This window comes from Phaseolus vulgaris, chromosome 5, assembly GCF_000499845.2.
Source record: "Phaseolus vulgaris cultivar G19833 chromosome 5, P. vulgaris v2.0, whole genome shotgun sequence".
Taxonomy (NCBI): Eukaryota; Viridiplantae; Streptophyta; class Magnoliopsida; order Fabales; family Fabaceae; genus Phaseolus; species Phaseolus vulgaris.
In genome coordinates, this window is record NC_023755.2 from 9,719,893 (window position 1) to 9,791,981 (window position 72,089).

General features: G+C 41.1%; 1 protein-coding gene across 1 annotated transcript; it reads right to left on the reverse strand.

Moving 5' to 3' along the window:
- Positions 1 to 23,604: 23,604 nt before the first annotated feature.
- Positions 23,605 to 28,696, reverse strand: LOC137835111 (cytochrome P450 72A68-like). The gene is made up of 5 exons (XM_068643456.1): positions 28,238 to 28,696; positions 25,453 to 25,670; positions 24,956 to 25,200; positions 24,276 to 24,663; positions 23,605 to 24,206 (listed from the first exon to the last, which is right to left on the reverse strand). The coding sequence occupies exons 1-5, from the start codon at positions 28,524 to 28,526 to the stop codon at positions 23,775 to 23,777; spliced, it is 1,572 nt and encodes a 523-aa protein (XP_068499557.1). The 5' UTR covers positions 28,527 to 28,696; the 3' UTR covers positions 23,605 to 23,774.
- Positions 28,697 to 72,089: the final 43,393 nt, after the last annotated feature.

Genomic DNA, 72,089 nt, shown 5'->3' on the forward strand with positions numbered 1-72,089 from the left:
GTCGGGTCCTTCCAGCACTATTCCCGCACCACTCCCTTGCTGGTTTGAGGAACCATCGACCGAGAGCAGCCACTGTGAACCCGCTTCCACCTCTTGCTCACCTCCGGGCGAAAGTTCTGCTACAAAATCCGCATACACCTGCCCCTTAATGGATCCTCTAGGCTCGTACTGTATGTCGAATTCCGACAGTTCCACAGCCCAGCGTACCATTCTTCCTGCCACATCGGGCTTCTGCAGCACCTTCTGTATGGGGAGGTTGGTCATCACCACCACCGTGAAACTGTGAAAGTAATGACGGAGCCTCCTAGCCGAGAACACTACCGCCAGTCCCGCCTTTTCCAGCGCCTGGTACCTTGTCTCGGCTCCCTGTAAGGCTTTGCTTACAAAGTAGATGGGCTTCTGACTCTGGCTCTGCTCTTGTACCAACACAGAACTGATGGCCCTATCTGTTACAGTAAAATACAAACAAAGGGGCACGCCCGTTACCGGTTTGCAGAGAACCGGAGGCGTCGCCAGGTACTCCTTCAGTTTGACGAAAGCCGCTTCGCATTCCTCAGTCCATGCAAAGCGACTGTTTCTCTTGAGGCACTGGAAGTATGGGTGCCCCTTTTCTCCTCCAGCGGAAACAAACCTCGAGAGCGCCGCCATCCGCCCTGTCAACTGTTGAACCTCCTTTACCGATATCGGGCTCCGCATGGCAATAATGGCCGCACATTTGTCGGGGTTCGCTTCTATACCCCTCTCGGTGAGCAGAAAACCCAAGAATTTGCCGGCCTCTACCCCAAAAACACACTTCTCAGGGTTCAACTTGAGGCGGTACTTGGATATCGTGTTGAACAATTCCTCCAAGTCTGCCATGTGCTGTATCCTGTTCTGCGACGCCACCACTATGTCGTCCACATAGGCGTATACATTTCTCCCGAGCATTGGCGCCAAGACCTTATCCATTAACCTCTGGTACATGGCGCCCGCGTTTTTGAGTCCGAAAGGCATCACCTTATAGCAATAACTGCATGTTTCAATCATGAACGCAGTTTTGCTCTCGTCCCTGGGGTGCATCTTGATTTGGTTATAACCTGAGAAGGCGTCCAGGAAGCTTAACACTTTGCTGCCAGACGCGCTGTCCACTAGGGCGTCAATGTTGGGCAGCGGATAGGAATCCTTCGGGCACGCCTTATTCAGGTCCGTGAAGTCAACGCACATTCTCCATTTCCCGCTTGCCTTCTTCACCAGAACGACATTGGCGAGCCACTCAGGGTACTGAATCTCCCTAATGTGGCCAGCACTCAGCAGCTTCTGCGTTTCGTCTTTCACCACCTGTTGTCGCTCCTCGTTGAATTTCCTCCTTCTCTGACGCACGGGGCGAACCGTGGCGTCCATGCTGAGGTGGTGGCACAGAAAATCGGGGTCGATGCCCGGCATATCCGAGGCGGACCACGCGAAGGCATCCATGTGGCGCGAAATCACTTCCGCCACCCCTTCCCGCTCTTCTGGGTTTAGCGAGCTTCCTAACTTGAAAGCTTTGCCGCCAATTTCCCTCTCTAGGATGTTGGTCGCGGGTTGCTCCCTATTATCATCATCAGCGGGCGCCGCTTCTTCTACGGGCGCCGCCTCCCCCACGTGCGCTTCCTCCATTGGCGCATCTGCTTCGGGCGTCGCCCTTTCTGCTATGGGTTCTTTGGGGGTCTGCCTAGCGGGCGTCGCCTCGATCATCGTTGCGTCCGCGATCGGTGGACGCTCGTACACCATGAAAACGCCTCTCTTCGTCTTCAGGCTGTTTTCGTAGCATTTTCTTGCCTCCTCTTGGTCTGATCTGATGACTATCACCCGGCCACTGAGGTCCGGTAGCTTCATCTTCATGTGCCGGGTGGAGGATATTGCACTCAGACGGTTTAGCGCTGGTCTGCCCAGCAAAATGTTATAGGCAGAGTTGGCGTTAACGACGAGGTACCGAATGCTCTCTGTTCGGGAGGCCTCTCCGTCCGTGAACGTAGTCCTCAACTCCAGGTACCCCCGGACCTCTATCTGGTTATCCCCGAACCCATACAAACATCCCGTATAGGGACTCAGTAGATCGGGGGACAGCCGTAACTTATTAAAAGTCGACAGAAACATGACGTCTGCCGAGCTCCCTTGATCAACAAGCACTCGGTGGACCTTTCTCCCAGCCGTGACGACCGAGATGACAACGGGATCGTTGTCATGGGGCACCACATCTCGGAGATCCCTTCTTGTGAACACAATATCTGACTCCCAGGGCTCCCCCGAGAGCCTCTCTTCGATTGAATTTACCCCCCTCGCGTATTTCTTCCGCTGGGAGGCGGTGGGTCCTCCGCCGGAAAAACCTCCAGCAATGGTGTGGACCTCGCCAAGCACAGGCATCTCGTGTGCTGGCTCATCCGCCGGCGACGGAAGGGTGGCGGTCGTGGTGGACTCTGCGACATAATCTTTCAAAAACCCAGTCCTCACCAGCTCATCTAGCTGGTAGCCCAACGACAGGCAATTATCAATTTGGTGCCCGAAAGCCTCGTGAAATTCGCACCAAGAGTCTTTACGGGGCCCTAGCACCTTGTCGGTCTTCGCCGGTCGCCTCAGCCTCTCGGCTATGTTGGGGACGGCGATCAAATCCTTCAACTCGACCACGAAGTTGTACCTCGTCGGTCTTGCTCTTTCTCTGGTGGGGCGTTCGCCTCCTGCGGTGCCCCGAGGCTGGGGCTTTCTGGCCTCGTAGGGGCGTCTCGTCTCTGGCTTCTTTCTCCCCGTCGTGGTCTCATTGACTCTGACGGGTTGAACTCGCGCCGGTCCCCTCGGGCGTGAGGGCACGGCACTGGTGCGCTTCACACATACCTCCCCTTCCGAGGCGATATGCTCCACCGCCCTGCGCCGTAACTCTGCGAAAGTCCTAGGGCGATTGCGGATAATAGATTCTCCAAAGGGCCCTGGGCATACGCCTTTCACAAATGCGTACACGATCATAGGCTCCTCTGTTGTACCAACTTTCACGACCTGGGCCCCGAAGCGATTGATATACTCCTTCAGGGTTTCCCCCTGATACTGCTTCACGTCAAACAGGTCGTAGGAGACCGGCGGCGGGGCCTTGTTGGCCAAATACTGTTCTCTGAATAACCGCGACAACTGGCGGAAAGATGTGATATGGCCATCGGGAAGGCTGATGAACCAGTCCATAGCCATCCCGGTCAGGGTGCTCATGAAGAGCTTGCACTTGGCGGCATCAGAGCCGCCTATCAGGACCATCTGCGTGTGGAACGCCGCGAGGTGCGTCTTCGGGTCCTCCATCCCAGTGAAGATTGCCTTGGGTCCCGCGAACGTGTTCGGGATTGCTGCATCTAGGATCTCCTGCGAGAACGGAGTGGAAAACTCCCTTGGTGGGGAGTGATTCTCCATCTCGTCGTGCCCAGGCCGCCTCCTATCGTTTCTCAGGCCCTGGCGCAACTCCTCATTCACACGGTGGAACTCTTCGTTGCGCTCATGCGAGGCGTCAAGATCTGCCTGCATGCGCTCCTGCTCCATCTTCGAATCCGCCATGTCCTGCTGCAACCCCCTCATTATTTCCAGGACCTGCTGCATGGATAGGTCTGCGGGGGCTGCGCGCGCTGATCTTCGTCTGGTGGGGGCCATTGTCACTCCAACCTCCTTCAGCACTACCGTAACCTGGTAGATTTTCACGAACTTGTGTGATGGGACTGATGTTTTATATCGGGCCCCACGGTGGGCGCCAAATGTTCCGTCTGGTTGACCGGGACGTCTTCGTGCGCGACCTCAACCGTCAGCTAAGGACTCCTTCCCACTGATTGCCTGTGAATTCCTGCAAAAAAGAAGGACAAAGAGGCGCCCTAGCGGCCGTTTGCACTCCGACGCTCAAGTCAGCCAGCAAGAAACACCAAAACTGTCCACCCACGTATCTGAACACCGCGTATGGCACTCTTCAGGTGGTAAAAGAAACTGTGTATATGTGTGTGTGTGTTGTCCCCTTCAGGCAAAAATATTCTCCAATCACTTGTACGTAGTCCTTAAGCACGGGCAAGCAACCAGAGAGTTTCTCCTAAATTTGTCGAAGGTTCCAACCCTTTTTCCGACATTCCCCGCGCTATTTAAACTGCCCCAGCATTTAAAGCGCCTTAAAGCGCTTTTAATCTCAAACGTAACGCACTCATTAAAGCGCTTAATTACGAAACGTAGCGCATTTAAGACGTTGAAACGCTCGGGAGCCCTAATAGTACCTGAATGCTCGAAAGGGAAACTGTATTGAATATCTTTAATTACCTGGCACCTGACTAGAGGGTGTTTCTATTCCGGCATTGCTGTCATACACGTGGAGGGCCTCACGACGCCATGACCCCATCTGGGGGCGTTTCTGCCCATCTGGGGACGTTTCTACGTGTGGGTCCTCCTGTTTGGGAGTGCTACTGCGCTAGGGGTGGCTTTTTGGGTGCCAACTCATGCCCCCAAGTATCTAGCCATTTACTCTGAGAGCGTATCTGCCTTCCTCTCACACCCTGCACCCGGTTATCCTGGGCGTGACCTTCCTCTTGGGTCGTATCTGTCCCGAAGGCGTCTCTGGGGCGGCAGGGGTACTTCGCGAGTCAGGCTGCCCTTCACTGGTACTATCACTATGGCCTTGAAGCCACCTTTTCCTCCTCTTTATCACTTTCCCAAGATATCGGGACTTGAGGCTTTCCCACGACGTCGCTCCCTCCATGGTCTTTCCTACCCATGGGTATCGGGGAACCACACCGTGATTGCCTTGCTTTTACACTATTCGATCTGGCGACGCCCTCACCTGGGCGGCGCCTTCACCTGGGCGACGCCTTCATCTGGGCGACGCCTTCATCTAGGCGAGGCCTTCATCTAGGCGACGCCTTCACCTAGGCGACGCCTTCACCTTCTAGGCGACGCCTTCACCTAGGCGACGCCTTCACCTAGGCGACGCCTTCACCTAGGCGACGCCTTCACCTAGGCGACGCCTTCACCTAGGCGACGCCTTCACCTAGGCGACGCCGTGCCTTAGCGACACCTTGAGTTGACTTTGACCTTCCAGTCGTTGACTTTGACCTTGACTTAGTCAACGCCCTTACACGGGACGGTACAAATAATATTAATAATATTTAATAATAATATTAATAATATTTAATAATAATATTAATAATATTTAATAATAATATTAATAATATTTAATAATAATATTAATAATATTTAATAATAATATTAATAATATTTAATAATAATATTAATAATATTAATAATATTTAATAATATTAATAATATTTAATAATATTAATAATATTTAATAATATTAATAATATTTAATAATATTCATATTATTCATAATATTAATAATATTTAATAATATTCATAATATTTAATAATATTTAATAATATTCATAATATTTAATAATATTAATAATCTTCATAATATTTAATAATATTAATAATATTTAATAATATTAATAATATTTAATAATATTCATAATATTTAATAATAATCATAATATTTAATAATATTAATAATATTTAATAATATTAATAATATTTAATAATATTAATAATATTCAATAATATTAATAATATTCAATAATATTAATAATATTCAATAATATTAATAATATTTCAATAACATTCAATTATATTCAATAATATTAATAATATTCAATAATATTAATAATATTCAATAATATTAATAATATTCAATAATATTAATAATATTCAATAATATTAATAATATTTAATAATATTAATAATATTTTATAATATTAACAATATTTTATAATATTAACAATATTTTATAATATTAATAATATTTAATAATATTAATAATATTTAATAATATTTAATAATATTAATAATATTTTTATTATTAAATATATTAATATTGATAATCTTACTTATAAGTATAATAATAATTATAATGTAACAACATAAATTGACTGGTGTAATAGTAAAACTTGTTTGAACATTTTTCAAGGAACTTGTTGTTTTTACCTACGGAATGGGATTTGTGGGTAACTAGTTTTCGACACCCAAATTTCTTACGGATTTTTTTTCATGGGTAATTCATAGGTAATGCTGATTTACCTACGGATTTTGGTTGTTATCTACAAAATTCTTCCGTAGATAAATTAAATTTTTCTTCTAGTAAATTCAAATTGAGTTTTGCATTTATCATTTAACGTTTTCAGTTTGTTCTTTTTTTCTCTTTAATTTTAAATTTGCACTTTTGAATTATAATTTGCATTTCTGATTTAGAATTCAAATTAGGAGTAGATTGAATCTTGATAATTAGATACTAATTAGATTGAATAATATTTTGATTTAATTCGTATTACTAGTTTAATTCATTAATTAAATTGGTTAATTGTTTAAACTCGGGTCTGAACTTTAGATAACTATGATAATTTTTTGGTTCTTAAATATGTGAATTAACATTTAATTTTTTTTGACGTTTTCAATACGTTTTCAGTTCACTTACAATTTGTTTTCAATCCTTAAAGTCCCATATTAATTTGTGTACCGTCCTGGTAGTCAAAAGTGATGACGTGGCACCAAGTTACAGTGTAGGCGTGTTGACAAGGCGCCAGGTTGACAGAAGGGGAGGAAGTCGGGGGCTCGTGAAGTCGCCAGGTGTTAAGTTGGCGTGTTCCGATCTTCAGCATACCAGGCGATCGCCCAGTAGAAGGTGAAGTCGCCAGATGTAAACTCTGGCGACCAAGCGATTGGAGATCGCTAGAGCAAGCACATCGCCGAAGATGAAGGTGAAGCAGATTATGAAGGCGGCCGGCGAGACCACAGGGAAGGTGTACGAAGGCACCCTAACTCGCCAGTTCCAATAGAGATCGCACTCCCAAGTTAGCTATGCACTGGGCAGTACCATGCATAAATAACTTAGCCAAAAAGAGAGTCAGAAACAGCGCCCAAGTCAAGGAGGCTCCAGATGATGGCACGTGTACGACTGGATGCGAGCCACGTGTCCAAGTCTGTAACTGCCAGGAGAGAGAAAGTAACCAGGTATATAAGAGTTCTCAACGAACTTTCTGAGGTACGCACGTTCAGATTACACTCTTTACGCTTGCGAGTTCTAGAGCTTACTGTGAGAGAGAACATTGCACGGTTCCTTGAGATTTCTTGAGTGTTCTTGCTCTTAGTATTTGGTGGTTTCGTCACTGACTTGGGCGTTGGAGTGCGATCGGCCGCAGCGGCGCCGTCCTGTTCTTTTGCAGGTTCTTGAGGTGGATCTTGGAGAAGGACGGAGGTTTGAAGCGGTGCACACGTCGATCCTTTGACGAGGCAGGTTCCAACGTTCTGGTCAACAGGCAGGATCATTAGGCGCCCACCGTGGGGCCGTGTAAAACCTGTTCCCATCCACAGCGTGAGTTCTTGGAGGTTTTCGAAGTTTTCTACGTGGTTGTGTGCTGGTGCAACCATCGTTCGCTGTTTGCTTGAGATTTGTTCGGTGTTTTCGCACTTTCCACCGTTCGTTTGGATTTTTGTTCGGTGAAGTGAAGTTTTCTGCTGTTTACGTGCGATTTGTTTGGTGGAGTTTGCGTTCTTTTGCTCGTTTGGTTTCTTTGAAGGTTCGCGGTGCTCTTGAGTTTTTGCAGAGTTACGCGCAGTTTTCCCGATTGATCGCTGAATCGATCGTAGCTGAAGTACGTGTTGTTCGCTGCATTCTGTGATTTGCTAAGTTTCATGAGAAAAATGAGAAGCAATCGTTCAAGTCCAGTTGCGCCCGTCGCTGCTGAAGGCGCCGCCGCCATGACCATGGCGCAGATGGCAGAGATGATGCGTTCATTGCAGGCAACTGTGGAAGCCTCGCGCGTAGAACAGGCGAGAATGCATGAGGACCTGGTCGCCTCTCGCGCCAGGAATGAGGAGCTTAGCAAGGTGACTGAGGAGCTGCGTCAAGCTCTTCAGGACCAGCAAGAGCGTTCTACTGCTGAAGAGGTTGCGCCGTCGTCGCCACCTCGTGTTTTTCCTATGCCTTTTGTTCAGACGATTACTGACACGCCTATTCCTACAAGCATGGTTCCCGTTAAGGCTGTTTTCACTGGCGTGGAGGATCCTGAGGCTCACCTCACCACGTTCCATACGCAGATGATGCTGTCAGGGGGATCAGACGCCGTGTATTGCAAGATGTTCGTGAGCATGCTCCAGGGAACGGCGCTGGAATGGTTTGTGAGCCTGCCTAACGGTCACATAACCAGTTTCCAACAGTTTTCGAAGATTTTCGTCGAGCAGTACATTGTGAATAAGGCACCGCCCAGGGTGTCCTATGATTTGTTTGATATAAGGCAATATCAGGGAGAGTCCCTCAAAGACTACCTGAATCGCTTTGGGGCGCAGATGGTCAGATCGCCGGCCAAAGATGAAGAAATGCTGGTCTATGCATTCAAGAAGGGCGTGTTGCCGGGACCATTCTGCGAGGCGTTGATCAGGGCGCACCCCGCCATGTTTGCTGAGGTTAGGCGACTTGCAGTGGCCCACATCGCCGACGAGAGCGAGGTCGCCGAGAAGAGAGGAAGCGTGGCACCCGCTAGGCCACGCGCCCAGACCAGGATCCAGCCGCAGAGGGTGCTGGAGACAGCGGCGGCCAGGAGGGATCAGAGGACTCGCCATCCTTATGATCCAAGGAAGAACAAGGGTAGGGGCCAAGGACGCCAGCAACCAGCACGCCGGGAATACAATCGCCCGCCTAAGCACAAGTTTGTCATGGGATTGGCGGATCTGATCGCCATTCCCAACATATCCGCTAGGTTGAAAGCGCCAGAGAGGGTGGGCGACAAGGTGCTGGGACCAAAGCCAGACGCCTGGTGTTCAGGGTGCTGGTGGACCAAGGAAGCTCGGCAGATGTGATGTTCTGGCCGACTTTCACGCAGTTGGAGCTGCCCCTTGACCAGCTGAGGCCCTATGGAGGGTGTTTGTATGGGTTCGCTGGTGACCAAGTGGAGGTCAGGGGGTACATAGAGTTAAGGACAACGTTTACAGACGTGGCGGGTTCAAGAACGGAAAAAATCAAATACCTCGTTGTAAACGCTCCTTCAGCGTACAACATCCTGTTGGGAAGACCCACGCTCAACAGGATAGGTGCCATACCATCGACCCGGCACATGAAGGTGAAGTTGCCGTCCATGGAGGGGGTGGTCATCACCATCAAATCCGATCAGAAGGAAGCAAAGAAGTGCTATGAGAATAGCCTGAAAAACAAGAGATCGGTGAGTTACGTAACAACCACCCCGCCTCCTGGTGTGAAGCCCAGATCGACGGTACCAGAAGAGATCGCCGGAAGGGACGTGGTGATGGTGGACGCAGAGCTGGGGGAAGGGAATGCTGGTCTGGAGGAGGAAGAGGCAAGGAATCGCCCTGAGGAAGCGAGAGAGCTGGGAATGGCCAGGGCGGTGATCGCCAGAGAAACCAGACCAAAACCCGTCGAGCAGTGGCTCGAGAGAGAAATCGGGGGAAAGATCTTCAAGCTGGGAAGATCCCTGGAGGTTGAGCTCCAGGACCAGATCGCCAAGGTGATTGAGCGGCATCTGGACGCGTTTGCATGGTCCGCTTCGGACATGCCTGGGATCGATCCCGACTTTTTGTGCCATCATCTGGCGATGGACAACTTGGTAAGACCAGTGCGACAAAGAAGAAGAAAGTTCAACGAAGAGAGGAGGCAGGCGATCAGGGACGAAACACAGAAACTCCTCGCCGCAGGCCACATCAGGGAAGTTCAGTACCCTGAATGGCTGGCAAATGTCGTGCTGGTGAAGAAGAGTAACGGGAAATGGCGCATGTGCGTCGATTTCACTGACCTGAACAAGGCTTGCCCAAAGGACTCGTATCCTTTACCAAGCATAGACGCCCTGGTGGATAGTGCTGCAGGGTGTAAGCTGTTGAGCTTCCTGGATGCCTTCTCGGGGTATAATCAGATTAAGATGCATCCCATGGATGAAGAGAAGACAGCCTTCATGACGGAGAGATCGTGCTACTGCTACAAGGTGATGCCGTTTGGGCTGAAGAACGCGGGGGCCACATACCAGAGGCTGATGGATCGAGTACTTGCACCGATGCTAGGAAGGAACGTGCAAGCGTACGTCGATGACATGGTCGTGACCTCGCCGGAAAAGAGCAAGCACGTTGCAGACTTGGAAGAATTGTTCACGACGATCGCCAAGTTCAGATTAAAGCTTAATCCAGAGAAATGCATTTTCGGCGTGGAGGCTGGAAAGTTTTTGGGTTTTCTCTTGACTGAAAGAGGCATAGAGGCCAACCCCGATAAGTGTGCCGCCATCCTGGCGATGAGGAGCCCAGCTACGGTGAAGGAGGTTCAACAGCTAACAGGTCGGATGGCAGCCCTGTCTCGCTTTGTGTCAGCTAGCGGAGAAAAGGGCCATCCCTATTTTCAGTGCTTGAGGCGCAATAACAAGTTTGCTTGGACGAAGGAGTGCGAGGAAGCCTTCGTCAAGCTGAAGGAATATCTGGCGAGCCCGCCGGTCTTGTGCAAACCGCTGGTGGGAACCCCTCTCAGGTTGTATTTTGCTGTAACTGAGAGGGCGGTGAGTGCGGTGCTCGCCCAGGATCAAGATCAGGCTCAAAAGCCTATTTATTTTGTGAGCAAGGTGTTGCAGGGCCCCGAAACGAGATATCAGGCCCTGGAAAAGGCTGCGCTGGCTGTGGTATTTTCGGCGAGGAGGTTGCGCCACTATTTCCATAGCTTCACCGTTCTGGTGATGACTGACCTGCCCATCTAGAAGGTCCTGAAGAAGCCTGACGTTGCAGGAAGGATGGTGAAATGGGCAGTAGAATTTTCAGAGTTTGATATTAAATATGAGCCTCGAGGCCCGATCAAGGGGCAAATCTTTGCGGATTTCGTGGTCGAGCTCTCGTCTGAAGCGACACGAGTTGAAGGGGACGACTTCCGTTGGGTGCTCTCGGTGGATGGATCGTCGAACCAGCAGGGTAGCGGTGCTGGAGTCATTTTGGAAGGACCCAACGGCGTGCTGATCGAACAATCTTTGAGATTTGCCTTCAAAGCCAGTAACAATCAAGCAGAATATGAGGCGCTGATCGCCAGGATTTTGCTGGCCAAGGAGATGGGAGCCAGGGTGTTAATGGCCAAGAGCGACTCGCTGCTAGTCACAGGGCAAGTAACAGGCGAGTTCCAGGCTAAAGATCCACAAATGGCGGCTTACTTGGAGTATGTGCAGGAATTGAAGAGTTCCTTTGCCTCCTTTGAAGTAGTGCATGTGCCCAGAGAGCAGAATGCCCGAGCTGACTTGCTAGCTAAGCTCGCCAGCTCAGGCAAGGGGGGTAGGCAGAGGACGGTGATTCAAGAAACTCTGAAGACGCCGAGAGCATTTGTGGCAGATCACCTGGTTCTTCAGATAAGCAAGTCGACGGAGAAAGCAGCGAGAAGTCATAAGTCCCTGACGCAGGAAACGTTGAGATCGCCGAGAATTAAAGCATGTCGAGGAGAGAAGGTGAACATGACGCAGGTCTGCGCGATCCATGGGCCAGACACCTGGATAACACAGTACAAGCGATGCCTAGCAGATGGCCTTCTCCCACTGGATCCGACAGAGGCTAGGAAGGTAAAGAAAAATTCTAGCAAGTACACATTGATTGATGGCGATCTGTACAGGTTTGGATTCACTCACCCACTCCTGGAATGCGTACATGGCGAGAAGTGCACGAGAATCATGGCAAAGCTCCACGAGGGTATATGCGGGAGCCACGTCGGGGGTCGAGCTCTGGCCGCAAGGACTCTCCGTGCAGGGTATTACTGGCCATCGATGAGAGAAGACTGCAAGAAGTATGCCCAATGTTGCAAACAATGCCAACAGCACGCCGATTGGCACAAGGCGCCTCCCGGAGAGTTGAAGTCGATCTACAGCCCTTGGCCGTTTCATACTTGGGGAATCGACATCCTGGGACCTTTCCCGCTGGCGATCAGGCAGATGAAGTACTTGGTGGTGGCGATTGAGTATTTCACCAAGTGGATCAAAGCAGAGCCAGTGGCCCAGATCACCGCACACAAGATTGAAGGTTTCGTGTGGAAGAATATTGTGTGCCGGTTTGGAGTACCCAAGCGCCTGGTGTCAGACAATGGGACTCAGTTTGCAAGCCACTTGTTGAAGAAGCTGTGCGAAGGGGTGGGAATTCAACAAGTGTTTGCATCCGTCGAGCACCCTCAGACGAATGGCCAGGTGGAGTCAGCTAATCGGGTGTTGCTGAGAGGTTTGAAGAGAAGACTAGAGAAAGCCAAAGGAAGCTGGGCTGAGGAGGTACCCCGTATAGTCTGGGCGTACCACACCACCGAGCAGTCAGGAACCCATGAGACCCCATTCAGCTTGGTCTATGGGTGTGATGCAATGATTCCAGTAGAGATCCAGGAGAGCTTGCCAAGATTTCAGAACTTTGTAGAGGAAGACTCGAATGAAGAGAGAAGGTTGAACCTGTATCTACTGGATGAAGTCAGGGAAGAGGCGAGATTGAAGGCTGAAGCAGTGAAGAGAAGGGTTGAACGAAGATACAACTCGAAGGTGATGCCAAGACAGTTTAGAGAAGGTGACCTGGTGATGAGGAAAGCCCACCAGTACGAGATGGAGAATAAACTGTCGCCCAAGTGGACAGGGCCGTTCAGAATAACCGAGGCGCTCGGGAACGGCGCCTACCGCTTAGAGACATTGGAAGGAGGGGCGATTCCTCGCACTTGGAACGCCACGCACCTGAAGTTGTATTACAGTTAAGAAGCCTTGTAAGTAAAGACAAACGTGAAGTTATATTACAATGTCTCTGTTAAAACAGTTTGAAGGGGGCACTCTTTTTTCCCTAAGGAGGGTTTTTAATGAGGCCACCCAATAAAGAGAAGTTTTCAAAGTACAAGTTGTTTTAGATTGGTGCCTGTTGTTTTCAGAAAGTTTTGAAGAAAGACCTTGTCACTTGTATGTGGCTTAAGGCAAGTTAAAGATATGTTGCATGCTTTCTAAAAAGGTTTTAAGTCCTCATCGTCTTCGGCGATCGGAGGCACCAGTTAAAAGTTTTAAGTCCTCATCGTCTTTCGGCGATCGGAGGCACCAGTTAAAAGTTTTAAGCCCTCATCGTCTTTCGGCGATCGGAGGCACCAGTTAAAAGTTTTAAGTCCTCATCGTCTTTCGGCGATCGGAGGCACCAGTTAAAGTTTTAAGTCCTCATCGTCTTTCGGCGATTGGAGGCACAAGTTAAAGTTAAAGTCCTCATCGTCTTTCGGCGATCGGAGGCACCAGCTAAAAGACCTCAACGCCCTCGCGCGTTCTGAGGCGAGTTAAAGACCTCCTCGCCGTCGAGCGAGCGCAGGCGAGGAAGAGCGAAAAGTCCTCAGTGTTTTTGGGGGCGAGGAGATGTAACCCCTGGGGCAATGTAGAGGCACCAGCGAAAAGTCCTCAGTGTTTTTGGGGGCGAGGAGATGTAACCCCTGGGGCAATGTAGAGGCACCAGTGAAAAGTCCTCAGTGTTTCTGGGGGCGAGAAGATGTAACCCCCGGGGCAATGTAGAGGCAAGTAAAAGACCTTCTCGCCTATGAGCGAGTTCAGGCAAGTAAAAGACCTTCTCGCCTATGAGCGAGTTCAGGCAAGATAAAATCCTTCTCGTCTCGAACGAGTTCAGGTACGGTGTTAAGGGTGGACGAAGTTTGGAAGGTGGCTAAGGTAGGTTCAAAGAGAACGCCTAGCCACCCGGTCTTTTATTCTGAAGTTCAGGAGGGTAGAGAAGGATCCGAAAGGCGCCTCTACCCCCAGATAAAAGAACAATGGCCAAGGCATGAAGCCAGAAAGAAGCTGATATCGCCAAGAGTCTTTGGCGACCAGGAAAAGTTCAAGCAGCGGCGAGAAAGTTAAAAACCCATGCTGATGGAGCAGATCGGGTGAATAAATGTTTTAAGCCAGTGGTTGAGTTGAAGTTCGTTGCTTGAAGAATGATTTTACGTTAAGGTTAATTGCCTTAAGATTACGAGCTGTGAAAGCGATTATTATTGCTTGAAGTTGAAATGGTTCGAAACAGTTAAGTGCAAGATCGGGCCTACAAAATTGCTAAGTTATTTTTTCTGAAGTAAAATTGCGCAAGGAAAGTTGAAGCAGGCAAAGAAATTACAGGAAGAAATACAAGGGCAATTTCATTAAAAGTAAATATCAGTTTGGGGTGCGTAAAAAGAAAAAGAAGAAAGTTCATTACAACTGCGTACAAAGAAAAAAGCATAAAGGTGATGGATGAGGGGAAATTGATCAGTCTTCGACGGGAACCACTTTCCCATCCACCACCTCGTTGTTTAAAGACACCATGCTGAGATCCAGATCGGGGAACAAGCATGCAAACTGTTCCCGTGCAGCAGCGAATCCAGCAGCCAGAATCTGGGCAAAACTCATTTTAAGATCTTCAATCTGCTTCTGGAGTCCTTCAGTTTGTTCCTTCAGCCCCTTATTCTGCTGCTCCAGCTCTTCGACTTGCTTCTTGAGTTTCTCGTTGATCTCTTGAGCCTGGAGAAGGTCTTCAGCAACCTTCTTGGATTTCGCTTGCACTTGGCCCAGTTCAGCAGTGATCTTCCCTTTCTCTTTGTTGGCCTCGGCAAGCTCAGCAATGGCGTCGTCCCTCGCCTTCTCCACCTTACCAAGGAAGATCTCCCGATCAGCAGACCTCTGCTCCAGTTTCTTTACCTTGGCGGCATTAGTTTTTATCGAAGCTTCCAAGTCAGCCACCTTAACGCGATAAGGCACAATCTTGCTCTCTAGTTCAATCTTTTCTTGAGCCAGTTGTTGTACCTTATGGCGGAGTTCAGTGGCCTCCTTGCGCGTCAATCGGAGCTTGGTGCTCATCGCATCTTCTACTCGGGAGTGTTCAATCTCGGCGAGCGTCAGATTGAAGGACAACTTCTCCACCTCAACCTTCATGGTGCTGTTCTCAGTCTTAAGGTTGAAGAGGTCGTCCTGGAGCTTCCTGGTGGAGCTCTGCACAGCTCTAGTTATGATGGCGGGGATGTCTTCCGCTATCGTCTTCAGCTTAGCAGACAAAGGCTCCCACATTCTCGTAACCTCAAGAGGGAGGTTTGCTGCTTGGAGAGGCGCTGGTTGGGCCTGTTGTTGGTTTTCGTCGCCACCTTCTTTAGTTGGTTCTTCAGTAGGTGCTTCTGCTCGTGGTGGCGACGTCGGGGACTCGGTGATCAGAATCGGAGAGGTGTGGGCAACCTCATCCCCGATTGGAGCAACATCTGCGGCTGAGGCGTTAGAAGGAGGTCCCCCTCCAGCTGATACATATGGCGTGGAGGCGCTTGGGGGGTCCTCCAAGAAATTCTCTTCGGCAGCCTCCACCGCGGGTGGTGCAGTTGCCAATGGAATGGCTTGGACTGGGGAAGCAGGAGCTGGTGGAGATGGCATTGTTGGAGGTGGAGCAAGTGTGGATGGCGGCGTTGAGGTGGGAAGAGGGGGTGGTGCAGGTGGTGAAGAAGGTGCCACCCTCTTCCTCTTCGTGACAAGGCCATCTTCGGTGACCTCGTCATCTTCTTCCTCCTCCTCGTGGACTACCTGGGGAGCTTTCCTCTTGGGCCTTTTGAGGACAAGTTTCTTTCGTTGGGTGGCGGGTTGGACATCGGAAGGAGCTGGGTCCTTGGGTGGCGATCGGCCCTGTGTGGCGGCGATCTCCACCACGGAATTTGGAACTGTTTGAGAACCCGTTGCCAACCCGTGGAGTCGGGCGAGCGTCCTTAACTCAGCAAGTTTGTCCTGGCCCAACATGTTATCTGCATAGAGCAAAAATGCATGGATTAGTTAAGTTCAGAGAGAAGATAAATGCATAAGGCAGTATACAACAGCAAAAAAGACGAAGGGTGCAGAAAAATAAAACCAAAGTCTTGCGCACAACGCACAAGACGCCCAGAAACAGTTAACGGAAGCAAGTATTAAAACAAGAAGCTTGAATGTTCTAACCTATTCGAATTTCGAGTTGGTCCTCGAAGAATTCGAAGCAGATCAGGGTGGTGGTGAGGAAGGTGATGTTGGCATTCGCCACACTCTTCCAAAAGAAGCAGAGATCCCTGTCCAATGCACCCATGCTATCAGGACTTCTGGGTCTCCTGAAGCAGCTCTTGGACTCTTTGCTCCCCTTGTTTACCCAGTACAAGGGGAAGCTGTCGAGTAGGGAAGTGTCCTTGTCGTTGGGGCGCACTTGGACAAACTTTCCCTTCCAATCTTTATAGGACTGCTGAAAGATGGAGAGGATTGATCTCTCAGCAATCCCATTTAAGCTAACCCACAGGCGGTCTCCTGGGTGCTTGGCTTCAAAGAGAAACAAAAATACATCTACGGATGCGGGCAACCCCAGATGATCGCACATCACTTGGAATGCTCGCACAAACGCCCAGCTGTTGGGGTGGAGCTGGGCGGCGGCAATGTTGAGCTCGGTGAGGAGCTCCCTCTCGAAACGTGTAAAGGGAAACCTGAGTTTCACCTTCTTGAAAAGGGTTGTGTAGACGAAACAGAAGGCCCCGCCGTTGTTTTCCTTGTCGTCGGCGCAAACTAGCAGACCAGGGGGGCAAGGTAGCACTGTCATCCTCTCATCGTGCTCCTTGTGGAATGATTGGTGAGGTACATCCCCCTTAGTCAATCGCAAAACTGCCCCAGCAGTGTTCACGGAAGATGTTTCCCCCAACAGGGTCGAGTTGGCCCAGGGATATAGTTTCTTGAAGTCTAGTGGGGGACGGGGGCTCCTCCGGTGATAGGTGGAGTCGCCTGGGCCAGGTTAGGGCGGGAAGACGCAGGCCTCTCAACCTGGGAAGATGAAGCGCCACGAACTCGTGGTGGGTCGTGTGCTTGTGAAGAGGGATTTCGTGATGAAGGAGGAGGATTCGGGGTGATCTTTGTGCGAGCCATTGTTGCAGTTGCAAAGGAAGAAGAAAAGGAAAAATGGTCAGGGGTCACAGAGGCTGACTCGATCATGGAAGAAAGGTGAAAAACGAACGAACGTAGGTTCGTTGCGACGATTGACGAAGCCCTAAGTTACGTAGAAGGAGAAATGGAAAAAGCAACCCACAACGTATGCACCAGACAGTTACAGGATGATGCGAATCGATTAAAATGCAGGAAAAACCAGCAGAAGAAGGAAAGGAAGTACCTTTTTATGATCAGAAAGGCGATGAAGAATGTTGGTGATTCAGAGAGTTGAAGAACGTCGAGAGCTTTTTCGCAGAAGAAGGTTGGAGCGTTTGTGAATACGAAGAAAAGTGATGGAACAGTGTGGAGTGAAAATGGGTTAAGGGTTTTTCGAAATGGGTTTGGGAAGCGCAAACGGTAACTGAAGGTAACCGTTGATAAAGCCACGTGTCGAGCGATGCGTGAGGGGTTTGGTGGAGCGTCAGAGAAGCAGAAAGTACAACCGCTTGGAATTCTGCGTCAGTGCCACGTAGGTCGGTGTTGACGTGACTCTTTCAGTCTTTTCGCTGGACAAGTCTTCGCTTAAGACTGGGGGACAAGTAGTCGGAAGTGATGACGTGGCACCAAGTTACAGTGTAGGCGTGTTGACAAGGCGCCAGGTTGACAGAAGGGGAGGAAGTCGGGGGCTCGTGAAGTCGCCAGGTGTTAAGTTGGCATGTTCCGATCTTCAGCATACCAGGCGATCGCCCAGTAGAAGGTGAAGTCGCCAGATGTAAACTCTGGCGACCAAGCGATTGGAGATCGCTAGAGCAAGCACATCGCCGGAGATGAAGGTGAAGCAGATTATGAAGGCGGCCGGCGAGACCACAGGGAAGGTGTACGAAGGCACCCTAACTCGCCAGTTCCAATAGAGATCGCACTCCCAAGTTAGCTATGCACTGGGCAGTACCATGCATAAATAACTTAGCCAAAAAGAGAGTCAGAAGCAGCGCCCAAGTCAAGGAGGCTCCAGATGATGGCACGTGTACGACTGGATGCGAGCCACGTGTCCAAGTCTGTAACTGCCAGGAGAGAGAAAGTAACCAGGTATATAAGAGTTCTCAATGAACTTTCTGAGGTACGCACGTTCAGATTACACTCTTTACGCTTGCGAGTTCTAGAGCTTACTGTGAGAGAGAACATTGCACGGTTCCTTGAGATTTCTTGAGTGTTCTTGCTCTTAGTATTTGGTGGTTCCATCACTGACTTGGGCGTTGGAGTGCGATCAGCCGCAGCGGCGCCGCCCTGTTCTTTTACAGGTTCTTGAGGTGGATCTTGGAGAAGGACGGAGGTTTGAAGCGGTGCACACGTCGATCCTTTGACGAGGCAGGTTCCAACGTTCTGGTCAACAGGCAGGATCAATTTGTATAAAATTAATATTAAAGATTGAATAAAATATACATGTGTTTTCTGATAATCAATCTAGATTGTGATATGTAATGCAAATTTTAGATAAAATGAAATATTTAATTTCAAGAACGACATTGAAAATCAACAACCGAACTTAAATGAGTACAGTGTTTGTTTCAAACACAAACAATTCACCAAAGGTCTTATAACTGACATGTTTTCTAACTTAGTCTAAAATCCAAAATCGTTATGAACTTCTCAACTTCATACTTGATACAAGACATTGTTGATTTATATCCACTCTCAGTTTGTTGTTAAATTAGGCATAAGCGCACTTAAACAATTTTGTTTTAAAAAAATACAAGAATGCTTACAACATCACACACATAAATTAGAAACTTATGGACTATCAAACGGTAAAAGCTTCTGATCAGCATCAAACAATTTGCACAACAAAGGTATATCAACGTTTACCATCATATGAACCACAAAGTAGAAGACAAAAATACCTTTTACAGATTTAATTTCCAAGTCAATATCAACCACTACATTTTAACCTTGTGTTGTGATTGTAATTTAAAACCTTGGTGAATTCATATGGATAATAGTCATATAAAAAGGTTGGTCTCTCTATCAGTCTTCTTGAAACATTATTACATTATAAGTATTTCAAGAGTAAAATATGAACCAAACAGTACTAGATCATTATATATGTGAAGCTTGTCAAAATGAGAAACAAACAAAACGGTTTTTTAAACTGAAAAACATTGTTTCCACCTCAAAACCCCTTGAGCTACTACATATGGATCTGTTTGGTTCTTCAAGAACTGTGAGCCTTTGAGGGAATTATTATGCTCTTGTTGTGGTTGATGACTTTTCCAGGTTTACATGGACAATGTTTCTGCATTCAAAAAGTGAGGCCTACTCTACAATTAAAAAGCTAGCCAAGAGGCTACAAAACTCTTTCTGCAACAACATTGGTGCCATTAAGAGTGATCATGGTGGAGAATTCCAAAATGAGAAGTTCAACACCTTTTTGTGACAAGCTGGGCATCTTTCACAATTTCTCTACACCAAGGACACCTTAGTAGAATGGTGTAGTGGAAAGGAAGAACAAATCGCTTGAAGAACTTACAAAAACAATCTTGAATGAATCCTCCTTACCAAAGTACTTTTGGGCAGATGCATTAAGTACAACATGCTATGTAATGAATCGTGTTCTTATCAGGCCCATTCTGAAAAAAGACTCCACATGAACTGCGCAATGGAAGGAAGCCTCACATAGGACATCTAAAGGTATTTAGGTGTAAATACTACATTATGAACAATGGTAAAGACAATCTTGGTAAGTTTGATGAAAAAGCCGATAATGGTATTTTTCTTGGTTTCTCCTTAACTAGTCATGGTTGATTCTGCGAAACAACCGATTGAATCTGCAACAATGTAAACTTCTTAAAGAGTGGAGGATTCCTAGAGATCTCTCAGAAGAAAACATCATTGGGCAAATTAATAAAGGTGTATTTACAAGGATGACAGTATAAAACTTATGCAAACATATGGCTTTTGTCTCCATAATTGAACCCAAGTCAATCAATGAAGCACTCAAGGATGAACATTGGATAACTGTTGTGCACGAGGAACTTAACCAATTCGTAAGGAATGATGTGTGGCTTCTGGTTCCTAGGACAGATCAAATGAATGTCATAGGAACAAAGTGGGTATTCAAAAACAAGTCAGATGATACACGAGTAATCACAAGGAACAAGGCAAGACTTGTTGCAAAATGATACAATCAAGAAGAAGGAATAGACTATGATAAAACTTTTGCACCAGTGGCAAGATTAGAGGTTGTGAGATTATTGTTAGCTTTTTCCTACATGAATGGTTTCAAGTTATTCCAAATGGACGTAAAAAGTGCTTTCCTAAATGGGATTGTAAATAAGGAAATCTTTGTATCACAACCACCCGAGTTTGAAGACCATTTGTATCCCAATCATGTATACAAATTGAAAAATGCTTTGTATGGTCTCAAGCAAATGCCTAGACAGTGGTATGAAAGGTTAAGTAACTTTATGCTATCTCACAACTATGAAAGAGGAAAGATTGACAAAACCCTTTTTATTAAAAAATCAAATTTTGTTGTTATCTTAGTACAAATATATGTTGATGACATTATTTTTGGATCAACTAATGATAAATTATGTGAACAATTTGTGACAGTAATGCAGGGGGAGTTTGAGATGTCAATGATGAGGGAACACTCTTTCTTTCTTGGACTACATGTCAAGCAATCAAAAAAGGGCATCTTCTTAAATCAATCAAAGTATTGGAAGGATATACTCAAACGATTTGAAATGGAAAATTGCAAAGAAGCGTCAACACAAATGCCTACCAACTACTATATGGATGTTGATGCAATTGGAGTTATTATGGATCAAACAAAATATAGGGGGTTAATAGGATCCTTGCTTTATCTTACAGCTAGAAGGCCAGACATAATGTTTGTTGTATGCCTTTGTGCTAGATTCCAGGGAGTCACATCTCAAAGCTGCTAAAAAGATTTTAAAATATTTGAAAGGAACATCTATTGTTGGGTTATGGTATCCCTCTCATTCACCTATACAACTTATTGGGTGTTCTGATTCTGACTTTGCAGGTTGCAAGCTAGACAAGAAGATTACTAGTGGAACCTATCATCTTCTTGGCTCAGGTTTGATATCATGGCATAGCAAGAAGCAAGCATGTGTAGCCCTTTCCACTACTGAAGCACAGTACATAGCTGCAGGAAGTTGTTGTGCTAAGATTTTGTGGATCAAGCAGCAAATGGAAGACTTTGGGTTAAAAGTCAGCAAGGTTCCATTATTCTGTGACAATACAAGTGCAAACAACCTCACAAAAAATCAAGTTCAACACTCCAAAACCAAACATATTAAGATCCGACATCACTTTTTTCGTGATCATGTAAATAATGGTGATTGTGAAGTGCAATTCATTGCCACTGAAAGACAGCTTGCAGACATCTTCACCAAACCTCTATCCAAGGACAGGTTTTTCTCATTAAGGAATGAGTTAGTAATCATTGATTCACAAGCTTTACCTTAATCTTTTTATATTGTTTTTATCCCTTCTTAGACTCTATTTGTGAAGAAAAATAGGGGGAGAAGTGGCTTTGGGATTGTAATCATCTAATTCCCACACTTATTCTATTTAACATCTGCTTAGGTGTATGATAAATTGTTGAACTCTGGTAATTTTAACCGGTTAATCCTATGTTTTAACAAGTTGTTTTTCTGTTGTTGCATGTGTGTGTAACTGGTTTTCACACTGATTAGATTGATGTTCCTGTTTGGAAATCATCTAGTGGAAACTAGTTCTGTGATACTTGATATATCTGGAATAGATGATCTCTTGTACCTGCATCTTTTTGTGATTTCAGGTTGTGCCAAATTCTAAACAGAAATTTCTAAAGCAACCCAGGGATTTGTTTTCATCAAATAGATGGAGAATGTTGAAAATGAAGTTTTGATGCCATCAAATCCATGAAGACAACTTGAAAACTTTGTTGTTGTGTTTATGGTTTAGTTCTAGGTAGTTTAGAATTTGCTAGATACACTCCTAATCAATTCACAACTGAATCAATTTGGTTTTAAAAAGGAAAAATGTTTTTCAAAGCTAAGTAAAAATCAACTTGGTGATTTCTCGTTTTAATCAATTGTTTTTCCTCAGCCTGTGAAGGGTCTTTGAAATGTTTTTATTTTGGTTGACTTAACTGTCAAAACCAATTCAACCGGTTAAATCGACATTTCAGCCGGTTGATTTTTGAATTACTTAACAACTTTTTATAAAACTGTTAGATTTGTTTTAAGTTATTCACTTTGGCTCAAATTTAACTTATTAAAATGGCTAGTTTAATGAGCTATAAAACCCCTTCTTATTTTAATACACACAATAAGTGATTAGAAAAGATTTTGTGAAAGTTTGGATTTAAGAAAGCAAGATTGTGTGGATTAGGAGCAACTGTGATTTCCTATAATCAGGTATAATCTATTCCATATTCTCTTGTAATTGTTCTTTAGTTTGAATTCTTGTAAACTGTGTATCTGTAAGGTCAGATGATTGTTCTGACTGTGTGTGTAAAGTCAAAGAGGGTATGTGTTCTCGATGGTCAAGATCACCTATTTGAAGTTGTGGTGTGTTGTAATGTGTTGTTGGTTACCTAGTGAATATCCAGTAGTTTTCTAGGGACTGGATGTAGCTCTAGTATGGGGTGAATCAGTATAATTATTTGTGTGATATTCTCTCTCTCTCTCTCTCTTAGTCATTCAAAATCTGTTTGACTTGTGATTTTATTTATGCTGTCATAAACAATCAGTTAAAACGCATTTTCAGCCGATTGTTTTCCCGATAACAGTTTTAACAATTTTGCTTTCTTGGCTTATTTGATTCATTGATTTGTATATCAACATCAATCTTAGTCAGTATTTGCGAAAAACTTTCCTTAAACAATTCAACCTCCCTCTTGTCAAGTCCATTAATTCTTACAAATTGTTCAAACTCGAGTCCATTAATTCTTACAAATTGTTCAAACTCGAGTCTGAAGTTTAGATAAATATAATAATTATTTGGTTTTTGAATATGTAAATTGACATTTGATCTTGTTGTTTGATGTTTTCAATTTTTGTTTACACTCTCAATTCACCTACAATTTGTTTTTAATTCCTAAAGTCCCAAATTAGTTTGAATAAGAAAGATATTTACAATTTGTTTTTAATTCCTAAAGTCCCAAATTAGTTTGAATAAAAAAGATATTAAAGATTGAATAAAATATACATGTCTTCTTATAATCAATCTAGGTTGTGATATGTAATGCAAATTTTAGAAAAAACTTAAGATATTTAATTTCAAGAACGAAATTGAAAATCAACAACTAAACTTAAATGAGTACAATGTTGTTTCAAGCACAAACAATTCACCAAAGATCTTATAAATCACATGTTTTCTAACTTCGTCTACAAAAATCATTGCTTCTAATGAAATTCTCAACTTCATATTTGATACAAGACATTGTATCCACTCTCAGTTAATTGTTAAATTTGGCATAAGCTCACTGAAACCATTTTTTTAAAAAAGATACAAGAATGCTTACAACAGCACACACACAAATTAGAAACTTATGGACTATCAAACGGTAAAAGCTTCTGATCAGCATGAAACAATTTGCACAACAGAGGTATATCAAACGTTTACCATCATATGAACCACAAAGTAGAAGATAAATACCTTTTACAGATTTGATTTCCAAGTCAATATCAACAGCTACATTTTAACCTTGTGTTGTGATTGTAATTTAAAACCTTGGTGAAGTCATATGGATAATAGTCATATAAAAAGGTTGGTCTCTCTATCAGTCTTCTTGAAACATTATTACATTATAAGTATTTCAAGAGTAAAATATGAACCAAACAGTACTAGATCATTATTATTTATTTATATTTCCACTTTACGCAGAATGAGATTAGCACCATATTGGGGTTGGATAGTAATCACGGGAGTTGGAGCATGAGTATAGGTCGAAGAGAGTTCAAACGAGAAACGTTGTAAAATCATTGACAAAGCAATCTTTGCTTCCATCAAGGAGAAGTTTTGTCCAATGCATATCCTAGGACCCCCTCCAAAGGGAATTAGTGAAGCTCTGCCCTTTGTTGCCTTTAGAACTCCTTCAGCAAATCTCTCAGGTTTGAACTCCTTAGCATCATCACCCCATAGCTCACAATCATGATGAACCAAAATTATTGGAATGGAAACTTGCATTCCAGCGACTAATGATAGGTTTCCAAGTTTCACATCTTTACTAACTTTTCGAGCAAGACCAATTACTGGTGGGTATAGCCTAAAAACCTCATTCAAAATCATGGTAACCTGTTGCAAAAATATTCTTAGTGCCTACGTAGAGCATGTTATTGGATATCAAATGATAAATGAACTTACAATCTTAAGGTGATTCAGTCCATCAAAATCTGGTTTTCGATTGCCAAAAACTTGTAAGACTTCTTCCCTTGCACGTGTTTGCCAATCAGGGTACATACTTAATAATATCATCGTCCAAACAAGCAAAGATGAAGTGGTTTCCTGCCCTGCAAAGTAAAATAACTTGCATTCCCCAATAACATCTTCAATATTCATTCCAACATTCTTGTTGTTTCCATGTTCTTGAATTTCCTTGTGATTTGACTCGAGAAGTATGCCTAACAAGTCATTTTTAGTGGCTTCACCTGCCTTTAGTGCTTTCTCTTTGTTATTAATAATATCCATAAGTGAAGCTTTTATTTCTTTGTCAATTGCCTTCATCCTTCTATGGGTAGGAGTAGGTACAAACCTACAAGTGAACACAACCAATCCTGTAGTAATCATGATCTACGGGTTTTTCAAAGATAAAGATAGTATGATAAAGATAGTTGAAAGAGAGAGATATCACATAACATGTCACAGTATTGGTAAAATGGTTGTTGTAAACAAGTTTCTTTGATTCTTAATGATAATAAGTACTGTTTTCTAATCACAACATCCTTTGCAAAAGATTTGCATGTTTGGTTTAGTTAAATAAAGATAATCCAAAAAGCTTGATCACTTAAGTCTATCAAGTAGTCAGATATACACATTAGTCTTACCTCCATCCAGGGATGTAAACTTTAAGCATAAGTTGCACTGTTAGTTCAGTTTGCTCTTTTAGAAGTTGAAATATTCTTCGTCCTTCTTCAAAACTACTTCCAAATGCTGTTCGAGAAATAGCGTCCCTAGCCAAATTCTGAAGGAAAGGCCATACGTCCATTTCACTTGATCCATCAGAAGACGACATTTTCTCCCAATTGCCAATCAGATCATCACAACATTTGACGAATAGTGGTAACATATCCTGAGGTGTAATAAAAAAATACAAAGTGTTAAAATATTCAATGTCAACTTTGGTTGGTAAATAACCAAACTTCACATAATGTTACTTGTAGGCCAACAGATGTTACTTGCAAGAGAATACATTTTTGTGGAGGAATTTTTACATGCAAACTAAAAATAACACACATGTGGAACACAAATTACTATGTCTTCCTCACGTTTTTGAATGGCAAATTAGTTATATGAGATCTATATCTAGTAATAGGAAACTAACCTTCAACTTCTCCAAATTGAAAGCAGGATTAATTATCTTTCTGTGCTTGCTCCACTTTTCTCCCTCGTGGCTTACAAGGCCAGGAGCTAGTAACCTTACTTGTGGATTCATATTAATCTTTTCGAAGTCATATGTCTTGTTTAATACATCTTTGATTAGCTCTGGATCAGTGATGGTCACCCTTGGTGCCGGTCCAAACCACATAAAAGATTTTTTCCCTACATACCATCAACAAACAATACCAATACGCTTAAATTAAATATTAAAGGGAAGAGAGAAAAAAATCAAGAATCTAAAAGAATAGACAACTTTGTGTTGTGTGTGCTATTTGCCTTTTTGTGTGCCTGCCTATATCTTAGCCAAAAGTTGTTAAGCTTAAAGAATTAAGTCGTGTGATTTTTTAAATTAATCATGTGATGATATAACCAATAGCAGAAATTAAAGAAAATAGAATTGTCTTCATTAAAAACTTGGAAATCAGAGGAAACTACTCTGTACAATGCGATAGAAGGACTCTGAAGAAAACAAAAAAAATAAGACCCAAATCTGAGGACCAGCTCCTTACTCAGAAACACCAGGACCAATTACTCATCTCATTGATGTAAATATGGCTACAAGGCTTCTAATTCATTTTTGTAAAATTTTTAAGCGTATACTCCCCAATGATGAAACTAAACAAACATAATAACACAATGCATGTGGAACTGCAAAATGATAGGTACCAGACTGATATTCAAAATAGAATGATACAGAAATAGAAATCACTCCTTACAATCTTGAGACAGAATGGTTCATTATGGAATGAACGAGTGTACACATAGGAAACAAGAAAAAATGCCCTTATTCTCATAAACCTTACTTCCTTTACCCTGATCATTGTGTCCATGAAGCTCTATATTCCTATACACGAGTTATGGGCCTATCAACACCCTCCCCTATAAATTCCACCTTGTCTGATGAAAATCTGGTAAGATATTGCATATGTTCTCAATTATTCCAGTTTATGAGAACTTCATTTGAGTAATTGAGCAGCTTCCTGGGTCCGCTCCTTTGCAATAGTCACTTGTAATTTCCCATCCTCTGAGAGGAATTTGGAGAATTGCTTGCAAGAAACATCAACAACCACTGCTATCTATATTTGGGACATACGGAAAATTGGATGTACTTTAGCCTTCAAGGGCAGTTCCAGATTATAAGCCACTAGCCCTACCCTCTCAATGATAGCATAAGAACCATAGAACTTAGAACTAAGCTTTTCATTGTCCGTTACACCAAGATCCCAATCTATATGGTGAGCTTTCACATAAACTAAGTCCCCTACCTGAATTTCAACCTCTCTTCTCTCTATATTTGTATTTTTTTCTTCGTGTAAATCCCCAATTTCATTCAAAACTTCGGTCATATATATTCAGATGCTTTCTTTCCCATCCAAAAGAAAAGACCAACTACATATCCTCGTGCAAGGAAGGACAAATACCTTTGGGGCATTATGGTGTCATGTTTTTTAAGCATATTTAGACCTTCCCTGCCTACACCTTTGGCTTATGCAAAAAGGAACAGAGCATTAAGCTGCTTTAGTTTAGATTTGTATGCCTTGAAAGTTCACCAGTATTCTTCTTCTTCATCCTGCATATCATGTGCTGTTAAATTCTAGATGATTAAATATAAACCTAGTTTCATGTCATTTGTAATGACAGGCATCTCCAAATTATGATCATTATATTACTAATGGGATGTGACTGATGTTGATTACATTATGCAAGGTAAAAAAGTAGTTTGTTCTAACTAGTTTTACTATTCTAATTGGTCTTCTTATCTCAAATTATTGTGGCAGATTCAGTAAATGAATTCATCATATAATGAACAATTTTCATATAAATACATAATGTATTTGCAGATAACAGTTTGGTATGAGTGTGAAATGTCTCCCAGAGATTTTTCTGTACTGCTGCAATTGTCTCTTCAGATACAACTAGTTGGAGTTATAGGTGTTGATCAAAAGTCTAAATACATAAAAATAACCAATAAACTTTGAAATACTAGCTTATCAATGGAATCCACTTAGCTACTTCGTAGCTTTTGGAATTTGTCAACCTGGTGGGCACTTTTATGAGTTGTTTGGTAAGAAAAAATTAGAGGTGCAAAGATAGAATTGAATTGGAAAGAAATTTTAAAAATAGTGAACTTACTTTTTTTATTTTTTTCATTTTCCAGCATTCGAACACGGTTTGGTAGGAAAATAGTGAACTTACTTTACTGTATTATTTTTCATCTAAATTCACTTGTATCTTTATTTATTTTTATTTCTCTTCAACCAAACTCTTTTAACTTATTTCCAGATCAAAAATATTTGTTCTCCTCGGTACCAAATATACCATTAACCTTGGTCGAACATCTTGTACTCATTTTACATGCAAATAGAGAAAAAGAGCATCTAGTACATTTAAGTAATATTGAATTGAAGATACAATCATTACAGTACCTTATTACTACCCTTGTCTTTTTAATATCTGAGGATAGAGAAAAAATTGATCTTCTCTACCTTAAGCTATCCAAATTCGTGACATGTTAGTCTGCCAGTAGAAAAAACATCGCATGCAAAGGTATCCCGAACTAATTCATGAACAAATAATTGCGAATCATGTAAGTGAAATATGCTGATCTAATCTGAACAACTATTATATCACACAGTAGTTGGAGAAAAGAAAAGAAGACCTCTAACTGAACAATGAAAGACAAAACAACAGTTTCAAAAAGACAATACTAGAATGAACCATAAGCTTACCATGTGTGTTGATACTGTGATGGAAAAAGGAAAACACACGCGGCACTATGTCGTGGGAGAAGAGATTCATGGGTTTGGAGAAGGCTTCCTTTCTCATCTTCGCAAAGTCTTTGGTGTCTCCAACCAAAAGCGTATATGGATTACCTTGAAGACCTTGCTCTCTGAGAAGCCTTTCAAGCCTCTTTGGAGTGAACCATACCCAATTTAGCATCATCCATGCCCATTTTAGAACCAATATCAGAACCAGTATCAGAATCAGCATCAGAATCGTGCTACACGCTGCTTCCATTTCTCTCTCAGAAGTTTGGTGGAGCAAACAAAACTGGGAAAAGTTGATGAATAGAGGAAGGTCAACAATAAACTTCGGAACATAATGCTTCTTTGGCTTTGAACATTCCTAGATATTCTCGTCGACAATGGATCAACTTTTTCTAACATTTTTTTATTATTATGGGTCATGCTCCTTCTCCATCAACCCCCACAATAAATATTAATATTTATAATAAAAAAATAAAAAAAATCTCTTTAATAAAATCATAATCAAAATAAAATGCAAAATGTTTCAAAATTAAAAAAATTATAAATTTTTATGTCAAATAAAATTATATAATTAGTAAGAAGACTAATATCTTAACAATGCAACTCCTAATAAGGAAAAGAAAAAAATAATCTTTTTAGTGAAATATAGATTTACATTAGAGTAATTTTGAAAAAATCTAAAGTGATGTGGTGTATTTATGTATGTAGTTGTCAAAGTTTAAAACAAGAGTCTACAATCTTTGAGAATTTCTTTCATCTCCTCACAAATATCAATATTTTAGTAAAGATTATTGTTTTTAGACGATAATACTTTGACACTTTAATTTTTTCACATTCTCACTTGCCAACCACTAATATTATTATTTTACTTTAAAATTAAATTTATAATTTTAAGGACCGAGAAAAATAATCTTAAAGTAGAAATGGTACAATTAAAATGGCACCTGAATATTTTATTATTCAAGTGAAAAGGCTATATAAATAGAAATTTAGTTATTCGGGTTTCATTTTAAAAAGAACTATCATCTCTCTAAAAATTCCTTTTTCCTTTCCTCTGCCTTCTCTCTAAAATTCCGACCTCCTCGCTCATCTGTTTGACGATCGGAGTCCACCATTGGACTCCTGGCAGCGAGATCTACAATATTGACCGATCAGAATCTTTCATAGAGTATGTTCATTTTTGTTCCTTTTTCCTTTCCTCTCCCTTCTCTCTTAGATTCTGACCTCCTCTTTCGTCAGTTTGATGATCAGAGTCTGCCATTGGACTCCTGGCAGTGAACTCTACAAGATTGACCGATCAAAATCTTAGATAGAGTAAGTTCATTCTTGGATCTTTTTCCTTTGAGTTAGTTTTGATCTGGTTGGGTTGCCTTTTAATTTAAGTTTGCATGTGAGGTTTTTATCTTCAGAATTAGTCTCTATTAGCTCAGGGTCCTAGTGATGTAGTTAGATTTGTGATCAGGACTCTGTGGTGCAGGTTAGGGTATCCTTAAGCTTTTGGTGGGTTTGGAGCTCTTAGTGAGCATCTGCGAAAGTCCAGGTAAGGGAAGCTAGTTTAAAATCTTCAATAGAACCCTAGGTTAGAAGATTTGAATGTGAGTGTGACGTGGTCACCAATTCCTAATTTTGTTGCAAGATTTCTTGTTTTGAGTAGATTGTAGTTTGATTGAAATTGAAAGTGTTGTGATTGAGAATTGGTTGTTTGATTTAAATGGTTGTAGAATTAGAAATCATATATATGTATAGATGGAGATAATAACTCAAAGATTTAATGAGAGTGATTGTATCATGATGAACAGGAACTACCAATGTAATGTGTAGATTTATAATTTATGAATCGAATGAGATGTTGATTTATAATCTGATAGGTATATTAAGTTATGCATAATTTTTCTGCATATTTCGCCCAAGCTAGCAAGTTCTAGCTCAAGCTAGAAAATTATGGGTGCTCTCTGGAGGATTTTAGCTCAAGCTAGCGAATTCTAGCTCAAGCTAAAATTCTGGGTGCTCTCTGGAGGATTTTAGCCCAAGCTAGTGAATTTTAGCTCAAGCTAAAATTTTGGGTGCTCTCTGGTGGATTTTAGCTCAAGCTAGCGAATTCTAGCTCAAGCTAAAGTCTAAAAAAAAATAATAATAAATAAATAATAATAAAATATATATTAAACTAATTTTTATTTGCTTTTAAAAGATTGATTTATTTATTTCTATATAGTTTTTCTTATAAAGTATGTAAACTTTTATTTCATGTATAGTTAATTGAAAATCTCTTTAATTAGACATTTATATGATTAGTCAATGAATTGTTGTGTATTTTGAAAATTTTAAACATTGGTATGATTTGATTGTTTGATGGTGGATATTTTGAGGTTCAAAATATGAATTCTAATCAAGACATAGTATTTTCAGGAAAGAAAATACCGTGTTAAGATTGTTTAGGATGTGCATTGACTAGGGATTCGTCTAGAAGGAGATATCCTGACTCTCCTGAGATAATGGAATCATATAGATGAAGTTATTCAGGTGGTGATAGTCGAAGGAGGTTCATATGAATGGGTAAGTTGTTTGAAAGATAATTAACTTGACCTATTATATGAATTAACCCTGTCATACTAGGAGAGAGATGATATTGAGATTAATTATGCGCATAGCTGTGTGGATTTCACAGTGATGTAGTATGACAGGTGCAGATCTCTGAGTCTAAGTCAACGCACGAGTCTTCCGGAAGTAGAGTCAAGTGTCTATGTGTTATGAGTAAGTAGAAGTCTGACATGAGAAAGATGAATATTGAAATTGTTGATAGACACTTGATGGTTATGTGAAATGCATGAGAAATGATGAATTTATGTGGATGTTTAAACTCATATTTGTGTTATAATTTTTAAAAATACCTAGCTTACCCTTTGTTTTGTTTTGTGGTTGTTTTTCTTTGATCTGTGATGATCGTGTATTTTACACGGGAGCAGATGATGTTACAGGTGATAAAGTTTCTCGGTGAGAAGATGGATAATGGAAAATGTTTATTTTTTTTCTTTTGAAATTTTGTTTTAAATTTATGTAAATGTTTCAAGTCTTATGAAGAGAGAGATAATTTGAAACATTATAATAATGAAATTTTAGATATATTTGTATTATGTTTATATATTTATTTTAATATTTCATACAGATTATGGTTATAGATATGGGAAAATATAGGGATGTTACATTTGGTATCAGAGCAGTTCATCCTTAGGATGACCTGAGGGTAGTGGGTTCATTATGTTTCTTTTGCTTATAAATAATTATTGGAGTCTTAATTAAAGCTATAGTGAAAGGTTTTCAAATATTTTTTAAAAGGTTTTTGAAATCTTGTTTGTGCTATAGTAAATGTGTGTTCTAAATGAAAATTTTAGTATTAAGAATGAAAGGATCTTGATAAAGTAGTGAGGGTGCACACTCATAACTGAATCGAGATGATTCTCTATCTTAATTCTAAAAGTTTGATGTTTAGCATATATTAAATTTTTGTGTGATTCATTTTATTTTATTAAGTGTTTTTGTATTTGATTGAAAGTTGTCTTTTAGATTAACAGTTGTACATCAATAATTATTTTGGTATAATACTTTATATTATAAGTATTATGAATTTGTTGATAAACTAAAATTCTAGATGATTTTGAGATTGCTTGCCTTTGTAAGATCTAGATGTTGTCTTCTAAATGAATTGATTCTTTATCAATTACATTTTATAGGAATAGGAATAGAAATAGAAAACAATAGTTCCAAAAATCCCTAGAAAGTAAAAATGGATAGTTACCCTATAATTGTAGAGCAAGGGCAAGTTAGATTTAGTTGTGCCAAGGTTTAGTTTCAGATACATATAAGTTATGAAGAGTAAATAAGCAGTATGTTGAAGGTTTAAAGATTTAAGCACGTGTTTCCATGGGAAGTACCCGAGTTAAGTTCCAAGATGAAAGTATGAATTTTCTTTGATCTGAAGCTTGGAAAATGTTAGTGTTGATAACACAACATAAGATGGCTCTAGCTGAACAACAAAGCTTAAAAGAAAATTTGAGATTTTATGGAGAAAGAAGTTTACAAGTTGATTATATCATTTTGAGAAGTATCAATGATATTGAGAAAGAAGAAAGGTGAGATATCTTAATTGTGTTTAGATTATAGTTAGACAAAGAAAATTGTTGAAAAGGAGTAGACAGAGAAATTACTTGAAAAAAAAATCATGCAGAATGGATGTTGTTTAGTTGATATGGATTTGAAAGCATTGTGTGATTTGGAATCGACACACTAGCTTATGCCAAGTATGTAGGAGATGAATTGGATATTATTCCAGGAATGGATTGGCTATCTACCAATCACATTTTCAAAGGTTGTGCTCAATGAAAGATAGTGTTTCCAAATTCCAATGAGTTAGAATCTATGTCTACTCAACAAGTGTGGCCTGAACTGAAGAAAAGATCAAGTTGTTTTATAATTTTTGCTCAGATGGGAGTTAAGAATGAAGATGAGATGAGTAGTATACATGTGGTGAAGGAATTCGTGGAAGTATTTCCAAAAAGAAATACTTGGATTAACTCTAAAGAGAGAAGTAGAATGTTACATTGATCTGGTACCTGGAGATGGACCAATGTCAATCGGACCTTACAGAATGACTCCAACTGAGTTGACTAAATTGAAGAAACAAGTAGAAGAGATGTTAGAGAAGTGGTTAATCTGGCTCAATATATTTTCATGGGGTTTCCACTGTTGTTAGTTAAAAAGAAAGATGGAGGGTCTCAGTTGTGTGTGAACCAAGGTTATCAGACTCGAGAGTCTACTCTGACTCGTGGGAGCCTAGTAAACCCGACTCGTAAACCCGACTCATAGACTCGTAAGAGTCTACTTCACTCAAAAAATTTAACAAAAAATAAATCATTCATGATACCAAATCCATAATATTGAAATAAACAAGTTCATACACTAATAAAATAACTAAAACAACACCAATGTTTTATAATTTAAAAGTCTCATTTATCTAATCCTCTAAGAAAATCATCTAACCCTAAACAAAATAATCAATTAGCCAATCTGCCCTAAAATTAAACATAAATTCAATCTGTCCAAAGCAGTAATAAAACTTCAGGATGTCCAAAAGTCTGCCCCAAACCCAATGAACAAAAAAGCCCCAATCCATTTTTAAAAGCTTAAACCTAATTTTAAAAACCCTAATCCAATATGTCCCAATCTGTCCTCACTGCAGCAGCAGAAGTGCTTTGTGAACGGCGCGCAGTGCGACGAGGATCGCGGCGAGGCGAGGTGCGATGCGAGGAGCGGCGCGGCAAGATGCGATGCGAGGAGCGGCGCGGCAAGATGCGACGACGAGATGCTGCGGCGATGACGGCAGTGGAGAAGATGAGATCGTGAGCGTGAACCAGGGAAAACCCTAAAAAATCTAACCTAATCGCAAGAAAATGCACCGTTTTGGGTCCATTTTACGCAACTCGGTGACTCAGTCTTAAACTCGCGAGTTTGGCCGAGTTTTTCTGAGTTTGACCGAGTCAACTTCGGGTTTATGTTAAACAAATTTTAGGGTAGGTTTTTAAGGGAAGATTGGAGATTTGGATTAAAGAGAAATTATTTGACCTAAAAAGAGAAAGCTAAACGATCTTAGAATGCATAAAAGCGTCGAAAAAACCAATATTGCAACAGGGATTCTCACTTGAGCAAGAATGATTCAGTACAGTTTTCGAAAATCGATGTCTTTCTCGCTCAAGCGAGAATGCGTCAAACAAATTGGGCTTCTTTTAATGTTTTATCACTTAGCCTATCAGTGCGACACAGGAAGCCATCTAACCCTAGTAAATTAGGTTAAATAGTGGGCTAAAGACTCAACCCTAGTGTGTCGGATTAAGATGAAAACACCATTGAGTGACTTGTAACCCAATTGGGAGAATAGAAGGTTATGAGATGTGTGGCTAATTCTACCCTTTGGGATTTGAAGTAATTTGTTCGAACTCTTATGTATTGAGGTGAGATTTAAATATCATATAATATTTTGTTATTGATTAATTATTGGTATTGTTGTTTTGCTTCTAAATAGTTGTGTCATGTTTGAGAATCTTAAATATGAGTGAATGGTATTTTTAGGGTTCTGACCTAAACAACAATACTTAACATATTTGAGTGCTAAAAATAGACTTGAAATGTTAATTGCCATTAACGTCTAAGTGTGATTTTAAGTTGTTTTTATAAATATGTGAGGAATTGATATTTAGGAAACATTCTTAAGAATTTTATATGCAAGGAATCAATATAAATGACTTTTATACGGGGATCAATTTCAATCAAAGAACATAATTTAATATGCTAATCAAAATACATACGAGTGACACACATGAAACCTAATCCCTATTTTTCCAACTTGAAGCAACCAATTCTTTGTTTGTTTTCTTATTGATCATTGCCAATACAACCACTTTCAACACACTTTTTATTGTTCTGTTTTATATTTAGCAAACATTGTACTTGATAATGCAACTGTTCCTTGTGGGATCGATATTCGTCCTTAAGAACAATTATTACTTCTGACAACGCGGTGCACTTGCCGTAAAAAGTCATCAATAAGTCATCTATTGACAAATAGTGCGGAGCAGTAGTCCTTAAGGGTCTGGACGGTTAAGAGTTAACAATGAAGACAAAAATTACCTTTTAGTTTTTCTTCTCACCAATTTTGCTGGCTGGAACCGAACCGTCGTTATTGTGAGTGTCATTATAAATCAATTGTTTATAACGACAGTTCTAGAACTGTTGTTATAAAATTGTCGTTATAAATCCACATTAACGACACGTGTAAAAACTGTCATTCTGCCAAATAAATAGAAAAATAAAAAACACTTATAACGACAGTTCTAATTTGGAACCGTCGTTATAAGTGCTTATGGCAGGCTTTTAAAGACGGTCCCAGTGGGAACCATCGTTAAAAGTGTATTTTTTTTTAAAAAAAATATTTTATTATTATATACTCACTCTAATCTTGCATAAAATATGAAAGTGTACAAAATAGAACTATATGAAAATGTTTTATGTCATTCTAAAGTGTTATATATGGTTACCTTAAGGTGCATCCAAGTGAGTTTCTTTGCATTTGCACTTGCACTTCTCCTCCCACTCAAGATGTTATATCTAGAATAAGCACTGAAATACTAGGAAACATCATGCAAAATTTCAGAATTTTCTGACAAGTATAATTATGAGAACTAAAACCTCAAAAACCCTAAAAATACCTAAATAATACTTAAAAGAAAAAAGTAAACGATGGATTTTTTGAATTTTGGTGGACCCTAATCCCCTTTGGGAATGACCACGTGATTCGTTACCTCGTTTCGAGCAACTTTCATTTTTTACGCATCTCCATCCGATTTCTCTATCAAAAGTTATGGCTGTTTGAAGTTTCGTCATGCTAATTTTTACCAACTCCAAATTTGTTACTCTTCTCTTTAATGTCAGGACTCCTCCATCAAATATCCACTAAATGAAGTTTCCATAAAAAAAATTGGATAAAAAATTACTTTCTACCTATTTTAATGAATTTTACAATATTGCCTCAATTATGCAAACCAAATGAGCCTTGCTTTCTTTCTTTTTAGTGATAATACATACCTTAAACTATCCTAAACTACTAACTAATCAACACATAACATGCAATATTTATTATAAAATAAATTAAAAAAAAATTAAAATACTAACTAACCTTCTATAGTGGTTTATGGTTTAGGTGTTGCCGGCATGCAGAGGTGCTACCGCCGTGAAGGGTTGACGATGGAGGTAGTTGTTTGCACGCACGTGCAGGAGAGATGCGGCAACCACCGGTGACGTCAGATGACACATAGGGGAGGAGAGGCAACGTGGGGGTTGGGGAGCTTGGATGCTTGGTCGTGGGTGCAGCGGCGCGACACCCCACTGGTGAGTCCGAAAACGCTGGTGTGGCAAAGCCCACGGTGAAGATGAGAAGAAGAAAGGAAAGGTGCGGTGAAGAGGGTTTAGGGTTTAGAAGGAGAGGGAGGTGCAGTAAAGACGCAAAGAAGAAAAGGGAGGTGCGGTGAAGAGGGGAAGAAGAAAGGGGAGGTACGGTGAAAAGGGAAGAAGAAAGGAAAGGGATGCGAGACAAAGAAGAATGAAGGAGTGAAGAAGACTGAAGGCACAAAAGAAGAAATGGGAGCGCGAGATTTTAAAAATAACCAATTAATGACGATTCAGGCTGGAACTGTCTTTAAAACCCTACAGGCATGCTTATAATGGCGTTTCAGGGTGGAACCATCGTTAAAAATCCCACAGACACTCTTATAACAACGATTCCAGCCTGAACCGTCGTTAAAAAGGCTAAATAATTAATTACAAGTTTGCCACCATGCTTTTTTTAACGATGGTTTTGTAAAAATCGTCTTTATATTAAGTCGTCGTATTGATATTTTGTACTAGTGAATGTTCTCCTTAGACAATCTCCTTAGTGCCTAAACATGATACTCGACACCGTCTTCATACCTTAACCAACTAGTTAGTGTTCGATTCTTTTAAATCAATGATAGTACAATTATAATTTTTAATTTATAAGAAAATATTATTAATTAGAATAAAAATTAAAGTATAAAAAATGTTTTGATCTCAAGTTCATTGAAATAACATCATTAGGATTATTATATCTCAAATATGTTATGATTTTGTATTTAAAAGACGTCTTAGAAGGGATGAATGTATATTTAAATTGTCCGTAACATCAATTCTTTAATAATATGAGACTATTGGGCGTAGCAGAACAAGCCCCTACGAAAGTTCGTATTTAGAACCACTTTTTCATTCCTCCAGACGACATTAGTGTTTTGACTTAAGTTCGTTGAGATAATATTTAGAATCAATCACCACATTCAAAATATTATTCTTTTAGACTTCCATCATAGAACTGCATCCGAGAAGATATACTATAATGAAATAATTAATTACATTATCCACGAACCCTAACTAATTAATTACCTTAATTCTAAATAATTAATTACATTGAGTATTCAAATAAAAACTTAAAAATAAAAAATAATACTTACAACCATGACTTCAATTTAAAATATCAAATAAAAATCATATTTTCAGGGCACGACTTCGTAAAAAAAAAAAAACTTTTGAAGTACAACTTCAATATAAGTATCAAAATGGTGTCCTAATATCTCATTTAAAAATTACTTTTTCAAACACAACTTACTCAATTATATAAATTTTTAAAAAGTTACTTATTCAAGTAAAAATTGTTGAAAATTACTTCATTTATATAAATTTTCCTAATATATTTTAAAAAAATAAAGATATTTTTAAACAAAAGATTTTAAATTGAAGAAAAGAATTAAAAAAAGTCCAGTTAAAAGAGAATCTTCCACGCAGACATGTAATAAAAAAGAAAACTTTAAACTCTAATTTTCCTTTTCTCACCATGCTACTTTTCTTCCAAGCAGTGTCGATTCAAGCCATTATTAAACATTTATATTCCCTTCTCAACATTTTGATTGAGACAAAGCTTGAGATTTCACATGCAGAATCTAGAAAGTTAAAATTATTATATATTAAAAGATAAGAAAAATAAATTTGAATACCCTCACCAATTTGTGTGAGAGCGGTGTGGTTTGAATATTATTAAAACAGATTATAAATAATAAATAATTTAATATATAATAAAAAATAATTTTAAATTTAATTTAATCTTATAAAATTATAAAATAAATTTATACATTTATATATTATAAAATATTTAATTTTTAGTCGATATTAGATTTTAAATTACTAAAAATAAAATTTACCTATTTAGTTTATTCTTTCTGTCAGTTTTGCTGACTGAAAGTATTGCTATCTTCTCTTTTTCCGTTCCTTCTTCTATTGCGTGCATGAGTTGAGTTGTCTTGTGTTTCCTTATCTGGGCGATGTGGGTTTTGACGTGCCAACATTTGTCACTACTCATCAAACTCATTAATTAAAAAGGAAGAAAAGGAAATTATAGTTCCGAATTTTAGAATATTCCAAAGCAATACAAATAATTTTTAAATTGAATAATTATAACTTTTAAATTAATAAGAAAAAATTAATTATTTAGGATTAAAAATAAAGTATGAAGTGAATTTATTATTGAGGGTTTCTTCGCAAACTTCACTAAAGAAAAAATAATAATAAAAGAATAACTAAAACTTCTTCACAAGTTAATATTACTTTAAGTTACCTACGTGAGATTTTATAAAGATTCCTGTAAGAGAAAAAAAAATAAAGTTAATTTCTTCATAAATTAAAATTAATATATAAAAGTTAAAATAAAAAACTAAAAAGATTGCTTGAGAACTTTTTACAAAAAAAAAAAACTAATTTTAATTTGTAAAAAAGTTAATTTAATTTTTTTCTTTTGAAAGTATACGAAAAAACTCTATCAAATTAACTTATGCATAAATTAATTTAATTTTTCTTTTTTTTTCTCTCTCTTAAACACCTATCTTTGAAGTTTTGTTCTCAACATCCCCTAATAGCAACATAAGAACATATGACATTAACTTAATAAATGTTTAAGCAAACTAAAACTATAATTTTTCTCATTCTTTAATTTTTTTCCTTTTTAAAATCTAATTTATGTTTTTAAGAAAATATACGACAACTCTAGTGACAAAAATAACGGGATTATTAAAAAAATAAAAATATTCAAAATAATATATATGCTAAATATATCTTTTATACCATGAAAATTAAATATTTTTTTAAAATTATAATTATTAGTTGGCCATAAAAATAAGATTTTAAATTTTAATCATTCACTTTATATATATATATATATATATATATATATATTACATAAAAAGAGAGAAGAAGAGTCCGTCCATTAAAAGAAATTTACTATAATTAGTTAAGATTTATTAAATATTTTATTTTTGATGAGAATGAAAAGTAGATAAATATATAATAATAGGTATATTTTTAATTTAATTAAAAATTTCATCTTCTTAACAATTTTTTCCCTAAATTCTCTTTACTTTCTTTAGTAATCTGAATTATGAAGTTATTTGTTATTCAAATAAATTATAACTCAAGAAGGAGGTGTTATTCAAATAAATTATATATTAAAAAAGGTGATACTTGGTAGATCAAGAATAATATAAGTAAACATTTATCCTAGTGTTATGTTGAATTATTTTTCTTCTTTTCTTTGGAATAGTGAATCTAAGAGTAATGTTGATTTCTTATGGAGAAATGTTGTTTGTATAATTTGTACTATGAATTTCTATTTATTTACTAGAAAGTTGTTTAAATATGGAGTTACTTAGATTGTAAATTACATTACTACCTCCACGTAAGTCGTGTTAATTTATAACATTTATTCAATAGGATACTATTTTAGACATGTGAATTATATGGTTGATGAAATTATGTGTTCATTAAAATATGATTATATACATTCGTGTAAAATCACTACAAAAAAAAATTAATTTATCTACGGAAGAATTTCGTAGGTAACAACTAAAATTCGTAGGTAAATCAGCATTATCTACGGATTATCCACGAAAATATGATTTGAGTAGGTAATGTTGAATTTATCTACAGATTTGAGTAGTAAAAGTTTTTATATTAAATATTTTATAAACATTTAAATATTATTAATATACAAACATTTAAGTTACTTAGATTTGAGTATTAAAAGTTCGTAGGTAATAAGATCTGTGGGTAATAGTTGGTAGGTAATGCTGAATTTACCTACGGATTCAGATCTGTAGGTAATGTTGTTCGTAGGTAATATCTGTAGATAATGCTGAATTTACCTACGGATAAAATTTCGTAGATAATACTGATTTTTTTTGTAGTGAATTATTGGATAATCATAAACAAAGCTTTGTATAGTTAAAATTTTCAGTAGACCTTTTAAGCGTCTACTACACGTCTTTATGATAGACAACCTAATAAGACTGGTTGATTACATAACAAAATTTAGATTGAATGTCTTATTTATGATTTGAGTTATATATATTATATGTGATTTAAATTATCTAATAGTTGTACTATACAGTAAACCCTCTAAGTGTCTATAGTTTTATTCATGTTAGACAACTTGATGAACATAACAGTTTTATTTTGTAGGTACATTTAACTTCAAAAGGAAACGAGGTAGGTTGAATGAAGCTTTAGATTTTTCTTTTTAGATGAAAATATCATATTGTCTAATAAATCATCTAATGTATTGTATTATAAATCATCTAGTAGAAATGTTCTTGTAATACCTCTAACAGATCGTCTTTCAATAAGAATTAAAACATAAACAAAGAAAAAGTAAGAGAAAGATCGGCATAAGGATTTATCCTAATTTAGTCAACCCGACCTACGTTTGATTCCTTTAAACAACTATATTTAAGAGCTTCCACTAACCAACTTGTTATAACAAGTATTTTCAAATCTCTAGGTTATGATGAAATTAACACTTGTTCAGGTTACACCTTCTTAACCTACCCCTTGAGATTAAGAACTCTCAAAAGAAATAAGGAACATTATCAAAGAGAGTACAAAAAAAGCTTACATGCGTATAACATCACAAAGTGAAGAGTTAGAATGGTTTTGCACATAATCCAGAAGACCTAATGCTGTAAAGACTAGAGTATACGATTACACTGCAACACTTAGTATTTTCAACAAGATCACAATATATCTTTTTGCTGCTTGGCTTACCTTGCCATTTTCCTCCACCTTCAATCTCCTTATATCCGCACTTAGACACCTGAATGAATTGTTTAAGTTTGGATATTAATTACAATATTCGCATATCTTCATCATTTTTGTGCTAAACGCTCAAAATAGAAAGCTTGGATTTGCAATCTTCTAATTTGTTTTTTGTTTTGAATCTTTTTAAGAAACTGATTCGAAATTTGCAATATGGGTTAGTGAAAACAAATAAAAACATAATCAGAAAATCTTTTCATTCCGGATAATGTGTGATAATAGAATATTTGATTTTCAATTTATTCAATTTTTTTGTTTAAAGAAGATTGGGAAATATTCGCAATTCACTAGAAAAGATATTCACAAGATTTATCTGAGAAAAACTGTTTAGGAAAAGATGGATTTGAAAGATACATGAAAAAAAAGGTACAAACAAAGTTACTGTGTAGATTCAAATCTTTCCATTTTGGGACACAAAATGTCTTTAATTGAGTGCGATTTCAATAGATATTGAATTAAGAAGATTTCATTTAACAATTATAATCAAAACTTGTCATGCGTTCGACATGTTAGCCAGACTATCTATCATGAACAAAACTTTAGATGTTTAATAACTATAGAAACATTGTTTGGATCTTTAAATATACAAGTCGTCTAAACAGTTTTTCTTATCATCAAAAAATAAAACATAAACACAACATAAGATATCTGGTCATTAAACCGTATAATGGTTCATAGACCCTTTAGGTGCTCAATGTTTTATTATGAAAAAAAAATAGTTATTCAAACGGGACGTGGCTTATTAAACTCATTTCTCCCCCTTTTTTTTTGACATAATCAAAATGAGATTTAACAAGAAATATTCAATGCAAATTTGATCTTTAGAAAACATAGAGATTTATAAAAAAAAAACATTCTTTAAGAATGTTAGGAATGGAATTCCTTAAAGTTTATGACAAGAAGGTAGCTCGAATCAAAAGATGAACCAAGTGATAAAGTTACATACAATACCTATTCAATTCTCAAGTGCTTAGGCTTCTGTATATGCAGTTAAAATAACTCCATGCAAGCAAACACTACTATAAGCTTAGCAAAACTCTAATATCCACAACACTCGAGCAATATCCAGTCAAGATCAATAGCCCATTATATAGGTTGTAATGAGGCCAATGTGGAGATAGAAAAGTATGAGATAGGAAGTTTAAGAATTGTAAAGTATGAGATAGGAAGTTTAAGAATTGTAGAGAATAGAGAAGGAATGGAGAATGAATCAAAAGACTAAGGTGAGTAGACTATACTATTTTAAAATATTTAATATATTTTTTTTTGTTTTGTCTTTCTAAACATTTTTGTTAAGATGCTAGACGGTTTAGTCTTTGCTAAATGATCTAATACTTATTAGATAGTCTCATGATAAAGGAGCCTATGATTTTTTATGATAAAAAACACAATAAGATTTTTTAAAGATATAACAAAGCCAATTAATGTGCAGGTATCAAAGCTTAACTTGATAGACAATCTATTTTAACATACTATCTCAATATGATTAACCTGTTAGACGATCTACCTGTATAAAACGTGCTAAATGATCTCGTTGTGTTAAACATGTTAGTTAGTCTCTTTATGTTAGACTTGATAGACGATCTCAATGGATCATAACTTACTAAATGATTTTTAAAAGAGAAACACATTAGACGGTGTAGTCATCATTTCCGTAATAGACGGTCTAACACATCAATAACCTTCTAAACTTAATCTTCTTGATTTAAATATGATTTTTTAATTTTTTCTTAATCATTTACAAAAACCATAATGATCATAATTAAATGTTTTAAGCAAAGAACTGCTTCAACTTCTTGAAGAACTATTTCTGAATTTTTTTTGTAGTTTATCTAAAAAAACAAAGACTTCTACATACTTATAGTTCATCTGGATTCGAGTAAACACAATTCATTCAGATAAAAAATAAATAAAATTATTTTGTTTCTATTGAAATGCAAGGATTGATCAGCGTTGATTTACTGAAGAGGAATCAAAACAATCCCTGCTGTAAAATAGTGCGAAGAAAAGCAAAGAAATTTAGCGAAATTTACATACTACGTATTTAAAAAGTAAAAAAAAAAATCTTCCTTAATTATTTCTTTATACACATATAAAATAATTAATTATATAATAAAATAAGAATAATAAATATATCTATAATAAAAATGAAAATATTATTATAAATAATACAATAAAAATAAAAATATTATATATATTTATTATATAAAAAATAAATAATTTTATTACAAAATTTATTACCTTTAATATATAATCTATTATGTGATATAAATTTATAATATAATTAAATATATTATGTATAATTAATTATTATAATACAATATAATAGTAATAAAATAAATATTTTTATATAATAATAATATAAATGTATTTTTATGTAATACTAATATAAATGTAAAAACTATGAAATAATAATAATAGACTTAAAATTAAATATAGTAATTATACAAAAATTAATAAAATTATAAATAATAATAGTAATTTAAATAAAAAATTTTAAATAATAATAATAAATTGTAAACAATGATAATAAAAATAAATATAAATTATATGTTTATTACAGTTAATGAAGAGATGAATATTCCTTGTCTGATGTGGTGCATCAAATTGAGCGCACGAAATCGCAATGGAGAAAAGGAGGTTTTGATGAACCCTAATTGCAAATGAAAAAGAGACAATGACTTAAGCATAAAAGAGAGAAAAACAGAGAAAAGAAAATACAAAAGAAATTCTTATTTACTTGTGTATTAGAGAGTAAAATACATGGTGTATATATAAGAAAAAGACTAAGACCTAGCTGAAACAGAAAAGGAAAGTTGGGTCAAACAAACAAAACCCAATAACTTAAAACAGAAAAAATAAATATGTTAACACCCCCCCTCAAGCCGGGGAGTAGATATTTGTTCGGCCCAACTTGGATTTGAGAGTAGAGAACTGTGAGGAAGCAAGGGGCTTGGTGAATATGTCAGCAACTTGCATGACAAAAGTAATGGGCAACAATTTGAGGAAACCAGAGTTAAGTTTTCACGAACTAGGTGACAATCAATTTCGATGTGCTTAGTTTGTTCATGAAAGAATTGATTGGACGCTATTTGAATGGCAGATTTGTTGTCACAGTACAGGGTTGCAGGCTGGGAGAGAGGAAGATGTAAATCCTAGAGGTAAGACAACCATTGTAGCTCACATGTGGTGGTGGCAAGGGCTCTACACTCGGCTTCAGAGGAGCTGCGGGAGATAGTTGGCTGCTTCTTTGATTTCCATGATATTAGGGAATCTCCTAAGTAGATGGAATATCCAGTGACATATTTGCGTGTGGTAGGACATGTTGCCCAGTCAGAGTCACTAAAACCACAAAGGTGAAGTGAGCTAGTATGAGAAAAATATAGTCCTTCATTAGGGGTGCCCTTGAGGTAACACAAAAGACGTGAGACAACTTGTTGATGATGAGTTGTGGGTGCAAATATGAATTGACTTAAATTGTGGACAGCAAAGGCGATGTCAGTTCGCGTGTTGGTTAAGTAGATTAGACGTCCAAGGAGTCTTCTGTATTGGGAAGTTGCATCAGCATCAAGAGGGGAGCCTTGATCAGGAGAGAGACAGGAGGTATGAGTCACAGGAGTGGCCACAGGTGCAGAGTCAAGCATGCCAGTTTCGTGAAGAAGATCAAGAGTATAGTTGCGTTGACTTAAATGAAGACCAGAACTGTTGCGAGTAATTTCCAGTCCCAAAAAGTAAGTGAGATGACCTAAATTTTTTATCTTGAAGTCATGGTGAAGGGATGCAGTAATTATATTGATTTCCTCTGTGTCATCGCCAGTAAAGACCAAATCATCAACATAAACAAGAATAACAGTGAGTTTATCGTTATTATATTTAAGAAAAAGAGAGTGATCAACAACAGAAATAGAGTAATTATTTGATAAAAGAAAAGTAGAAAACTTGGCGTACCATTGACGATCAGCTTGACGAAGGCCATACAAAGACCGTTGAAACTTGCAAACATGCTGGGGAGAAGGAAGAGAGAGGCTAGGTGGGGGGCTCATGTATACCTCTTCATGGAGATCACCATGAAGAAAGGCATTATTGACATCAAGTTGTTTCAAAATCCAATTTTTGGTAGTGGCAACAACAAGGAGAAGGCGGCGGAGGGTAGTGAGTTTAGTAACAGGTGCAAAAGTGATGTGATTCCAATAGCCACATAGAACAAGATTCTTGACACTTTGAGGAATCACCTTGAGCTGGAAAATATAGAGGCACTTTCTTAGAAGTTGGATCATGGTTCTAAGTCAAGAACTCACCAATACAAGTACCAATTCCCAAACTCATTTGGATGAACCAAATATTGTCAAATTGAATCATCAAAGGAATTGTAAAAGAGAAGACTGAACAGAATTAAAACACAAACAAATGTACCGAACAGAATTTAGAAAACCAAAACATAGGTGCTGGAAAAATTAAGGACAGCCGAACCAAAAAATGCTCAAGAACACAAGACAACAAGAGTAATTGAAAGAGAAGAAAGGAAGGAGAAGAGAATGCTCATGAAGATGGAAGATAGGTTGGATGATCACGCCACTAGAAGTATGGATGCTCCTAGATGAGTGTGGAAGCCGCCACTTGAGGAAACCATGGTCCTTCAAGATAAGACTAGAGTAGAAGCTCAAAAGCTCTCCAAATGCTCACTCCAATTTTGAGTATAGTTTCTTTAGATGAATTCAAATCTGAAATTTACAAGGAAGGCACCTCTATTTATAGCCTAAGGTGCTGAAAATTGAAAGCTAAAACAAAACAAAATTCCCTCCAAAACAAGCTAGAACCGGCGCTAAAATGCAAGGCAAGGAAGGTGTGATCCTTTCCTTCACTTTGGCACCCCCTATTCTACTCCTACACCTATCTACTAATACACCCCCCTAAAGCTCCTAACTAAAACCTAAAAGATGCTATAACAAAAGAGGTTTCTAAGGTTTCCCTCTAAGCACCTTCAACTAAAGACACTACAAAAAGAGAAAATAAATGTCCTCTAGCTCCCAAGGCTTTGAACATGCTTCTTGTAATCCTTTGAGGTGGACTTTGACCTCCATGGGCGTCCTCCATTTGTGCCTCCACCTCTTCTTGAGCTTGATGAGTGGCCTCCATGTTCTCTTGGGCTTGATCTCCATCATACTCCCCGAGTTGGAGAGAATTCGACCACGAATTCTGGAGACCTACAGAAAAAGGAGTTAGATCGCTGACATTAAAAGTATGACTACCTAAGAATGTATCAGGCATATCTAACTCATAAGCATTGTCATTAATCCTCTCGAGGACTTGGAAAGGTCCATCCCCTCGAGGCATAAGTTTGGACTTCCTTTGAGTAGGAAAACGATCCTTCCTCAAGTGAAGCCAAACCCAATCGCCCTCATCAAACAACAATGCTTTTCTCCTTTTATTGGCAAGTTCAGCATACTTGCCAACCTTCTTCTCAATTCTCTTCTTGATGTCTTTATGCAAAGTTTTCACAAAAGAAGCCTTGTCATCCCCATCTTTGCACAAGACATCGTCAAGAAGGGGAATAGGAAGAAGATCAAGAGGTGTTAGGGGATTAAACCCATAGACCACCTCAAAAGGAGAATGGGAGGTGGTAGAATTTACTACTCGGTTATATGCAAACTCAACATGGGGTAGTAAATTCTCCCACACTCTAGGATTCCCCGAAATAAAGCATCTCAATAGTTGTCCTAAAGTTCTATTCACCACCTCGGTTTGACCATCAGTTTGTGGGTGGCAAGTGGTAGAAAATAAAAGCTTAGTTCCAAGCTTGCCCCACAAGGTCTTCCAAAAGTGACTCAAGAACTTAGGATCTCTATCGGACACTATAGACCTAGGAATCCCATGCAAGCGAACCACTTCTTGAAAGAAGAGGTTTGCAATGTGGCATGCATCATCCACTTTGTGGCAAGGAATAAAGTGAGCCATCTTTGAAAAACGATCCACTACCACAAAAATGGAGTCCTTTCCCTTTGATGTCTTGGGTAAGCCTAAGATGAAATCCATAGATATATCTACCCAAGGCATTGAAGGGATAGGAAGAGGAGTATAAAGACCATGGGGATGCATTTTAGATTTAGCTTTGCGGCAAGCTATGCATTTATCACACAAACTATGAACATGCTTATGCATATGAGGCCAAAAGAAATGTTCATGCAACACATCCAAAGTTTTAGCAACCCCAAAATGACCCATTAAGCCCCCCTCATGAGCTTCTCTAACAAGAGATAATCTAATAGAGCATTGGGGAACACAAAGACGTTTTCCTTTAAAAAGAAAGCCATCTTGAATAAAAAAATCTTTGTGTCCTCCCTTAAGACACTCTTGATAGAGGAGAGAAAAATCAAGGTCATCATGATAAAGTTCCTTAATGTGATCAAAACTAAGATATTGAGAGGTTAAAAGATTTAGCAAGGTGTATCTTCTAGAAAGAGCATCCGCCACAATATTTATTTTGCCTTGCTTGTGTTTGATCACATAAGGAAATTGCTCAATGAATTCCACCCACTTAGCATGCCTCTTGTTAAGTTTGTTTTGGCTTTTCAAATATTTAAGAGATTCATGATCACTATGTATCACAAACTCTTTGGGAAAAAGATAGTGTTGCCAAGTAAACAAAGCCCTAACAAGTGCATATAATTCCTTATCATAGGTGGAATAGTTGAGATGACTTCCCTTCAATTTCTCACTAAAATAGGCGATGGGGTGGCCCTCTTGAAGGAGAACAGCCCCAATACCTATGCTTGAAGCATCACACTCAATCTCAAATGTCTTAGTGAAATTAGGAAGGGCCAAGATGGGAGCATTAGTCAATTTTTCTTTCAAAGTATCAAAAGCATTTTGTTGTGCTTCTCCCCAATGAAAGACCACATCCTTTTTCACTATGTCATTGAGTGGTGCGGCAATGGTACCAAAGTTTGGGACAAATCTTCTATAGAAAGAAGCAAGCCCATGAAAACTTCGGACCTCATTCAAAGATTTCGGTGTAGGCCAATTTTGAATGGCCACCACCTTTGTTTTGTCCACATGGACCCCTTTACAACTCACAACAAACCCTAGGAATTCTATATGATCAAGAGCAAACATACATTTAGCAAGGTTAGCATACAAATGTTCCTTCCTAAGGGTTTCCAAAACTTGCCTAACATGCAACCTATGATCATTCAAAGATAAGCTATAAATGAGAATGTCATCAAAGTAAACCACAACAAACTTACCAATGAAAGGTCTAAGAACATGATGCATGAGGCGCATGAAGGTACTTGGTGCATTAGTTAAACCAAAAGGCATAACTAACCACTCATATAAACCAAAGTTGGTCTTAAAAGCCGTCTTCCATTCATCACCCGGTTTGATACGGATTTGATTGTAGCCGCTTTTAAGATCAATCTTTGAAAAGATTTTAGAACCATGTAATTCATCCAACAAATCATCTAGTCTAGGTATGGGATGCCTATACTTAATGGTTATGTTATTTATGGCCCTACAATCCGAACACATTCGCCATGTGCCATCCTTTTTTGGCACTAAGATGATAGGCATAGCACAAGGACTCATGCTATCTTGCACCCACCCTTTCTCAATCAAAGCCTCAACTTGTTGGCGAATTTCCTTGGTTTCACTTGGATTGGTCCTATATGCGGGACGATTTGGTAAAGAAGAGCCCGGTATCAAATCAATTTGGTGTTCAATCCCTCTCAAAGGTGGAAGTCCATTTGGAGGATCTTGAAACACATCTTTGAACTCTTCTACCAAATTTTCCAAGCAATGAGGACTATCAACAAGTGATTCTATGCTAAGAGTTCTAGGGATGGCTAAAAAAAGAGGATGATGAGCCACTATTTCCCTTTCAATGTCACGCCTAGACACAAGGAGTGTAGGCTTAGAACTCTTATCTTTTTTATCTTTTTTATCTTTTTCACTCTCCCTCTTTTTCTTCATGATAACTTGGTCCTCATGGACTTCTCTTGGAGAGAGAGATTTTAAAGTAACCTTGTGACCATGGAATTCAAAAGATAATTTGTTGGTAAAGCCATCATGTAAAACTTTTCTATCAAATTGCCAAGGCCTTCCCAAAAGAACATGAGTGGCTTCCATGGGCACAACATCACATAATACCTCATCTTTGTATTTTCCAATGGAGAAATGGATGAGGACTTGTTTATTAACAATTATTTCTCCTACTTCACTAAGCCATTGTAACTTGTAGGGCTTTGTATGAGAGATAGTAGGCAATCCAAGTTTATTTACTACTCTTGTACTAGCCACATTTGCACAACTACCCCCATCCACTATCAAGGAACAAATGTTGTTTTGAATAAGACATCTTGTATGGAAAATATTTTCCCTTTGACTTTCATCAAAAGGTTGTGAAACTTGTCCAAGAAGTCTTCTCACAACTAACAAGTCCCCTTCAAGTGGACATTCGCTCTCTTCCTCACTAGATGCATGAGAATGCAATGAATGCTTTGAAGAATCCGAATCATGCTCACTAACTACAATGCCCTCATGCATGTACATACTTCGTTTGGAAGGACAATTTGCAGCAATATGACCATAACCCATACATTTAAAGCATTTAGTGTTAGATGTTCTAGTGGGAGACTTAGGTCTAGATGTTGATGGCTTAGATTCCTTGGGTTTGAAAGAAGAATCTTTGGAAGGATGTTTAGAAAAAGAAGTTTTGTTTCTCCAAGACTTGGAGTAGTATCCATTATTGGAAGCATTTTTAAAAGAGTTTTTCTTAGCAAGTTGGGCTTCCACCTTCATTGCAAGATGAACTAAAGAGCCCAATGATGAATACTCTTGTAACTCAACAATGTCTTGGATATCCTTCCTAAGACCACTTACAAACCTAGCAATCATGGCTTCTTCACTTTCTTCTAATTCAATTTTAAGCACAAGCGTCTCAAGCTCCTTATAATATTCATCCACATTTAGCGTGCCTTGTTGAAACCGTTGGAGTCTCAACATGAGGTCTTTCCTAAAATGTGGGGGCACAAACCTAGCGCGCATATGATCCTTTAAAGAGTTCCAAGAGTCCACGGGAGGACCCTTGTGATAGATAATGTCCTTTACAATCCCATGCCACCATTTCATGGCATAATCACTAAACTCTAGGGTGGCTAGCTTGAGCTTATGCTCATCTTGGATCTCATGGATCTCAAAAATTTGTTCACACTTAGCCTCCCAATCTAAATACACATTTGGATCACTAGAACCATTAAAACAAGGTAGTTTGACCGAAGGAAGCTTGGACTTTGCATCATGGTAGAAGCCATTGCCGTAGTGAATTCTTTCCCCTTGGTGATGATGTCTTTGTCCATGGACTTGGGGTGGAGGTCTCCTTCTCCTATGCTCATCTTCACGGCCAACATCATTTGAAGAAGCTCTTGAAGATGGTCTATGAGAATGATGTCCATCATGGATAGAAGGAGATGGTCTAGATTGTTGGACCTCCATCTTTTGCATTTTCTCTTCCAACCTTCTAATTGTTCTTTGAGCTTCATGTAATTCACCAAGAATTGAAGCTTTGGAAGGAGAATTCTGCTTGTAGGATGCATCACTTGAAAATCCAGCCATGTGTAATTAAAAATAGCAAACACACAAAACAGCAAACAAGTTAAAAAAATTAGCAAAAACAGTGAGCTATAATGAAACTGCCGAAGTGAACTTAAGGCAGAAAAAGATATCACTCTCAAAGAAATAATGTTCTTGCTCCAATCTGATCTTGAGGCCTTGGAATCCTCAAATGAAATATGTCAAAGCAAGCACACCAATCTTAAGAGCAAACCACCACAAAACCAAAGAAACAATAAAGACAAAACAAGAAAAGGTATAAGCAAGGAAAGGTAATTGCAAAAGGAATACTATATGTAAGACAAACTCAAAGAGTAAGAATGAAAGACAATCAAGAAAATAAAGAACTCAATGAGAAAAGTAGGCACACAAAAGAATACCTAAGGAAAAGCACTAGAGTAGATGAAGAAAACAAAAAAAAAAAATTTAGCTACTGGAAATTTTTTTTTTTATGCAAACTGTGTTTGATATTCACTGATTTAACTGGAACGTTGTAGAGCGAACTGGATTATGAAATTTATACCACAGAAACTTCAAGATGTTAACTCAAAAATGGCACTGGAATCAATTAAAAACAGTAAGCCAATTGAGAGAAATAAATTTTTTAAAATCACTGCCAGATTACAGTATTTTTTTCGGCAGGAATGTACACTTTTTTTATTTTATTTATCATTTTTTGTGTACTTCATATTTTTGAATGATTCTTTTTTCTATTCTTTTCTAACACTTTGGCACCCCCTATTCTACTCCTACACCTATCTACTAATACACCCCCCTAAAGCTCCTAACTAAAACCTAAAAGATGCTATAACAAAAGAGGTTTCTAAGGTTTCCCTCTAAGCACCTTCAACTAAAGACACTACAAAAAGAGAAAATAAATGTCCTCTAGCTCCCAAGGCTTTGAACATGCTTCTTGTAATCCTTTGAGGTGGACTTTGACCTCCATGGGCGTCCTCCATTTGTGCCTCCACCTCTTCTTGAGCTTGATGAGTGGCCTCCATGTTCTCTTGGGCTTGATCTCCATCAAAAAGTGTCTAAGAAATCAAGTCCTTCAAGTTGGGTGAACCCTTTGGCAACAACTGTAGCTTTGTGGCGCTCAACAGAGCCATCAGAATGGTATTTGATTTTATATACCCATTTACAACCAATAGTTTTCTTTCCTAGAGGGAGAGGGGTAAGTTGCCAAGTATTATTAACAAGAGCTTGAAGTTCATCTTGCATGGCAAATTGCCAAGAAGCATGTTTGGAGGCTTTGTTATATGTCTGAGGTTCAGGATGAGAATAGATAGAGGTTTTGCTGACGCAAAATGTTGGTAAGAAATTGGCACTGCTGTGATGTAAGTTGAATCCCCTTTACATCCTGTTCTTTAGGAAAAAGCTCAGAAAAAGTGTCAGTAGTAATCATATTATTGGCTTGGGATGTCCAATTGGTGAATTTGTAGCTAGGAGGGAACCTATGCTTTTTATAACAGGTGTCGACAGTGTGGTCAAGACGATTACAAAAAGTGCAGACTTTTCTAGTAGAATAAAATTTAAGGTTTTAACATTACGAGAGGAAAACCCACTTTGCGAAAACAAATAGCCTCAGTATGACCATATTTACCACATAAATTGTATGTAATAGTGTGACTACTATTAAGACTATGAAGACTAGGGTTTTCATTAAATATTGCCTAAGCGATTTTGAAACCCAATCAAGATTTTGAAAGAGAACAGAAAAGATAATCAATAACAACAAATGGGGAAATAAAGATCAGAGAGAAGCGCAACAAAGCTCTTCATTCGAAGAGCTCTGATACCATATTACAGTTAATGAAGATGAATATTCCTTGTCTGATGTGGTTCATCAAATGGAGTGCACGTAATCGCAATGGAGAAAGGGAGGTTCTGATGAACCCTAATTGCAAATAAAAAGGAGACAATGACTTAAGCACAAAAGAGAGAAAAGAAAATACAAAAGAAATTCTTATTTACTTGTGTATTAGAGGATAAAATACATGGTGTATATATAAGAAAAAGACTAAGACCTAGCTGAAACAAAAAAGGAAAGTTGGGTGAAACAAACAAAGCTCAATAACTTAAAACAAAAAAACTAAATATGTTAACAATGTTTAATAATAATTAAAAAAAATTATTAGATTATAATGTTAACAATAATAATAAAAAAATATTTTAATTTTAATTTGATTTTATTAAAATATTTTTTTAAATATATTTATAATAAAAATAAAAATATTAAATAAAATTATATTTTTACATCAAAATTCATTTGAAGTTGAAACAATAGTTTCTAAAATTTATTACATTACTAAATTTATAACCGAAAATATTATTTTTATGACAAATTTTCATGTTTTTGATAATGTTAAATGTACCGTCCCGTCCCCGGGCATTGACCAAAGTCAAAGTCAACGTCGGGGCCAAGGTCAACATATGGTGGGACCACACGAAGGGCCCCAAAGAAACGAAGTCAACAGAGTGACTACATAAGGCGTCACCAAGGCAAGGCGTCGCCAAGATAAGGCGTCGCCAAGCAAGCCACCAGCAGTGTTACTCCCCGATACCCATGGGTAGGAAAGACCATGGGGGGAGTGACGCCACGGGGCTTCGGGCCTGCCTAGCTCAAAAACGGTAATAAAGTGAAGAGAAAGATGCTTCAAGGCCATGGTACTAGCGCCATTAGGGAGCAACCTGACTCGGGAAGCCCACGCCACCTCAGGGTGCTCCCTGGGATAGATACGACCCAAGAGAGGGTCATGCCCAGGGACGAACCAGGGGCGTGGTGCGAGAGGAAGGTAGATACACTCCCAGGGTAAGTGACTGAAACCTGGGGAGCATGAGTTGGAGCCCAAAATGTCACCCCCTGCGCCAGCGGCACTTCGAGAAGAAGGGAACTCGCGCGACGGAATGTCCCTAAGATTGGGATACGGCGCCACGAGGTCCCTCCACGCGTGGTAGTAATCAAGTCAGAGAAAGATCGTAAGTCAACGAGAAGTTAGCAGAGAAAGTAAATGAGGAAACGTTAAATGTTTCCTCATCAGGTATGTTTTTCGGTTAACGCTTTAAATGCTTTAAAGCGCTTTAAATGCCCCCATTAAAGGTTTTAAGGAAACGTGTTAAATGCGCCTTAAAGTGCCTTAAATGCTCTTTAAGATGTGTTTAATGCAGGGTGGCGTTAAAAGGGTTTTTGAGCGTTCGAAGCAAGGGATCGGACTTTTGGCAAATTTTCCCCAGAATACACTCTAGTTGCTTGCTCGAGCTCTTATGCTACGCACAAGGGACTAGAGAAGGATCATTTGCCAGAACCAGAAACAGCACACAATACACAGTTAATTTTACCACCTTCAGAGTGCCATCCACGGTGCTCCGATACGGAGGTGTAGAGTTTTGGTGTTCCTTGTTAGCTGACTTGAGCGTCGGAGTGCAAATGGCCGCTAGGGCGCCCATTTGTCCACTCCTTTCTAGGTAAGGTCGCACAGAAAGACGTACCCAGGTTAACCGGCAAGAACATTTGGTGCCCACCGTGGGGCCGATTTAAAACATCAGTCCCATCACAAGTTTCAGGGAGTTTATCAGAGCTACCATAACGACAGGAGGGAAAACGTTGAAGAATGAGGGCCACGAGACAAGGTTCCACACGCGCAGCAAGCGAGGAAATGTCCATGCAGCAGATCATGGACATGATGCAAGGACTGCAGGAGGAAATGGCAGAATCAAGGGCGGAGCAAGAACGTATGCAGGCGAATCTCGCGGCTTCCCACGTGAGAAACGAAGAGCTCCATCGTATCAATGAAGAGTTGCGCCGTGGTTTGGGCAATAACCAAGGGCAACGTGACCAAGATGAGACCGAACGTCTCACCCCACCAAGGGAGTTTTCCACGCCATTCTCGCAGGAGATTCTGGAAACAGTGATCCCCAACACGTTCGCAGGGCCCAAGGTGATCTTCACCGGGATGGAGGATCCTGAGGCACATCTCACTGCATTCCACACGCAGATGGTGCTAGTAGGCGGCTCCGATGCCGTGAGGTGCAAGCTCTTTATGAGCACCTTGACGGGAATGGCCATGGATTGGTTCATCAGCCTTCCAGACGGCCATATCACTTCCTTCCCGCAGCTGTCGCGGTTATTTAGGGAGCAATACTTAGCGAACAGGGCCCCGCCGCCCGTTTCGTATGACCTGTTTGATGTAAAACAGTATCAAGGTGAGACCTTGAAGGAGTACATCAACCGTTTCGGGGCCCAAGTAGTAAAGGTTGGTACTACGGAAGAGCCCATGATCGTGTACGCGTTCAGAAAAGGCGTGTGTCCCGGCCCCTTTTGCGAATCCATCATTCGCAATCGCCCCAGGACCTTCGCTGAAATAAGGCGTCGCGCGGTGGAGCATATTGCCTCTGAGGGAGAAGTGTGTGAGAAGCGCACGAGCGTCGCACCCTCACGCCCGAGGGCACAGACACGGGCTCAACGAGACCACGACGGGAAGGAAGAAGCCAGAGGGGAGACGCCCCTATGAGGCAACGAAACCCCAGCCCAGGGGTCAAGCAGGAGGAAATCGTCCGGCCAGGGAAAGGGCCAGACCAGCGAGGTACGACTTTGTGGTGGAGTTGAAGGACCTAATCGCCGTGCCCAATATAGCTGAAAGGTTGAGGCGACCGGCGAAGAATGACAAGGTGCTAGGGCCTCGCAAGGACTCTTGGTGTGAGTTCCACGAAGCTTTCGGTCACCACATCAACAACTGCCTGTCGCTGGGATACCAGCTAGACGAGTTGGTAAGAAGCGGGTTCTTGAAGGATTATATCTCTGAGCCCGCCACGACCGCGAACCTGCCAGCACCAGCGGAAGAACAAGCGCATGAGATGCCCGTCCTTGGCGAAGTCCACACCATTGCTGGTGGTTTTTCTGGAGGAGGACCCACTGCCTCCCAACGGAGGAAATATGCGAGGGGAGTGAATTCAATTGAAGAAAGAATCTCAGGTGACCCGTGGGAGTCAGACCTCGTGTTCACGAGGGCGGACCTACAAGATGTTGTGCCACACGACAATGACCCCGTGGTCATTTCGGTTGTCACGGCCGGGAGAAAGGTGCACAGGGTTCTAGTCGACCAGGGAAGTTCTGCAGATGTTATGTTTTGGTCGACATTCAACAAGCTACAGTTGTCTCCTAACCTTTTGAGACCCTACACCAGGTGCTTATACGGGTTTGCTGACAACCAGGTGGAAGTACGTGGCTACTTGGAATTGAGGATGACATTCACAGATGGAACGGCCTCACGTACCGAAAGCATTAGGTACTTAGTTGTAAACGCCAACTCAGCTTACAACATCCTGTTGGGCCGACCGGCGTTGAATAGGCTGAGCGCAGTAGCCTCCACGCGCCACATGAAGATGAAGCTGCCGGATCTCAGTGGCAAGGTGATCGTCATCAAGTCAGATCAAGAAGAAGCGCGAAAATGCTATGAAAACAGCTTGAAAACAAAGAGAGGTGTGTTCATGGTGTTCGAACGCCCACCGAGTTCAGACACAGCGATGGAAGTAGAACCTTTGAATGAGGCGACGCCTACGGAGTCAACGCCTGGCGAGGCCGCTCCCGCAGGAGCGACGCCTAGAGCAGACACGCGCATAGAGGAGAGACATGACGACACTTCGCCCGTAGAAGGGGCGTCGCCTAGAGAGCATTATAAGGCGACACCCACAAAAGAGGATAGCAGAGACCAACCGGCGGCTAATGTGGTGGAGGTACAGATCGACGGCAAGACGTTCAAACTGGGGCGTTTGTTGAGCCAAGAAGAACGAGACGAGGTGGCAGAGGTGATTTCACGCCACTTAGATGCTTTTGCATGGTCCGCCTCAGACATGCCAGGCATCGACCCTGATTTTCTATGCCACCATCTTAGCATGGACGCCACGGTTCGCCCCGTGCGGCAGAGGAGGAGAAAATTTAACGAGGAAAGGCGCCTCGTGGTGAAGGAAGAGACACAGAAGTTGTTAAGTGCTGGACACATCCGGGAAATATAATACCCCGAGTGGCTGGCCAACGTCGTTCTAGTGAAGAAAGCGAATGGGAAGTGGAGGATGTGTGTAGACTTCACAGACTTGAACAAGGCGTGCCCCAAGGATTCTTATCCACTACCCAGCATTGACGCTCTGGTGGATAGTGCCTCGGGTTGCGAGATGCTGAGCTTCTTGGACGCCTTTTCAGGTTACAATTAGATCAAGATGCACCCGAGGGACGAGGTTAAGACAACGTTCATGACAGAGACGTGTAGCTACTGCTATAAAGTAATGTCGTTTGGCTTGAAGAACGCGGGCACCACCTATCAGAGGTTAATGGACAAGGTCCTGGCGCCCATGTTGGGAAGGAACGTGCAAGCCTATGTAGACGACATGGTGGTAACCTCGCGCGATAGAAGGCGACATACAACAGACCTGGAGGAGTTGTTCGCCACCATCTCACAATATCACCTCAAGCTGAACCCTGAGAAGTGTGTCTTTGGGGTTGAGGCAGGAAAGTTTTTGGGCTTCATGCTTACAAAAAGAGGAATTGAGGCAAACCCTGATAAGTGCGCAACCATCATCGCTATGAGAAGCCCAACATCGGTGAAGGAAGTGCAACAAATGACAGGGCGAATGGCAGCGTTATCAAGGTTCGTTTCTGCAGGAAGGGAGAAGGGACACCCCTATTTCCAGTGCCTCAAAAGAAATAGTCGCTTCGCGTGGACCGACGAGTGTGAAGCAGCTTTCATCAAGTTAAAAGAGTACTTGGCGACGCCACCCGTCCTTTGCAAACCAGTGGTAGGCGTGCCCCTCCGAATATACTTTGCGGTAACAGAACGGGCCATCAGTTCAGTGCTAGTCCAGGAGCAGGACCAGGTACAAAGGCCAATCTATTTTGTGAGTAAGCCCTTACAAGGCCTAGAGACGAGGTATCAGTCACTGGAAAAAGCAGCATTGGTCGTGGTGTTTTCGGCCAGGAGGCTCCGCCACTACTTCCATAGTTTTACAGTAGTGGTGATGACGAACCTCCCCATACAAAAGGTATTGCAGAAACCTGACGTAGCTGGAAGGATGGTTCGCTGGGCGGTGGAGCTGTCAGAGTTTGACATCCAGTACGAGCCCAGAGGATCTATCAAAGGACAGGTATATGTGGATTTTGTTGTAGAGCTCTCACCCGGAGGCGAACAAGAGGTGGAGTCGGGATCGCAGTGGTTGCTCTCGGTCGATGGCTCCTCCAATTAGCAAGGAAGTGGAGCAGGGATAGTCTTGGAGGGACCTAATGGTGTGCTGATTGAGCAAGCTTTGCGTTTCGCTTTTAAAGCAAGCAACAACCAAGCTGAGTACGAAGCACTGATCGCAGGGATGCTCCTGGCTAAGGATGGGAGCGCGGAATCTCTTGGTGAAGAGTGATTCCCAGCTGATCATAGGGCAAGTCTCGGGAGAATTTCAAGCCAAGGACCCACAAATGGCGGCGTATTTAAGGTACGTCCAGCTACTAAAGGGAGCATTTAGCGCTCTTGAGCTAATACATGTCCCAAGAGAGCAGAATGCCAAAGCTGACCTGCTTGCCAAATTGGCCAGCTCAGGCAAGGGGGGCAGACAGAGGAGAGTAATCCAAGAGACGCTCAAAGCTCCGCGAAAGTTCGTGGAAAATAACAGGGTGGACGTCTTCTATATTTGTACAGCGAGAGGGAGACCAAGGAGTCATCGTTCCTTGACTTAAGATACAATGAAGACGCCCTGCATCAGCACATACGCGGACGCAATCGAGGAAGGGGAGCATACGCAGATATATTCTTTAGCCGAAGGAGACACTTGGATGACGCCATACAGACGATACCTGGCGGATGGGATTCTCCCAGCGGAACCAGAGGAGGGCAAGAAGATTAAGAGGAACGCCACAAGATATACCCTGGTAGACGGGGTATTGTTCAGACACGGGTTCACACACCCTATCCTGACATGCGTAAGCGGCGACGAGTGCGTCAGGATAATGGCGGAGCTCCACGTAGGTATCTGTGGGAGCCACGTGGGAGGAAGGTCTTTAGCTTCTAAAGTGGTACGCACAGGTTTCTACTGCCCAACACTGAAAGAGGATTGCGTGCGGCACGCCCAGCGTTGCAAGCAGTGTCAGAAGCACGCTGATTGGCACAAGGCGCCGCCAGAGGAGCTGAGATCCATATATAGTCCATGGCCTTTTCATACGTGGGGAATCAACATCCTAGGCCCGTTCCCCCTAGCGATAAGGCAGATGAAGTACCTGATCGTCGCCATTGAATACTTCACTAAGTGGATAGAGGCGGAGCCCGTGACCCAGATCACCGCGCACAAGGTGCAGCACTTTGTTTGGAAGAACATCGTGTGTTGCTTCGGTGTGCCTAGGCGGCTGGTATCCGACAACGGCACCCAGTTTGCAAGCCAACAGTTGAGAAACCTCTGCGTAGAGGTAGGCATCAAGCAGGTGTTCGCATCAGTCGAACACCCCCAGACAAATGGGCAAGTAGAGTCAGCGAATAGAGTTTTGCTGAGAGGGCTGAAGAGAAGACTGGAGAAAGCTAAAGGGGCGTGGGCAGAAGAAGTGCCAAGGATTGTATGGGCATACCACACCACGCCCCAACCTTCCACCATGGAGACGCCTTTCAGCCTAGTATATGGGTCACACGCGATGATCCCAATTGAGATTCACGAGAGCTCGCCACGTTACCAGAATTTTGTGGCTGAAGAATCCAACGAAGAGAGGCGAGTGAATCTGGACTTATTGGACGAAGCCAGGGAATAAGCAAGAATAAAGGCTGAGGCAGTAAAGAGAAGAGTGGAGCGACAGTATAGCTCCAAGGTGAAGCCCCGACAATTCCAGGTTGGTGACTTAGTCATGAGGAAAGCTCACCCATATGAGCTAGAGAATAAATTGTCTCCCAAATGGACCGGACCCTTCAGAGTCACTGAAGCCAAGGGGAATGGTTCATAAATCTAGAGACTTTGGAAGGAGGTCCCATTCCGCGCAGTTGGAATGCGGCCCAATTTGAAATTTTATTTCAGTTGAGTTATGTTAGAGGAAAGTAATGTAATACGATTTGTAAAGGGGACACTCTTTTTCCCTCTCGGGTTTTTTAATGAGGTCACCCAAGTAAAAAAAGAAGTTCGAGAAAAATTTGTCTCAGTTTTTCTCTTCTCGCTCGAAGTGTAAGACCAAAAGTTAAGGAGATAAAAGACAAAGACTCAAAGCAGCGTTAGGCGTCGCCAAGATAAGGCATCGCCAAGACGAGGCGCCGCCAAGATCAAGCGTCGCCAATATCAAGCGTCGCCAAGGTTAGGTGTCACAAAGATCAGGCGTCGCCAAGAAGGGGTGTCGCCAAATGACATGTCGCCAAAGGAAACGCCGCCAAGGTGGGGCGTCGCCAGAATGTGGGCATCGCCAAATGGGGAGATGACATCGGAATTCAAAGCAAGTGGTAAGAGCGCATGCATGCGCCTAGAGGTCAAGATAACAGGTATGTCCAACACGAGGCAAGATCCGGGAGTTTAGTCCTTGAGCAGGGGTTAAGGGATTCCTTCGGGACGCCCCCTCCTCAAGTATGAATAACTAGCCCCGGTGTCGAGCGGGAGCCTTCGTCTTGGTGTTTTTAGACACCATGAGGACGATACGACGCTGCTGTAATAGGCCTCTCCTCAGGCGTGGGCACCAAGCACCAAAGAGATAAGGGACCAGTCGCCTTGGTGTTTGAGACACTACATGGACGATACAACACTGTTATACAGGCCTCTCCATGGGCGTGGGCACCAAAGCGCGACTTTGTCCCTAGTGTTAGACACGCTAAGGGCACCCAGAGCAGGCCTCCCCTTGAGCGTGGACACTCAGTACAGGTAAATATACCCTCCTAAAAACAATGGAGGGGAGTGCCGGAGGTAACGCACGCAGCATGGCATTAGAAGCAGAAGTAAACGCAAATACGCAAAGATAAAATGGGTAGCGCTTAAACGAAGCCAAAGTGTAGATCAAGAGTTAGGGTTACAAATAAAGTTCGTGACAACTGCAGATTGGACAAAGGGCAATCATGTACATGCCCTATATTCATCTGAAAAGCGAAATCAGACCACCCTTCAGTGGCCTCCGGAGTCTCAATGGGATGATGATGAAGCCCCGTTCTCTGACCTCAACGCCTGGGCCAGCTGCGACCTTTGTTGTCGGTTTATCTTCGAACCTGCACCAAAGGAGACAAGCATGGTAAAGGCACCACAAGATAAGTCATGTAAAAATCCAGTAAAGATATAGAATGGGAGGTTTTAAGGCAATCTCTCGTACATATATATTTCTCCAAGGCCTCAACGTTGTACTCCAGACTTATCAAGGCGGCAACGTCAAAGCCCCCCGCCCCGGCCAAGATCTTACAAGCCACCTGGTCGTTCAAAGGTAGCCTCTTAAGAGGCCTGGACTTCAAGGCTCTTGTCTCCTTCACCCAGTACAGTGGAAAGCCGTCCAGGGCGGAAGGCGCGAGATCAGAACAACAAACCTTAAAGAACTTACCCTTCCACCCTGTGAAGGAGTGCTGGAATGGGGTCAGGAGGATCCTGCCGGGAACGTTGCTGAGGGTCACCCAAAGGTTGTTCCTTTGCCTCTTCACCTCAAAGAAGTGAAGGAAGATGTCCACGGAAGGTGCACACCCCAGGAAACCAAATAGTATGTCGAAGGCTTTGACGAAAGCCCAGCTGTTAGGGTACAGCTGGGACGGGGCAGCATTAATCTCCCTCAGCAGTTCCCTCTCGAACCTAGAGAAGGGCAGGCGCACGCCGACGCTTTTGAAGACCACCTAGTAAAAGTAGAAAAAGGGGACTCCATTGTTGGCCCGCTCATCCCCACACACCGGCTCCCCTAAGGTGCAAGGGAGCACGACGATGTCGTCATCATGCCTCTTCGCAAAGGCACGATGATCATAGGAACACGGGTCCCCCACATGTTCCCTCAAGGCCCTGAAGGAAAGTAGGCTACAGCACTCATCAAGGAGCTCGCGCGAGGCCCACGCGTAAAGATCCTGAGGTTTGGTTCTAGGGGAAGGAGGATTGGTAGACATGCTGGCACCCGCTATTGGCGAAAGAACCAAAAGATCAAAGGAGAAAGATGCGGTAAGAGTGCAGAAGGAAAATATCAACGAGAAAAGAACGCAGAAACGAACTCTTTAGAAGGAAGAGGAATGGTGCGAAGAAGATGCAAAAAAACACAGAAATGATGAGTGCAAGTACGAGATTTCAAAGACCCAAACATTACAGTTGAGGCGCCAAAGGACGCGAAAAGGGGCATCGTGCGATTGAGCCACGCGTCGAGAGATGGGAGGACGACTCTTTGTGTCACCTTTTCTCGCTCAGAGAACGTCGTGTCGACAGCGTTCCCGAGGGTACGACGCGCCGGCGAAGAAGAGAGCATCTTCTCAAAGGCTCAGAAAATCAGAAAATGTCAAAGATCAAATCGAGCAGGGGAACGTCCCCTTAGTAATACGGAAAATGCCACGTAGATGGCGTGGGCGAGACCTTGGTCCTTTTGCTAAGGCAAACGTCCCGCCCTCGGGCGTTGACCGAAGTCAAAGTCAAAGTCAACGTCAAGGCCAAAGTCAACAGATTGACCGCACAAGGCATCGCCAAGACATGGCGTCGCCAAGGTAGGGCGTCGCCAGTATAAGACGCTGATGGCGTAGCCAGTATAAGACGCTGATGGCGTAGCCAGTATAAGACGCCGATGGCATCGCCAGTATAAGACGCTGAAGGCGTCGCCGGTATAAGGCACTGATGGCGTCGCCCCCCCGATACCTACAGGTAGGAAAGACTGCGGAGGGGGGCGAAATCGCCAGAAGCCAAGCAAGTCATCAGCGGCGTTGCTCCCCGATACCCATGGGAAGGAAAGACCATGGAGGGAGTGACCCCATGGGGGGGGGCTTCAAGCCTGCCTAGTGCTTGGCGTTTCGAGACACCCTGAGGACGATACGACGCTGCTGTAATAGGCCTCTCCTCAGGCGTGGGCGCCAAGCACCAAGAGTTAAGGGACAGATTGCCTTGGTGTTTGAGACACTCCATGGACGATACGGCGCTGTTAGACAGGCCTCTCCATGGGCGTGGGCACTGAAGCGCGACTTTGTCCCAAGTGTTTAGGCCTAGAGCAGGTCTCTTCTCGAGCGTGGACACTCAGTACAGAAGACAGATGAGCCTCCACACCCTCGAACGATGACGAAGCCGGAAGAGATCAAGTTCAACTTTTTCATTTGAGCAATGGCAGAGCAGCCAGCGCCTTCATGGGGCAGAGCCCTTGTAGATACGAAGGCGGAACAGGTCTTGAGGTGAAAGTTGGAAGTGATGGGTAAAAGAAAGAGAAGAGAAGGTTACGTGCTACCTAAGCGCCATAGGTACAAGTTCGCCCAGTATAGCGAAAGAAACAGATAGAAGTACAGGCGAAGCAGTTGAAGCATACAAGAATGAATTCCTCAGAAACATGCAAGTGTTAAAGTGAAGATTAAGGACAAGGATAATGCAATTAATACCCACTGTTCCAACAAAATACAAATAGTTCAAAGTATTTACGAAGTTATCAAGCGCAGGAAAAACGTAAAGAGCAAAAGACGGAGGCTGAGGGTTTCCAGTTCAATCGCCCAGTTCAAGAGGCACAACTTTCCCATCGACGACGTGATGGGTAGGGTTGCAGTTCGAGACATTGATCCCTGGGTTCTCGCAAGATGCTTGAACCAGAGCCTCCTGGAAGCCCTCGTCGAACACGCCCGCCATCTCGCCGGTGAGCTCCTGGACTTCCCTCTCCAGCTCGTTGATCCTGGAATCCTTGGACGCCAGCTGTTTGTCCAAGAACTCCATCCCCACCTGGAGCTTGTTGGCTTCTGCTTGGAGAAGGTCAAAGGCCTCGACCTTCGCCGCTAGGGCGCCCTCAGTCTCAGCCAGCTTCTGCCTCCCAACAGTGTACAGTTCTTCAAGTTTTTTCTGCTGCACTTCGGAGGCATGAGCCACCTCTTGGAGACCAATATTCTGGATTTGGTGGGAGGTGAGATGGGCTAGCAGGTCTGCATACGCTTGTTCAACCTCACGCGCGTATGCTTCAGCCCCCTCCTTACCCTTTTGGGCCAGCTTCAGCGAAGCTTGGTGTGCTTCCTCCCTAAGCCCCCAAGCTTGCTTCTCCTGTTTCAGCGCCCCCATCTCTTGCTTCAGTTTTCGGAGGGCTTCCCTCCCCTTGGCAACACTCTGGGCCTGGGAGCGCCAATCGAGTGCTACCGCCAGGAACGCCCCCAGGTAGTAAGGCATGCTTCCTCCCCTATTGGGGTTTTCTGGCGACATCCCTTCAGTGAATCCCTGCGCCAAGTGCCTGTAGACGAGGTGGGGAATCAGTATTTCGCGGGGCGAAGGAGCAGGAGCCGACGCGGGAGGGGCAGAACCCGAAGCCGCCGCTAGGAACCGACTCGGCCCCTTCATCTTGTTCTTCTTGGACTACTTGGGGCGAAGGCGACATAGCGCTTGGAGGGTCGTCCCTTAGAGAGTCCCCGCCACCGGGAGACGCGGTGGCAGGGTAGGGACCCTTGCAGGTCTCCTCTTTTTGAAAACCAGGGCGCAACCTGAATCTTCACTGTCAGAGTTTATCTCCATGATGAGAATAAAAAAGATGTTGTTAATAGGAAGAATGGACAAGGGCCAAAGCATTTAAAGTTCTTCTTATTAGTCTTTCCAAAAGATGAGGCCCAAGCCCAAGAAGCCCAAGTCCAAACCATGAGGGGCAAGGCCAAGCATTAAATAAAAGAGCATCATTTGAATGACTCTTGTATAGTTGTAGGAGGTGTGGATATTAAATAAATAGGTGTGAATGTATTAGAGAGAGTCACATTGTCCATGTGACTTAGTAGGGGGGTGTAGGTGTAGTTTTTAGGAGGTGTCATAGTAGAAAAAGGTCACACCTCCCATGTGACTTGTTTTTTGGTGGGAATTGCAAATGAGTTTCATTTGAATTTTCCCACCTATTTTTCAGCACCTCTTAGGCTATAAATAAGGTGCTTGCCTTTGTAAAATTCAGATTTGGAAATTAGATGTAGAGAAACTATACTCAAGTTTAGAGAGAAATTGTGAGTTTTGTTGTCTCCTTCTTCCTTTGCCTTATCTTGTGTGCCAATGGAGAGCTTCAAGTGGCGACAACCTTTCACTTATCTTGGAACAAGACTCCAAGTGGCGTGATGCAGTTCCAAATTCTCAAATCCAGCAAGCTTCATCCCATAAGTGTTCATTCTTTCATCTCTTGCAATTTCAATCGGTAGTTTGGTTTTTTTTAGTGTTCTTCATCCTTTTCACCGTTTGGTTTTGTGTTTCTTAGCTTGTTCTTCAATTTCTGTTCGGTTCTTGGTGTTTCTGTTTTCAATTACGTTTTGTATCTTGTTCCTTGGTTGTTGACAAGGAAATAACACTCTTAATGAGTTTGGATCATCATTTTGGAAGGCTATGACTCCATTGATGACTCCTTAAGCTTCCTTGATTCCATTTATGTTTTCAGCTTGTTGTTTTGTGGTCTTAATTTCGTTTCCTTTGTTTTAAGCACTCTTTGATCCTTAAATTGTTGTTATCCTTCTCCTATAATGTTGTTTTCAAGAGTTTTAAAGTGTCTATGTTCAATTCAACTCATATCACTCCAACACCCTTTTTCCTTTGTCTGGACGTGCTGGAGCATGTGTTGATGTCGCGGCCAGTGGGACCGCAGCAATGGGAGGAGGAGAGGCAGGTGTTTGGCATGTTTGGGGACAAGATGGTGGAGTCGGTAGGGAAGTGACGGGAGCTGGGGGAGTAGTGGGCGGCACGTCGAGGGCGACGGAGTCGCCACCTTCTTTGGTGGACTTTGCTTTCTTCAAAAACTTGGCAAGTGCGAGGCGCCTTGAAGAAGCCATTACCGAACCTGCGACAGTCAAAATAACCAAACAAAGACTAATTCAGATGAGGCAGAATGGGAGCAGCAGTCAAGCACATGCAGGCAAGCACAGTGGTTCAAGCGATGCAAGTAAGTTCATATAACCACGACGGTTCATACGATACAAGTACATTCAAATGAGACCAAGAAAAGTACAAACAAGTTCTAGGGGGTGAAATCAAAAGCAAGTACCAAAATAGGTGGAGAGGCCGTGAGCATTGAACTCGTTGGCGATGAGCTTGGCGGTGTCGAAGACCACCCCGAGCCCAGCCAAGGCCTTGCACACCTCCCTGTCGGCGGGGGCGAGTTCATCCAAGGACAGGGGCTTGGTCGATATGGGTTTCTCCGACCAGTACAAGGGGAAGCCCTCTAGTGCAGTGGGATCGAATTTGGTTGCACGCACCTTGAAGAACTTCCCCTTCCACCCCTTGAATGAGTTTTGGAAGAGGGTGAGGATGATGCGACCGACAACGCCAGAGAAGCTCATCCAGAGGCTTTTTCCCTGTTTCTTCACCTCGAAAAAGTGAAGAAAGACGTCCATAGAGGAAGGGATGCCCAGATACCCACAAAGAATTTGAAAACCCCTCACGAAGGCCCAACTGTTGGGGTGAAGCTGGGCAGGGGCGGTGTTGATTTCAGTAAGCAACTCCCGTTCGAAGGGAGTAAAGGGGAGACGCAGGCCCACTCGCTTGAATACCATTTGGTAGAAAAAGAAGAAAGGAATTCCCCCAGTAGCCCTTTCATCCACACAAACGGGTTCCCCCGGCTTTACATGACATACGAAGATGTGGGAGTCGTGGGTTTTGTGGAAGGCGTTGAAATTGTAGAGCGTGGGGTCCCCCCTGTGGGCCTCAACGTCTTCGACGGAGGTTAATGTAGAGCACTCCGCAAGGAGTTCATCGGAGGCCCATCAGTACTCCTCCTTGTAGTTGGACCTGGGGGGTGGTGGAGTAGCAGTAGCCTTGTTTCGCGCCATCAGATCAAGAGCTGAAGAATGAGGAAAAAGAAAGGGTTCATCAAAAGGGGGTTCGAGGAAGGAAAAGGGGAAAAAAGAGAAACCCTAGGCAAACCCTACCCACGCGAGAAAAAGAAGAATGAGGGGAAACAAAGAGGCACAAGAACAACACGAGAATACAAGAAAGTAAACAGTCCCATGCAGTTCATCCATACATCACAGTAATGCAGTAAAGAGGGAGAGTCAGCTTCTGGCGATTTCGCCCCCCTCCGCAGCAGGGTGTCTCAAAACCGTACCTTTGAGTATCAGAGTCGGTGAGGAGCGGAAGTGCGAAGGAGAGAACGGAGATCGCAGAGAGAGAGCTCGAAGAAGGTGAACAGTGCGAGAATGCGAAGAGTGTGGATGAAACAGTGGCTTCGAGCGCGGGGTTTTGGTTAACTTAAACGTTACGAGGAGCGCAAGAGGCAACAGATGGTGACCGTTTGATGATGCCACGTGTCGCAGGATTAGGCGCTCGCTGGGAGCGCAAGAGGCTTTGGATGATGACCGCGTGATGGGCCACGTGGCGAGCGATTAAGCGTGACCCAAAAAGTGTTACTTTTCCCGATTCAGAGGATGTCCCATCAGCCATTAAGAACATTTCAACTGCTCAGGTAATGTCACGTCAATGGTTCGGGGAATGTCGCGTCAGCAAGAATGACATGTCAACAGGGTGCCACGTGGATGGCGTGGGCGAGGCCTTAGTCTTTTCGCTGAAGACAAGTCATCAGCTCAAGACTGGGGGGCTTGTGTACCGTCCCGTCCCCGGGCGTTGACCAAAGTCAAAGTCAACGTCGGGGCCAAGGTCAACATATGGTGGGACCACACGAAGGGCCCCAAAGAAAGGAAGTCAACAGAGTGACTACATAAGGCCTCGCCAAGGCAAGGCGTTGCCAAGGAAGGGCGTCGCCTAAACAAGGCGTCGCCAAGATAAGGCGTTGCCAAGCAAGCCACCAGCAGTGTTACTCCCCGATACCCACGGGTAGGAAAGACCATGGGGGGAGTGACGCCACGGGGCTTCGGGCCCGCCTAGCTCAGAAACGGTAATAAAGTGAAGAGAAAGGTGGCTTCAAGGCCATGGTACTAGCGCCATTAGGGAGCAACCCGACTCGTGAAGCCCACGCCACCTTAGGGTGCTCCTTGGGATAGATACGACCCAAGAGAGGGTCATGCCCAGGGACGAACCAGGGGCGTGGTGCGAGAGGAAGGTAGATACACTCCCAGGGTAAGTGACTGAAACCTGGGGAGCATGAGTTGGCGCCCAGAGTGTCACCCCCTGCGCCAGCGGAACTTCGAGAAGAAGGGAACTCGCGCGACGGAATGTCCCTAAGATTGGGATACGGCGCCACGAGGTCCCTCCACGCGTGGTAGTAATCAAGTCAGAGAAAGATTGTAAGTCAATGAGAAGTTAACAGAGAAAGTAAATGAGGAAACGTTAAATGTTTCCTCATCAGGTATGTTTTTCAGTTAACGCTTTAAATGCTTTAAAGCGCTTTAAATGCCCCCATTAAAGGTTTTAAGGAAACGTGTTAAATGCGCCTTAAAGCGCCTTAAATGCACTTTAAGATGTGTTTAATGCAGGGTGGCGTTAAAAGAGTTTTTGAGCGTTCGAAGCAAGGGATCAGACTTTTGGCAAATTTTCCCCAGAATACACTCTAGTTGCTTGCTCGAGCTCTTATGCTACGCACAAGGGACTAGAGAAGGATCGTTTGCCGAACTAGAAACAGCACACAATACACAGTTCATTTTACCACCTTCAAAGTGCCATCCACGGTGCTCCGATACGGAGGTGTAGAGTTTTGGTGTTCCTTGTTAGCTGAGTTGAGCGTCGGAGTGGAAACGGCCGCTAGGGCGCCCATTTGTCCACTCCTTTGCAGGTGCTCACAGGTTACCAGAAGGAAGGTGTCCCTAGCTGACGGGCAAGGTCGCACAGAAAGACGTACCCAGGTCAACCGGCAAGAACATTAAATAATTTATATTTTTTTAAAAATAACTATTCAACGATAATTCAGATAAAATTTATAAAATTTTAATTAACTCAATTTTCTATAAAAGTATCTCATTTTTTATTATTAAAATATTGAAATATTTTTAAGGATTAGGGTAAGTTTGTAAACTTATATTTTACACATTTTAAAAGAATTAAGAATTCTCTCACACTCACAAACTTCAATAAACTTTTCTAAAAAATTTAACTCTAACATACTTTAATTCAAACAATCTCACTTTCTTTACATTTTTCGCTCAAATCACTCTAACTCCACTCCATCAAACCTCTCCGCAATCAAAATACAACCTTAGTATCATCGTAACATTATTGATGATATTTGAATGAAACATAATTTTTGGATGAAATATAACTTATTCTAAATACTGACGTGCTTCAATGTTAAAAGTTGTGTCAATTTGAAAAGTTTTTGAAAAATGAGAAGGTTTTAGAAAAATAGAGACAAATTTGATTTGACTTATAAGTTATAATTTAATCAATTAAATATTAGATAAAGTCTAATATACTTCAACATTTATATTTTATACAAACATTAACAGTTTTTTAAATCATGTTACCAGTTGGTTTTTTAATGGAAAATTTTCAAATAAAGATTTTGAATTTAAATCTATAAGGGTTATACCAATGCAAATTATTTTAAGGTTGATTATTTTTTCCAATCACATTCAAATCATTTATAGAAATATGAGTGTTGAGTGGAGATTGATGGAAGGCATTGAAAGACTTGTAGATTTGTGGGGGGAAACATCGAATGTCTATGGAGGTTCTTGGTTTGGGCGTGAGTTTACAAAGTGCAAGGGCCATGGAGAAGGTTAGTTCAACTTTCTTGAGTTTCTAAGAATGTAATGAGTATCATAAAAGAGAGACTTGAATAAATGTGTTGAGAATTTCAAAAACACAATTTCATATATCAATAAAGTCTAGAAAATACAAGAAGGGAGACTCTTATTTATAGGCTAAGGAGACTCCTAAGATGACTATTGAGTTCTAAAACTACTTTCCATTCTTAGTATGCCATGTGGCAATCCTTAGTGTAAGAAACTCTCCACTCATGAGTGGACAGATAACATCAAGTGATTGAAGAGTCCTTTAGCATGAGGCGTTGATAAAAGCCAAATTTCAAAAAATATTTCATATTAAAATACAAGCACTTATGGATATTAATTGATAAAATAACTATAAAATAACCCCTAATTTATGAATTTAAACCTTTTTACATATTTTGTGATTTTAATTTGAATAAGAAATATTTATTCCCAAATTTATGTTAATTTCATGAAGGTTACTATGGCCAATCAAGAAAATAATATGGTGGCAACCAGAAATATAGAAATTCAAGTGAGACAGATTGCCAAACAATTAGCAGAGGGACAAAGTGTCCAATTTTCAGCCAACACCAAGACCAACCCAAAGGAGAATTGCAATACAATTTCCACTGAACGTGGTAGAATAACAGGAGAAATGGATGTTAATAATGTAGTGACCGAAAAAGAAGGAAAAAATGACACTAAAGGGGAGAAAGGTGAGTAGGAGAGAAAAGAAAAGGATTAAGGAGGAAAAGATAGAGAAAAAGAGTGAAAATAAGGAGAGGTGTTCTTGAAAAGATTGATCATATCCTCATGCTCCTTCACAAAAGAAGAGAGATTTTTTTTTTGATAATTTGGTCCCTAAAAATTATTTTGCAGGAATTCTAGAGCAAAAGTCAACATGTGAGGGAGTTATAAGGAAGATGAGTTATTTTGAAGAAGTATAGAGTTGGAAGCTGGATGCAGTGCCATTATTCAAAAAGGCTTACCTAAAAAATCCAAGGACCCTAGAAGTTTTAATCTTCCCATGTCTATAAGTGCTTTATCTGTGGACAAGGCCTTACTGGATTTGGGGGCAAGCATAAATCTAATTCCTATGGTAATGATGAAGAAAATAAGTGATTTGGAGATTAAACCCACCAAGACGATGCTACAGTTAGCAGACAAATCAATAAAAAATATCCTTATGGTGTGGTTGAAGATGTGCATTTTAAGGTGAATAAATTCATATTTCCTATGAATTTTGTTGTGATGGACATGAAAGAAGACGAGGAGGTTCCCTTGATACTTGACAGACCTTTTGATGGAGGAGGGCCAAGCTCACCACCCTATGGAAAACAAGAGCCAAGTCTAGACCGTCTAGAGCCATGTGGGGAGCGTCTACTCCAAGATGAAGAGCGTCTACCCCAAGATGAAGGGCGTCTAGCAAGGGAGCGTCTAGGAGGAAGACTAGAGCGTCTAGGACCTATCACTAGGTCCATGGCCAAGCATCTCCACGCATATTTGGGTCAAGCTACGGATGGTAGAGAAAGGAACTTGTACATGTTGCATAAAGGCCCACTCCGTGTAGCTTAGTATTTTTGTGGTGTAATTAGCCTAGCTTTATGAACCTTTTGATTATTTTTCTGCACATTAGAATTAAGGAAGAGTTAACCTTGATTAGCAAAGGTTTTTAGAAGCCTTCACTAATCAAGTTCAGCCATGTGAAGGTTGGAGGACCATGTGCACCCATGTGCTCCATGTGCCCCATGTGCTCCATGTGCCCCATGTGCTCCATGTGCCCCATGTGCTTCACATTTACATTACATTCATCTTCTATTAGCTTAACATTTACGGCCTCCTTAGCCTATAAAAGGAGAAGCCTATCACTTGTATTTGGAAGATTGAATAGAGTAATGTTATGCTGCCATTTTAGTGCCATGCATTGGCCATTGCCTAGCTTCTAGGATTTAATCTTCTTTTCACCATCTATCAAGGGGCTGGCCGAACCTCCCCATTTCCATACTCTTCATGCACCTTAAAGGTCATCACAACTCCTAGGAGGACCTTGCCCATCTCCTACATTGAGCTTCGGCACCAACTCACCAAACATCCAAGAAGAGCTCCTAGAGAATGCCATCACCTTTTATGAAGATGCTAGAATCATAATTGATGTTGATAAGGAGAACTTAAAGTTAGAGCTAAAGATGATTAGGTAAATTTTAATATTTTTGATGATCTAAAAAATTCTAATGCAGGGAAGGAATGCTCACGAAGAGATGCAACAAAGGACACCTTTCCTAATAAAGAGCAATTGGACCTTTCAAAATCAACTGAGGAAGTTATACACCATCACAATCCAAAGACAAAAGAGGAAGATAAAGTCTAACAGGAGATGATTGTAGAAAAAGATGAATATAAACTAGGGCAACCCATAATGTTTAAAGAGGTTAAAAGAAGGGGTTTAAGAAGAAGGGGTCAAAATTATGGGTTATCAAGGACTTGAAGATTGACTAAATAATTAAACTTGAAGATCCATATTCAAGAAGGACAAAAGTTATAACTAGGAAATTGTTGCAACAAAAAAGTCATTCACCTTTATAAAAACAGTCGTTAAGCTATATGACGTTAAATAAAACGCTTGTTGGGAGGAAACCTAGTATCTTTATTTTATTTTATTTTTGTTTAAATTTATTTTGTTGTTAGGTTAAGATTTACATTTTTTCGTAATTTTTTTGCCTATTTCG

Coding starts and splice junctions, on each gene's coding strand:
- LOC137835111 (XM_068643456.1), bottom strand. CDS start 28,526: ATGGAAGCAGCGTGTAGCACGATTCTGATGCTGATTCTGATACTGGTT. Junction 25,201..25,452: donor TCAATTTGGAGAAGTTGAAG/GTTAGTTTCCTA, acceptor ATTACACCTCAG/GATATGTTACCACTATTCGT. Junction 24,664..24,955: donor GTTTACATCCCTGGATGGAG/GTAAGACTAATG, acceptor GTTCACTTGTAG/GTTTGTACCTACTCCTACCC.